We start from the raw sequence: 64,973 nt of genomic DNA on the forward strand, positions 1-64,973 counted from the left end.
GCTTGTTACTCATTTAGCATTTATTTATTTATCATAACTTTTTGAGACTTTGTTTTCCTGCTTTGTTTTTGTATATTGACTCCATGCGAGCAGCATGTTTAGTGTGATATTGTAAGTGATTGCTTTCTTAGTGTTCAAGTCAAGTCCAATTAAATTTGAATTTGCCTGCTCATAATAGACGGTGTTGACTGTGCGGATGGCAAGAATTATGAGGAGGATGTGTTGAAAAGAATTGGAATATGCAGGCGCTTGTGGGTTATATTAGAAACCTATTTGCTGTCAAGTTGTGGCTCTCTTTTTTTCCTCATCCTGTCACTTTTTGTCATTCTCCATCTGTTTATCTCCCTGAACAATCGGCCACGCTGACTACATCTATCGGATTGCTGGGAAAACAGGAGCTGTATGACCGCAGACTGTTATGTCGTAATTGGATCGCTTTTGCACATTTGAATTAAAGATTTTTACCCGTTGACATGTTAAATCGCCTTGGAGTTTGTGTTTGTTTGCCGGTGTGTGGTTATCTACCTCTCTTTAGATCGTACAGAACACCCCTGCAGTGTACATTCGCCCACATACAAACCTAGGTACAGGCCAATGCAAATCAAGAGTCGGGGACCTCCCAGCATTCACACAAAGAGTAAACAAAGCCTGCCAGTGTGACACCTCCACCAACCTTCACAGTAAGGACGGTGATTCTCAGCAGCATCTGCTGCCAACAGATCCAGCATTTTAAATGTCTCTCTGCTTCTCCTGATACTTTACAGCAGCCACATCCCAAGTCTGAAAACCAGTCTCCCACCGTGAGAATTAATTAGGATGGTCCTTTTGAACGTGCACTAGCAGACGGAGAATTGCTCCGAGAGATGCGGAAGTATGTCAGTATTTATAGAACATCATGAAAACTGTGAGCAATATGGATGGAGAAACAAACAACCATATTTCTGACTCATCAGCAGATGATGAACACCCAGCACACAGTGTCAGGCGACATGGTTAAAATGTCTGTCTTAGGATAGCTTTTTCCTTTTTTCTTTATCTCCTTTGTTTCTATGACTATACTCATGGTAGGGAAGATTCCTCCAAGCTGAACACACTCAGATGTTATAGTGAAGAATATACCCTCATTTTTATCTTGAATTTCAACATTTGGCATCTGCAGGCGCAATCTTCATTCTTATTAGTGTCAAAGGGTTCCAAAGCTGCCCTGAAAGGTGAACACCGGCCAACTGGAGGTTACTGAAGAGGACATCAAACTGCCAACTCTGGGATCATTGGAAGAATCGTATCACCTGACTCACAGCCAACAATCTTTAAGGTTGAAGGACACAGGGTCAATTCCAGCTGACTGTAGGTGAAGGCAGGGTACATCATGTGCGGGACAAAGACGAAAGGGACAATCACACAAGTTCACATGTATGGTCATTTAGTCACCAAATGACCTCAAATGAATGTTTTGGACTCTGGGAGACTAAGACTAACATGTGTTTGACAATTCGGGGCATTTGTAATGTAGTGCTTTATTTGTTACCACTCGAGAAAAGAATTTGAGTTCTTCTGCAACTGTTGGACACAATGTTGATCGCGGGGATTTGTGAAGAGAGACGCCGACCACTTGGATCAGGATCCAAAGAAGTACTCTGTCATCACACAGTTTCCTTGTAGCCGGATTCACAAGATTTGCTCCCCTAACGAAACAAGTTTACACAACAAGAGAGCGAAAAGACTTGCAGCTGTGAGAGGATAAGCAGTGTGACATAATGAGCTTGCGGAAATTGCCTGGAAACAGACTGAGGCACACACAAACACACACACACAAACACACACATTAGATTGTGTAAAAAGGTCACACCTCATCTCTTGATGGATAATGCAACTCTGGCTTTGATCGTGCCCTGTTACTCAATCCAAATGTCATCCGTAACCATGCAGTTTACTGTACAATCCAGCCTCAGATATTCCCAGGAACAACACAGAGAATAAGTGAAACCTGGATACAGTAACACCTCCACCTACAGAGGTTAAGAAAAGTCAAACAAATCATACCAAGAATAAAAAAAAAAAAAGCATCCCCTCCAGAGGTTGACATATTTCCGACACCTCAGTGCACAAGAAGTTTCTCTAATACTGGCATTTTCACACCCAAATGAACTCTCCTTTACTGAAAGGACATTGTGCAACGTGCCGGCAGGATGCAAGGGGGAATGGGCACATGTGCAATAGGCCCATTTATAAACACAAAGACCAAACTCGACAATGAGCCCATTGAAAGACAAAACAGGAGTCAGTCAACGTCTGAAATGTCCTCACATGTGGCCATGGGTAACTGGAAAGATTTAATTAGATTTCATTCTTCTTTCTAGAATTATTAACCCTTCATAGAACAAATGGCCAACACGTGGCCATATGTTGTCACCTTGGCATTGGTTCTAATTGCCATTTTAATAAAATTCAGGATTAAATACAAAAATGTGCTCCGTTGCTTTGACTAAGTAGCCCTATAAACGACCATACCTTATGTTAAAAAAAAACGGCTGAAAACCGAATCTCACTTTTCTCTGTTATAAGCTTCCAAAAACCAGCAGTCTGCCATTCCGTATTGATTCGCACTCTATCATCAATCTATTTCTCACTAACCTATTAGGTGCACCCGGCGCCCTCGTAAATACCAAGGCACCGTGTCACATAAAAAAAAAAAGCTCAGAAATGCAGCTCTTCCCTTCAGCTAAGATGTACTAGTTGTTCACCTCAGCCTGTCATGAGAGAGACAGATGTTCCTGCGAGGAGTCCCAGAGGTCAGGCACTCGTGTTCCACCGCCACAGCTCAGCCTTGGCAGAAACATTAGTAAATTTAATCCACCTCTGCCCTGCTGTGTGTGCGTGTGTGTGTGTAGCGCAGCGACCAGTAAAAGCCATGATTCCTCCAGCTGTATCTCACACGTGTCTGAGTCAGACAGAGATGGACATGGGCGAGGAAAGAGAGAGCAGAAATTCATTTAGTTTGACACGTATAAAGTATGAGTTCACGTCCCTGAAGGGAAGGTTTATGACATGGAGTTTGGTCGTGATTGTATCTCAAAGTTGCAGCTTTGAAGACAGGCTTGATCTTGTATGAGTTGCGTGTGAAAAAAAAATAATGGAATTGACGCTTTTGGCTGTTTTTGTGGACTATTTAAGCAAAACTGAATCTATCTTGTGTACACACTCAACTTAGGGGTGCACACACACACACACACAACTTTGAATAACTTACACACAAAGACTCCTAACAACCCCAAATATCCAGAATAGAACCGGGGTCTTCTCACTGTGATACAGAAGGGCTAGCCACTACTCCACCGTGGGATACTCAACAGCTCACACTTCCTTGCAACTCATAAATTAACACGATAAGGAATGAAGGAGTGGCGAGTTCGGAGGGCAAACAGTTGAGGTGGAGGTTACAATTCAGAGCAACACCCACGATGAGAAAGAAATTCTGAAAAAAAGGGTGGGAGTCGCAGGCAATCAGCGCGAGAGACTTCTTCAGGCCATAAGTTGACAGACACTGGAAACATGTCACAACACGAATCTTTCTGCAGGAAAGAAGAAGCATAAGCATTCATTATGACCTACTTTGCGGTTGTTTCCATAACTATGTGAGCCATGGTAACAATCGCGATGGGGCAAATGTTTATGCGAGTAGTAATTTACTACTGTGCAGTGAATTATATCCACTGTTTTCAAAAGAAAAGGGAAAAGAAAAAAAAAAAAAAAAAAAGCTGGTGGCATAGCAACGCCTATGGAAGTCCTTCACCGCCGAGTTGGACGTGATGCAAATAACAACTCAAACACACCTTTGTGTGACGTGCCTTCATTTTGTGCTTGCAGTCTATTTTGATGACAGTGTGCAGGAAGCTTTATGCATCCACGTTTCCTCCCATGGTAAAACACCTATTTTCCCCTCTCGGGATGTCAAGAAAGATGAGTAAGAAACATCCATGAGCGGAGTAGGTGATGCACACGTCGACATGCGTGTGACTGTGATCATACATGACTGGAGACGCTGCGGAGTCTGCCGCTCCGCCTGTGCTCGCAGACACTTTGCTCGGTATTTATATCCAACCTTTTCCTATGCTTCCCTTTGAATTGCTTCCACCCACATCATGTGTCTATTTGTTTCTCCTTGTTTCTCACGGGTTTGGATTTTCCCTGACACTTCAAGTTACTAATGCTGGATGCAGGTTGTCATGGCAATACATCTTTGACAGACTCCTCACTCGCCGCGAAGACACAGGAACTCTCTCAGGAGGTGAGGATGTGGAGGCATTACAATGGAAGAAACAGTGGTTGGAGTCACTTTATCAAATAATTCCAGGGACTGAAAATTGGAAAAAGCATATTTGTCCAAGTTGTCATTACATATTAGACTTTTGTCAAAAACACTGCATAATGAGTTATTTTCACAACCAGGCTTCAAAACGTCCAGACACATGTGTCTCCAAGTCACCTTGCCCCCAGAGTAGCAACTAACCGCAACGTCAGCCTTCCAATGTGCTTTTATCTCGACAGTCTGTCAGCGACGTGGACGCACTCCTTTCACCCGTTTGCACACAAATAAACTGCCCGTTCTTTTCTAAAAAAATTCATGCATGGACAAGCTGTGTTGGAACAAACAGATTTAGGGGTGGAGAAAAGCTGAGGACAGAGACAGTAACCAGTCAGGATAGACCCCTGCACCCACAAGCCAACTCACACTACTTTAGCCAACAGAGGGGCAATTTAGAGAGAGAAGTCAGTCACAAATGCATGTTTTTATGTGTGGGAGGAAACGGCACTACTCTCATATATTGACACACCGCTGTTTTTGTTCAGGTATCAAAATAGTTTAAGGATGCCCTTTTGGCTTGAACTATTCTAATGAATCGTGTTGCACTGCAAGATTTGTGTACATTAACATCTCAAATTCACATTCACCGCAGTTCTCCAAATTATAGATCGCTTCCTACATCCAAATATTTCTGAATTAAAGATTCCACATGATACAGTTTTTCAACGATTTCACATATTTGTCAGAGGACCAACAACGTTGTATTCAAAGTGTATTTTCCCAAATCAAGTCTAAAAGTCCCTCTAGTGAGCTCTACCGAGAACAGGTTTTTTTCTGTATCCGCCCACTTGTAATGTTAGAGGGCAGTGCTCATCTGCCTATTCAAGGTTCAAAGTGAGTATCCACCACAAAGGGAGCTGTTATTCCCCCGCATGATGTCCATCAAGTGAAAATCTATGAATCGTCTATATGAGCACACGTTCAGTGAAAGAGGGAGCAAGTAAGACAGGCTTTCTTCACTTCTGGGTCCTCACACAAAGGCTTTGAAGACATTTATTACCGTTTGAAAACATTCTAAAGTGAATTTTACACAATATGGGACCTTTAAGTATCACTGTGACCACTGCAAATCTGATCTTCATGCTTTCGTCGGTGCAGTTTAGCTGTCCTGTCTCATATCTATGATGAGCCGCTAAAAACTCAGTGAGTCGGTCCAACACTGCTCAGATTTGCTGAAATGGTGTTGTAGTCAGAAGGCGGTTAACCTAACTTTGCACTTCCTCTGTAGCTGATCTCTTTTACTCTCCTGCGAATATACAGCCACACTGACTTGTCTCGCTAAGTGAAAATGACAAATCATCCCACCACCAAAGACATGTGGTGCTCTTACAGTAAATGAATTGCAGACTCAGTCTCTCTGCTCCCATCTGTCTGCTTGTCTCTGTCTCCCCGTCAGAGATTTATGGCTCCGTCTCACCACCGGCCCGCCACTGCACCCAGAGATGCTCAGTAATCATATCATGCCACGCCACAACAAAGCATTTGCTCGTGTGGGAGCAGTTTTTCATTCGTTCGCATGCATACGTACGCGCGTTCTAATATGCGTTTCATCAGCTGAGGTAGATGTCAAACCCGGCGACTGAGCCCATCGCACATAATCGGCATTATTACGTGTTTGAATATGTTTTGTGTGTGTAGCACTGAAGTAAATTCAGTAGATATAAAAGTTATTTCATAAAGTTTCTTCTCTTCTTTTTTTTTGAACATTTATTCACAAGCTACCACACGAGGCACAGTCGACTATAGAGTGAATACAGAGTTCATGCTGAGTAGCAGATGTTGCTGCAGGGCTTTGTCTGCCAATAGCTTTTACTTAAAAATAAACCATAATGTAAAGTGCAGAGACTGTCAGAGAGACAAGGTTTCTGCTACTCACTTCTGCATGAAGTGAAGACCGGAGACATGTGGCTGCATATTCTGATTTAATTCCAACTAAACCACCAGTAAATCATATTTGATGCACAGAGTTTGATATCGGAGAACGTTCGTTGTGGCGTTGCCGCTCTTAAACCCACACAGATAATGAATGATATTCCTCGACAATAACCGCCATGGCTCCACCATATTGCTGTTACGCTAAACCAGTTACCAGGCAACCAGCAGAGATTACGGCAAGTTAATAACTGGGAGGTGGGACCTTTCCAGCATCCTATTGGGGAAAGAAATAGATCAGAAAATTCTCCCAGGGTGAGTTCTGGAGAGCTACATGAAGCTAATGGGATGTCTATTAATGATATTCCTTTACAAGAATTGGTAGTTTTGTTGCCCCAGGCTCGTGAGCTTTATTTTAACATTTATTTTATTCATTAGCATAACGACAGCAAAACAAATCCCATTAAAATAAACCATGTTGTGCATCTTGTCTTAACAAACTCACCTAAAACATGCTTTTTGAGGCTTCACACAAACTTCAGTATCGATGTACGGCCACAACGGAACAAACTTGATGGCAAAAGGACGAGAAGACCAAGTAAAACCTGAATCAATGTGTTATCCTGTTCACTTGTAACATTTGCTGGTTAAATGTAACTCAGAGGTTGCAGACATATTTGTGTTTCAGTGAGACATTTCGTAAATCAGGACTGTGTAACATCGATTTGAAATAACTCGGGTTGCATTTAATTTCTCATGAACCCAGTTGAAACTTCATACGCTTTTAAGTGTGAGTTTGTGGAAAAAAAAACAACAACATTGAACTGCATCTTTTTTTTTTTTTCTTAAATTTTCATACTGACCAATACATTTCCTGTCTTGGTGAATCACCAAATTAGAACATTGCATGACCCTGTAGGTTGTAGGAGCTTTTTGCCAGCATCAAGCAATGTGATGCCCACATGATGAAGAAAAACGAGTCATGATATTAGTGAAATCAGTCATTCTGTCCTCTCATGGCCCCGCCGCAGATGAATCCTCTCAAGTTGAGAAGTGTAAGTCCCAGGATGATCACACCTCACTCAGATCTAGACGAATCAGAATTAGTCAGCTGTGCATGAATTAAAATGAATGGGCTCCTCTGATTGTGAATTATGCAACACACTTGAAATGACTTCTGGTAGATGATAATTGGGAATTGAGATTGCTCCAATAAAGGAGAAAATTATTGAATTAAGATGTTTCCACATTAGTAAGACAGACAGACAGACAGACAGACAGACAGACAGACACACAGAGACACACACACACACACACACACACACACACACACACACACACACACAGAAATATGTCCGCTTGTTGTTGCTTCTGATGAGAGGAGGTATCAATAGTCCCACTGGTCACGTCCCCGGGGGTCCTCAGATGAACGTGACTCAGGAGCACCGCTGGAAAAGGTCGACACGGGAGTGGGATCAAAAGACTGGTGATAGTTCACCAGAGAGACCTTATAGAGGGATATGAAGGGGTTACTCCCCCCCCCCGGAGAGGCGGAGTGTGAGGAAAAACAATCAGACGATGTGATGGAGGGAGGGGTAAAAGAGAGCGGACTGGGAGAATAGTGGAAAGTAGATGTGCAGGGAATATGATTGACATGGTGAGTGACCAGGTCACTCCTTGACATTTCTAGTCTGCAAGCTGCTTCAAAGGTTATTTGAGCTGAGAAAAAAAAAAAAATATATATATATATATATATATATATATATAAACAAAAAACAAAACAAGCGGAACCAGAGGGTCATCAGCATAATGCATGGTGGTTATACCAGCACATGCTGTGTTTTGGTACTGGTATGTTAGAGCTGACGAGTATTGGGAACATGCTGGTGGACCAGCTTCATTAGCTGGACATCATCGGAAGATAAGTTCAGGCTCTCACGTTACACGCCTTTCCTCGAAGGAAGCGTCGCTTTTTAACTCTATGTGGAACTTTCGGCTCTACAATAAAAAAATGGTTTGATCAACTGGAAATCCCAAAGCAAAAAATGGTGACCCACTGCGCACAATATTTGGTGAATAGTCAGCCAGTCTAAAATTTTTATTGACTATAACTGTCATTCTCATCACAGTCATATTAAACAACATAACTTTAAAGCTTTTAAGTAGTTGTTGCCTTTATTGAGTAACTATTGACGTGTTTTCACATAATACCTCTTTAACATTTGACAGCAGTGAGCGGGTTCCTTCGAAGTACACGCAAGAGTTTATATTTCAAGAAAATTTTTTGGGGGGGGGGAGCATAGGAATTGTGAAATCTATCATCCAGTCCATGTTTATTTGCTCGTTTTAATTTGTGGCAATTAGCAATGTGCTTTTAAAGCCCTTCAGACTGTGTGCCACACAAAGCGTCACCTGACAGGATTTTAATTCTCACCGGTGAGATTTGTTGATGTTTACATGTGTGCATGATTACAGGCGATATAAGACAGAATCCCAGAAGATGATTCACTTGTCAGAAGGAGTACAGATTGCCTTCAAGCCAAAAGTCTCCCTCTCTAGAGTTGGAAAAAAAAGAAGAAAAAAAACCACACAAAAAATACTGCCAGCCCCATGAATCATGCAATTCAAAAGTAAAAAAAAAAAGAAAAAAAGACAGTGACTCATAAGACTAAAATTCAGTTGCTGCCTGCATGCAGTGGCACAATGGTGCAAATAATAAAGAAAAAGGAAAGTGCAGGAGGAGGGCTGGCGAGTGATAACAGCAGTACATCTACGTCACTGATGAAAGAGTAACCAGACCCTTGGGGTGGAGGGATAAATAAAGGAGCGAGGAGGGAGGATAATATTATCCACATATCCCTGCTGCTTGTGGCTTCGCCGCCTGTCATGCTCTGCCGGGCAGTGATGTCACTCAGACTACAGAGACCGTTTGCTGGCCCTGCTCCTCACCGACATCCACCGACAGCCCAAAGGGGACGTAAAGCGCTGCGCGCACACACACTCAAACACACACACACACACACACACACACACTCATAGACACACACACACACACTGCACTGCAGATGCTGAATAATTAAACATGCAGCTCTGTGCACACAAACACAAACGCACATGATTCCTCTGTGACGTCAATAATTCAGAGTTACACTGTCAATGCAACAACCACCTTATAACTTCTTATATCAATTATTTACTTTTTTTTATATTTGTGTTGTGCCTACATCGTTGTCCACCGAGCTGAACATACCAAAACATTGAAAACTGCTGAGAAGGTGGATTGATACTGAGTCCGACTGAGTTAAACTCATGTACTTGTGTTCTCGTCCCCCGAAAATAGGGAGGAGGAAAGCAAGAAAGGAGAACAAGCAGCCAACTGGTTTGCATCCATATATAACCTCTGCCTCACTGTTGGTGTCACACTAAACTGTGTCCCCACTTTCAACCCCACTTCAGTCCCTCTCAGCATTTTAATAATGTGCTATTATTAGGCACACACACGCACACACAGTGACACGTATGTCCAGCCACCAGCACACACTGTCCGTCTTCTTTTATGTTTTAACATCACCTGCAGACGTGTTCCTGGATTTGCACGGTGAGCTTTAACAATGCTGTGAGGCTCAGATCAGAAAAATGCTTAACCCAGCCTATCAACAAGAAAAATACTGCACACTTCCACAGGAGGCCAAGGGCGCCCCTGCTCCTGGGGAGGCTTTTAACCGCCCCCCCCCCCCCCTGCTGGTGCAAACACACCTGTCCATACACACTAGTCAGATGAGGACAAAGAATAGATCATACCGAGTTCCTCTTGTGAGAAATATTGTCACAGTAATGCAAATTTCACCTTCGGTCTGGGTCATTTATTTTAATATTCTACTGCCTGAGCTATTAATATGGGCTTCTACTAAAGGAGAGGAATTGTGGTCAGTATGTTTGGGATCAGAAGCACAGCAGCATGGTGGACAGATTGCATGTTCTTCCAGTGCGTACATGTTTTTTTTTCCTCCTGGTATTCCAGTTTACCCCCACAGTCCTAAAGCATGTATTAGAAGATGACTGGTGACTTCATCCCTTATGGATGAATGTGAGAGGTTGGATGACAGACGGACGAATGGACGTCAACTAACAAAATATTACAGTTAATACTACTTAAAAGAAGTTGATTTGGACCTGAGCCACGCTGAAGCGCCGTGTTTGTACTGTTAACTAGTTTATCAGGTCAGTTTTCTTTGGCAAACTACAAAAGGAGTTATTTGATATTTCTCGCAGGGCTTAGAAGAAGCAGATGATCTTGTCCCTAAAAGTCCAACATCAACAAATATTTAAGTAGGACAGAAAAGAAAAGGATCCAATAACGTGAATACTTTGAACAACCCTATGTAATACGTCCATGCCATCTGTTGAGTTCCTAACCAGCACAGTGGGGAGCACTCTGCTTAGGTGGTCTTGACTACAAGACTAAAATATGACAAATATTTCCATATGGCGGATAAACTTATCGGTTTATTCTTCATTTTCCTCCACCGTCACATTTCTTTCACCCCGATCTCACACCAGCAGTGGCTCCTCTTTTCTCTCTCTGTTGACATTCTCCCCATGCAGCCTGCACACTCCTCTGTTTTTATAGACATCCCGAATATCTCGCTTTCTTTACTTTGCTTTCATTCCGAGCTTCCGTTCGGTGCGAGCGTCTCTAATTTTGAACCGTCGGATGAATAAATGAACAGAGCGCTCCGCCGTCATGTTGACGTAGCACAGCCATCCTTGACAGTGTCGCAACAATCCGTGTAAATGCGCCTCTTCCCACCTGCACTCAGAGTTCAGCATGATATCAATCTGTCCCGCTGAAAAGGAGACGCGTTACCAAGCAGGTGACGTTTGTAAAAGAGAGGAGAAAGATATTATTTTCTCTTGTTTTGCACTGGAAGGATTTGGTCTCTGGACTTAATCTCACCGCATGATCCCACTATTGATTCGTGTTGTGTACGAGGTGTGGACTCGTACGTCACACCGCACAAGAAAACAAGCATCAAACGGAGGAAGGGGGACACACACACACACACACACACAAAAAGGACCTTCTGGTTTATAATGAAGAATGGATTTGCTGATAACTAACCGAGCACAAAGGAAGGCATCAGGATTCGACCTTGACTTTCATGAGACGCAGAAAAAACAGTGGGCCCCTGTCTTTTTCATACAAGAGCACTCTAAGTGTATTTAACTCCGATCAGCATGTGCCAATTGAGCAGCATAATGAACAATGAGCCCAGTGAGCACAACTAAATGCTCCTCTGTCTGATTCCTTCCCGTCTGTTCCTGTAAAAAGGTAAATCACAGAGCAGAGCTGAAATTCGGCCTCAGATTTGTGGCACTGCTTATACGCTCTGGCTGGTATTATCACCCCGCCGGTCAGTCTCAGAGGATTACAGTTCATGTGAGCTGAATTTCCTGTTGGTATCATGAGTGTCACGACTCCAATATGTACGCTAAGCCACAGGCCATTACTCAACATATACATTCTATCTGTATTCATCCAGTACAGAATAGGGTTGTTTTTTTTTTCCTCCCACGAAGTCGAGATTATTGCATATCTCTCAGCGTCTCAGCTGTAATGCAGTCCAGCTCTGGCATGCCACAGTCCCAGAATCCCCCTGTCTGGGCTGCAACGCACGCTGTGACGTCAGAAGCCTCTTTGTATGTGTGTGCAGGCCTGCTGTCAGCCCCCGCATGGCTCAGGCGGAGGAGGGGGTCGATGAGGTGGGATGGAGAGACAGAGAGACCGAGGTGGGAGGTGGGCTTTACTCTGTGATGTAATTTCATGGAAGTTGTTATGTGTGGTGATGCTGCATCTCAAAACGGGCCGCGAGCAGCGTCGCCTTCTACTGGCTGAGGAGAAACATACCAGGCTGACGTCTCAACATAATCAGGGTTTTTTTTTTTGCAAAAACTGGATTTGGATTCAAAGTAAATCGTGTCCTGGCTTTAACTATACCGGTTTGTTAATGATGGGATGGATGATCCATAGGTCTTAAAGGGAAAAGCAAACATTCATCAGCTGGTTAACCAGTATGTGTACACACACACACACACACACACACACACACACACACACACACACACACACACACACACACACACACACACACACACACACACACACACACACACACACACACACACACACACACACACACACACACACACACACACACACACACACACACACACACACACACACACACACACCAAAACCTGAAAATCCTGAATATTGTTTGGGTCAGTAAATTCTTTTTGAGTATGGGCATGGTGAAGCTGAAAACACTCCAGTGTGTTTAAAAGTTAACATAGAGCGCCATCTGGTGGTAAAAGGAGTTTGATCTTTTGGAGAGACTGCAGCTGTTGAGCTTAGGTGATTTAGCTGCGAGGTGAATTTTAGTCATTGAGCATGGACATATTCTGCAGATGTGGAGTCTGTCTACAGAAGAGAGTGGCAAATCATGAATTAAATGATAATTAGTGCAATTGATGCAGGATGTTTTGTTTTTTCATGACGTACTTAGTTCATGCTTGCAAATACAATTTGAATCATCATCAGACGAAACAAACAAGCAAAGAAATACAATAGCGGCTGATGCAAGGCGAGAAAACTTGGCTAAAATCATGCACCATACTGATTTTTAATTAAAAATACACGACTCACCAAAAGTTGGGGATATTCTGTCTTTCAGGTGAAATTCCAACACGAACCTGAGATACACTCTAAATACATCTATAAGTGATCTTGGCGTGGCCTTCTCTAAACTTTTGAACGCACACGTCCAACTGTTCAACGTCTCAGTACTTTTTGTACAACTTCCTGTTCTCTAATAAGAAGCTTAATGACAAACCTCACAGCAGGTGTTTGATCCATGAATCAACCAATCAAAATCTTGGTCCAATTGTCACCATGATTTTCACACCGTGAGGCCAAGACAACATCAAATAACTGATCAACAGAACCTCGACATTGGAGGCTTCAAACAGCATGTTCACAAATGGAAATATCTATTGAGCTTAAAGGACAAATACCTTTATATGAGTATTAATGTGGAGGATATTGGGAAAAATGTGTCGTCCATTCCAGATCTAGGCTTCCAAGTTATTAGGAAGAAAAAAAAAAAAAGCACTTAAAACAGCAAATTTAGAAATATAAACCACCTGTTCCAAACTTGAAGAAAGAGAACCCGATACTTCAAAGTACCAAAATAGTTTCAACGCTGGTTGAAAGGCCGATGAACTGAAGCGAGAAAGAAACACAAAAGCGCAGACTTCTCCATGAAACTGAGTTTAATAGATTGTTAAAAATAAGGCTATGACACTGTTTTAGCAAACATTGACCAGGAGGGACCACCGTCGCGGCGTCCAGAGAAGGCCGGTGCAGATATCTGAGCACGGTCTCTGGGGTTTGTTACAGATGACATACAGTAAACAGACTCGTGGTGCGCTCATGCACGCCTGGGAAGTGGGAACGTTCCGATTCAGGAGTGGCTGCTTGTTTCCTGTCACTTTGTCTCCTACATGGGAAATCACTTCTTTTTTTAACTTAGCTTAGGATAGTTTTATATGAAAATAGTCAGTCCTAATTAGCCTCGTGTCATAGTCGGGAACAAATATCATCACAATTTCAAAATGTGGCGAACAGGGATGTTAAAACTTGCAGCCTGCCGGCTGAAATAAGCCCACAAGAGGGTTTAATTTGACAAACTTGCACTTAAATAAGTGCAGGAATTACATTTACAATACGAGCATATTTTCATTTATGTTTTGGCTTTAATAGTTGATGACAACTTTGTCGTTATTAAACAGATTTCTTAATGAGGGGATTTGTTCGGCTCGCTCATGCTTGTTATCACCTCTCTGACCTCGGAAGTGAAACCATTGCCCAAGCTGCATGAACGCACCAGTACACCACACACTGGGAAGGGGGGGGGGGGATCAAACACACGCTGGCGAGTGAGTCCAAACTCCTACACGTACACACAGACAAGCACACGCACGTCGACATCCACCCCACCCAAAACGGTGGCAATAAACCGAGACTGAGCTGACAACGTAGCGGTGTTCTCTTTAAAAAAAACATGCATAGCTTAGTACATGAACGTGTTTTCTTTTATTTTCCATTTTATTTTGAAAACCACCAAGTTTATGTTTGCACTCTTTGATCATATGGTGTGTCAAAAAAAATGTCCCAACGTGATTACAGTGATTTATGTGTATTTGACCATTATTAACAATCATGTAAACTCATAGGACTATTTTGTTCACAATAGCCTCCTATGATATTTTGATCATGTAAAAAGTTACATTCTGAACCAGGATCGGCTCCATAACAAGGGAAATAAATACTGGAATGGCAAAAGAAAAAAAAAACAACAATATAAAGTTACTGTTTTTGAAATGGAATGGAGACCGATCTTGGCCCAACGTTTTAGATATAAAAAAAAAAAAAAAAAAAAAAAAAAAATTAAAACATCTGTTTAACATCGGCATCCCGCGATGAAGTTATAGTCAATCATCAAAATACTTATCGAAAGTGACTTGCAAATGAATAGAAAACACACACGACGCCCAAAAATAACGACAAACAATTACAACAGTGGCCTTCCAGAACTTCTAATGAGACAGCAAAACAAGGAATGATGAAGCAAATCCGGAGAGGCTCTTTTTAGTGCCACGTGCACTTCTGTCACACAAAAACCGTTATTGTCAGTTAATTTCCCGTATTCAAGCACAGTTTCCCCGATGGCATCCTTAAAAAATATATACACATACACCCTCCAATTATTCATCTCGCTAGTAAAATAGTAGGATGATGCTTCTTTTTTCATCCTTTGGTTACTGGGACCATCTCAACTTTACTTTTTTTCTTTCCTTCAGTGTGCACAGTCGTCGTTTCCACACATTTTGTGTGTGCATCTTGTCCTAAACCTTCATAATCTACCCTTCTTTTTTTTTTTTTTAAATAAAGTGCCGATAAGCTGAAGCAAACAGGAAGCACTGAGCTGGTGGAGCAAGAGGATTTTCGTCACGCGAGGAACGACGGCTGTGAGCAGCCGCACACACACACACACACACACACACACACACACACACACACACACACACACACACACACACACACACACACACACACACACACACACACACACACACACACACACACACACACACACACACACACACACACACTCAAACACTCAAACACACACACACACGAATGAGGATACAATGATATTCTAACTTAGAGCTGGTTCTATTCACAGGTACCCACAGTGCTGAGATTAATCTGAATGAACACAAAGGAAAGCCTATGGTCAACCAGGGTGCGATTCAAACTGTGTGTGTGTATGTGTGTGTGTGTGTGTGTGTGTGTGTGTGTGTGTGTGTGTGTGTGTGTGTGTGTGTGTGTGTGTGTGTGTGTGTGTGTGTGGCGTTTTGACACTTTACTGATGATGAGCCCTCAGTGACGGTTCCCAAACTTAATCCTCGATATCTAAAAGTCAACTCAAAATGGCCTGCTTCATTGTAATGACTGCGAAAAAAAAAAATTATGTAATAAAAATCTAACCAAAAAAATTCCCTTCTTTTGTTTCTAAAACTAAACCCATGGCAGCATGTGGGACGAAATTTACCCGCTCAGACTTTGCATACCTAACAATGTGCTAGCGCGGCCGTTTTCCCCGTGTGCAGCAGCAGCCGTACGGACACGCGGCCCAGCAGAGGGGGAAACGCCTGGACGATTTCTCAAACATAAACTTCATCGTATCTATTTCAGTTTCATCGAGAATAAAACGTAGAAAACACTGACTAAAAATAATGACTTTTTTTTTTTTTTTTTTTCTTCCTGTGTTTGTTTTTCTTTTTTCTTATAAAGTAGTCAGCTACTCAGGCATTAAGAACAATCAGTAATATGAAATTAAAAACTAGAAGGAAGGGCATGCGGAGGGCGTGGGTTGGTGGACGGCGCCGGCGTCGACGCGGCGGCCCGCGGCGGGTTCCTTCACTCGTGAGACGCCGTGACCTGCCACACGATGAGGTGGCTCCGCTCGGCCTTGGCGGGCGTCGACTGCTGGTTGGCCGCCGGCTCGGATAACTCGTCCAGGTCGCCGCCTTCATCACCTGCGGAGGAGGAAGACGAGACGAGCTGACAGGTGCGTCTACACCTCGACGAAGCTCTGACCTTCTTACGTCGCTGCAGAAAAAGCTTTTGAACGGAGGCCGAGAGTGACGAGCCCAGAACTCCGATCCGTTCCTTTTAATATACGAATGTGTCATCGATCCATCAACTATCACCTTCGCCGCTCCGAGTTTTGTATGTGCAATGTGGCGGGCGTACGCACCGATTCTGAAGTCGATGTAGCCCTCCCCTCCGCTCATCACCAGGTGCGTTTTCGGCTCGGACGCTGCGGTGTCGGAGGACTCAGACGGCGGGTCGTCAGAGCCGGAATCGGCGGTACCCGGGGGCGGCATCGCCTGACCTGCGTCAAGAAATCACATGATTCAAAATCAAGTTCCTAATGAAGAGTCAGAACAGACAAAAGAAAATAGATGCTCGGTCACAAACCAGAAGAGAGATTTCAGTGGTAAAGCTTTGAGTAAGTCGCAGCCTCCGACTGGAAAAAGTCCCGACTTGACTAAGACGTTAACGTCAGCAGAAGCCGATCGTCATAGATTAGTTTTTCATAAGTGGTGAAACAATGAAGGTATTCTTACAATGATACTGAGAAAAGAAATGCTTGAAGGTCCAGTGACTTTTTCGGAATGTTGACAGTAACAATAATGATCACTCGATATAAATGGTATTTTCTTTAATATAACTTTATGATTACGTGAAAAAATGTTTTGATCTAAAAGTACACAAACATGATGAGACAATAGTTGTCTGTGGTTCATTCCCACCAATTATGAACTAGATTAATCATTACAGCAGTAGAATTAAAAAAAAAAAGAAAAAAAAAAAAGGGATATTTCAGAAAACCATCAATCAAAGCCAATCGTGTCATTTGAGCTCAGAACTAAAACAAGGTTTATAGATATATACTAACGTTTGGCACACGCTTGTCTCCTACCTGGCACGGTCACGAAAAACTTGACAGCGTCTCGATGTCCATGGAAGCACAGCTGGGCGTGAGCCATGGAGCAGAATGGCACGAAGCTGCCGGTGACGGCGCCGTCTGAAGCCTCGTCCCCGTAGACCCGCACCGCACTGCCGGGCCGGTTTGGCACTACTCCTGTTGACTTGTTAGCTGAAGAGCACGGGACAAAAACAAACAAACACGATTACATTAAATAACTCAAACATTATTGGAAGTCATCACAGACTATCTTTCTTCAAACTCTATAGGTTCGTTTTGATAAACAATACTGTTAAAATGGTGATGGTGATCTGAACACCGACCTTTTGCTTGCCGCTTAAACCTCTAATACTAGTTTTCAATGAAATACATTATCTAAAATCCATACTATGTAATTGTATTGCTTGTAAAAGGACGGCTAGTCCGAGATCTTCGCCCACAGAAACACTTGAAAAAAGGGGTCATGGAGATGGAAACAACCGTCTCTGACGTTTTTTGTAGTTATGTTCCACTTCCAGTGCAAGCGCCTTCTGGGATTATCAGCCAATAGAAGAAAACAGGAACGATTGCAGTGAGCACATGGAGAAGGAAAGAAAATGTTTCAATATTTAACAACAGCTGCTCTCTGAGTCTGTCAAACAGCGTCTTGCGAAACAAGGCTGTGACTGAGGATCCTGTAACCATGGCAACTCGACCATCTTTTACCCGGCAAAGCATCGTCTGACACACGACACCAGCTGCTCTCGCTGGCCAGGTTTTAGGGGGCGAAACAACACACCGAGTGAGAAGAGGCAGGGGTGAACGACTGACGTATAAAAAAAAAGGGAAACTTGTGTCGTGTGATGTTCCCTCAAGCGGCTCCAAATATGAAAAGATAAACAGGAGTGGGTGAAGACTGCAGCGGGGAACATGAGATTAACAATCACGCTGTGTATTTTCACCCCGACGACGAGAACGCTTCGGTGTGTGTATGATGGGAGTAACGGGAGTAAAAGATGTGGTTGGTTTCACATCCCAGCCAGAGGGTACGTAATACCTTCAGACAGTGGGATGGAGATGATGACACCATTTCCTGTTCCCACCCAGAGTCGGTTGCAAGACACCACCAGAGCTGTGATTCTCACAAACGAGAAACCCAGTTTACCCGTACCTGAAAGACACACACACACACACCCACACACACACACACACAGGATTAAATCTGCACTTTTAGGGAATACTTATTTGAATAACAGAAAACTTGATGGAAGTGGCAGGCTGGTCAGTACGAATACCCAGCATCTTGCTGACGTAGGGCTCGATGTCCACGTCCTGGAGGTGCTGGTAGGTGTGTGCGTGAAACAAGCGTAAAGTCGAATCCAGTCGAATGGACACCCAGATGCCGTCTCCCACCCAGGCCAGCTGCCGGACCTGACTCTCCTTACGGGGATGAGCGTCAAATGACTTCTGCTCGGCAGCGACACGATGGAAGGAGGACAAAATTACACTCTGTGCCTTAATCAAGAATACAGATTGTATTGGGCGCTTGGCAGCTGTACCTCTATCCTCATGGCCTTGGGCTGGATGACATAGATCTTGTTCCTGTAGCCGCACCACACCTTGTCATGAACCACCGTCATACAGCGGATCGAGTGGTGCGGCCGGCCCAGATCCAACAGGTGGTAGTTGGTTAGATCCCACTGACCGTCTGAATGGAGGAAAACAAGAGCGTGTTTGAGGAAACAGCTCCGACAAAGTGAAACCATAAAGTAACTCAAACCCTTAACAATGTGTGACATTTTTTTTGTACCGAGGTAAAAACTTACCGATGCCTCTGTGGAAAATTGCTAACGTCCCGTCAGCCAAAGCCACTAAGACTCTCCCTTTAACATGCCTGAAACAAGCAGCGAGACGCCTTTTACTACACCTTTAAAACACACTTTCAGAGGCTTGTCGCGTTTGAGTGAGTTATTTATCAAATGCAGTGCCGACGTTGTACTCACACTATGCCGAGGATGGATTCTTTCAACTTGATGGCATGAAGACACTTCCTCCACCGCGCCACAGAGGAGTGGACGTACAAACTTCAAAGTGAAGGAAGAGAGAAAAAAGCGAGACTGCTTACTATACAGGATTTTCAAATTTGAGTCAATATTTTTGAACTGAAACATGAAATAATATGACACATGGAAAATTACTTGATTTCAGGGATTTTGTCAGACGCATTCAAAAGTAATTCTTAAAAAGGGTATCAATAAATTCAAACTAAATAGAACTTTTTTTGCTATAAAAGTGCCATTCATCATGTTCGCTACGGTAGAAGCGCCCTCTATTGGCTGCTGTGTAACACACCATCCGTTCTGAGCTCCCAGCCACATGGTGGGGAGAGCGCTGCTCATCCGCAGGGCTTCACCTTCTGACGGGTCGGAGCTTTCTGGCAGAGAGGTGGCACAATCCTGCCCGGAGACTCTGAGGGCAGAAAAGTGATCAGTCTTTCAAATGCACCCTTAATAAAACGCTGGTAACAACTGAAAATGTTTTTATAGAAAATGTCAGGTTGCTCCTGTCATGCATTCTGGAGAACAAACTCATCTCATCTACTAAAACGAGTGACTGAGAAGTGTGTGCGCTCACCCCTGAGTCTCGGCAGGAGAGGAGTCGGTGGGTTCCACACCCAGCGGGTCGGTGAAAACATGCTCCGTGTAGATGCCCGGTTGGTTCTGGTCCGCGCCCTGGTCCTCCATTCCTTCCTCGCCAACGCCAGCGTTCGCCTCGGTGGCTTCCGTTGCCTCTTCCGCTGTAGGAACCCCGTCTTCTGTTGGACTGGTCTCTCTGGACAGCTCCACTGCAGAAATGATGGATCACAGAGTTAATGGGCTTCCAGTGGAAGTGGCCGTCTCGGACGCTTGAGCTGACGTGAGGTTAAGAGCAGATTTCCACGGCAGCTAAGATGTGACAGTTTAATAAAGACGATGTGTCAGTGTGGCTGTTGGGACTTTGATGAGATGAGTTAATAATGAGTTCTTTTCTAATTAGATGAGCTCAAGGTTAAAACGGGGAACTGAGCTCCAGATACTAGTTCAAGAACAGAAATGAAATTCTCATCCGGCTTGAACAAAATGACAATTTGACTTTTGTGAATTTTATTGTTTCATGTCCTTTCTATTTACAAACAAATATCATGTAAATAAAGAAATGAAGCCAGAGGTACAGGATGCTCCCATTTAGCTCATGTTTTCTCAATCATTGGGAAGCATTTTCAGCGACATCTTATTTTCTGAAAGGTGAAATAAACCATCTTTTATATTTGTCTTTTATGGCTTAAGGAAAAAACAAAGGAAACAATTTTCTGTTGTCTCAATACATACAGTATTTAGAGCAAACATTCATAAGACACGCGCCGCAAATAATACAGCAAAAATACTGCATGACCATAAAAATATTTATTTGTTTATTTAAATGCGATTCATAAGCAAGTCCATTTTACTGAGATCCTCCTGTTTGGTTACTCTTTCTTCACGTAGTGACTCACCTGACCCCGAGACGGCGCTGTACTCAGCCGGCTGGTCACCGACACAGGTGTTGGCGGTTTGCGGGATGGCCGTGGTGCCCTCTGCCGCCGTGACACCATCGCTGCCCGTTGAGCCCACGCTGGCAACACTTCCTGCCAGCGACACGCCATCACCTTGGCTGGATTCTGGGTCTGGGGGAACCTCTTCACCCGCTAGAAAATCAGAATCACACACCCCTGAAAACAACAACACAAATTGAGTGCAAGGTTAAATCACCCGATGACGAAGAGGAGAAGAAAACCTTTGCCGTATTAACCGAGGTAACGGAACCTACCGGGCACACTGGCAATGCACACAACATGCGTGTTGCAGGCATAGAAGCTGTCGAGCATGTCGGAGGGCTGACTGGCATCCAATATCGTAACCTTGGTGGAGGAGTGAGTGCTCGTGCACACCCACACCCTACTGGACATCTCATCCTGGATAATCAGCTCCTTCTCCACTCTCTCCTGATCCTTAAAACAACAACAAGCAGTCAGCCAATAATTTAAAATTAGATTTCATACAAACAGCCTGAACCCATGAATGCATTATTTTATTTCCAGGCTTTCTTTTGATCTCTTACCTTACTGTCCTGCTCCAGCTGATCCAGACTACTCTGAGAGCCCTTCGTCTGCTTGTTGAGCTCTGATGAGAGAAACGTCCTCCCACCAGACAGGTTGACTCCTGCAGCGCACCACAGCTGGAAAAACCGAGACACGGTGAGGTCATACATATTTATCTGTTTTCCAAAAGTAAAAAAAATTAAAAAACACATGTCATGATGGTAATATTCAAATGCTATCAAGCTTTTCTTTAATTCACCTTCATAGAAGCGTCTTTCTGTTCAAGAGGTCTTAAGTAAACTGGTACAGGCAGGTTCATTTTGTTTTCCACCTGTCCATTTGACACCTGTGGAGGAAAAAGTAGCTCACTGTGAATCAAAAAGAAGAAACACACTGCACATAAAGTCTACTCACCATGTTTGTCAGTATATATCACGGAAACTGTTTCCACTGCCTGTTTTAATCATTTTATACAAACCTGAGGAAGACTGGATTCATAGAACTGGGTCCATCATAACTAAATAAAATAATTTCATCGGTGTGAACATGTTTGGTCTCTATCTTGTAGACATTTACCCTGAATGATTCCATCAAATAATTCACTGGATAAAATTAAAGATAATAAATATTATCATAGTGTTATTTATCATAAATTCAATTCAATTCAACTTTATTTATATAGCACCAAATACAACACAGTCATTTCTAGGTGCTTTTAACAGAGAAAAGAGGGAAAACCCAACGAATCCAAATTTAAAAAAGGAATACTTTCATTTGAATTATTCATAATCAAAGGTCTTTTCTACCTTGGATCTGCTGGGCAGGCTCCAGCCATGTGACGTGACTCGTCCGTCGTCCTTCAGCATGTGGGCCTTGACCTGTCGGTACTGCGCTCTCTTCTGCTCTTTACGGGAGGGTGAACTGCACTGCTCTTTACTGCGTCGCACGCAGAAAGAGTTAGGTTTTTTTTTTTTCGGTACGCGTCTACTCGGATGAATTAAAACCAGCCGCTCGGCATCATTACTCACTCTTCAATCAGGAAGTCGAAGGTTTTCGACTTCTCTGTGGGGAACTGGGAGAAGGTGCTGCTCCTCTTCACCAGGCTGCCTGGGGAGTTGTACTTCACGTTGGACTGGGAGTCCACCTTCTTGATCGGAGGGGAACTGGAGGAGGAGCTAAACAGTCTGCTGAAGCTGCAGGTGCCCACGTTACAGAGAGCCAAGAAGGGAAACGGAGCCCACAGGAGTGCAGGGAAAAAGCAAGGAGGGGGGGAGTCACCAACCAACCAACCAACAAGACATTCGAGGACTAACACCCAACATTTACTGTACAGTGTCAAAGCATGCTGGGAGTTTCAGCAGAGTCCCCTATCACATCATGCTACTGAATAGTGAACGATTGTTGATAGTTTTGTTGCAAAAACTAAGTGTGAAATACATTTTAATGAACAGCACCACAGTCGGTCATATCTAAATAGTTATTATTTCTTTTCCCCATACAAGACAGAAGTGGAGGAAAAATGCTAGATCATTTTTAAGAGTATGCTTATAATAAAAGAAAACCTTGATTTGCAGCTAGAGCTTGCATTAGAGAGACACCGTGTGCATGTTGTTGTACATGTGGTCTCCCTTCATCCCTCTATGAGCAGACAGAGGAGGAAAACGTCACAAAAGGCACACAGCAGGCAGGAGACAGGAAAGCCCGGGGGCACAGGGAGAGTTACGTCTGAGCAGTTTGTGATGATAACAACAACCGGTGCACCGCACAGAGAGCAAAGACGGATATTATGGATAAAGGCACATCAAAGTCGGATACTTTTTTTTGGGGAGGGTTGGTAGGAGCATTTCTACGTCAGTGAAGGACAAGAGAAAGGTTTGGTGGGAGGAAGGTCTAACAAATCATCTTTACCTAATGCTGCCAATTCAACAGCACATCCCGGAAAAGATAAGAAGAAGAATGTATTTGAATGTTTGAAAGTAAACGTCAGGAGTCGGAAAAGAAAAACAACGTTGAGGCCTCGTCAAAGCCCTGACAAAAAAAAAAGTGCACGATCTGATAAACTTGAGAGGACTCACAACTGCCAGATGCTTGATTTCTTTTTCTCTGTGAGAGCTGGATTTTCCCTGGAGGCCCTAAAAAAAAAGACACGATTATGTTATGTTAAGTGTAGTTTACAAATCCACAAGTACAGACTTATACGATGAAGAAAAGTCACAGCTATTTCTTTAATGTGTCCTTTTATTTTGTACCCAGTCAAGCCCGAGGAAATAAATTGTGACTGTTGGGCTTTATTGAAGAATGCATTCACTTTTTTTACTTAAATTATTTGAAGTTCCCAAAAGTATTATTATTATTTTCCATTAAGAAAAGTATAAAACTGCAGTCCTGCTGCGCGCGTCTTCACCTGATCATCTCGGTCCACCGCACAGCCTCCTGCAGCTCCATCAGCCGCTCTTTGTACTGGTTCCTCTCCATCAGCACTCGGGCCATCTCCACCCGGGTGAAGCGTTTCCTCTGAGCGGTGGGAACGTCACTCTGCGGCAGCACACGATTGAACACAAACACATGACCTCGTGGAAACGCATTCGGCCGTGCGAAAAGGGGAAGAATCGGGAGGAAAGCTGTCGTGCGAGTGCTGAAAACTCACATCTTCCTCATCTTTAGTTTTCTGTTTCACCTCCTCCACCTCCAGTCGCACTCTGGAAGAAAGCAAAAATAATTACTTTTATCATCCACTATAATCATAGTTATCTACTTAATAATTAATCCGTCTTGATATTCTTTTATTGGGTAAAACAAGATGTAAAAGTATTATTTGGTTTCCAGTATTCCGACAGTAGAAAGAAGAAGCTTCACTTATTTCTATTCATTTTTACAAAACAAAAATAACAACAGACCTGCAGGCTAGTATTTTGAAGACGTGTAATAACGGCACAATCACGTAAATAAGCATTAGTTTACCTTTCCTATTTTCACTTCTAACAAATAATTAGGAGAATCGAAGAAAAGAAAGCACATGATGTTGCTTTTATTCTAGTGTTAAATCAGAATGAAATTGCCCTCTGTGGTAAACACACTTTTTGAGCTCCTCCTCCAGGTCTTTGTTCTTTTCTTCCAGCTTGGTTTTGGCCTGCAGCACAGCGTCCAGCTCGCCCTGCAGCATCTCCTTCTCACAGGTCAACTCATCCACATTCAATATCAAGTCCTTATTCACCACGTTCAAGGCGTTCCTGGAATGGCAGGCCACAGGAACATTCAAGTATACCGGCGTGGTTGTCAAGCTTAAGAAGCGAAATATGGGAAAAGTGAAAGCCCGAGTGTCGCAGCCGAGAAAGATAAAAGTCTAAGTTATGTTCTCACTTTGTCTCAAGCAGCTGCGAATTCTCCTGAATTAGATTTTCAACCTCCCGACCCATACCTGAGGAGAATTAAAGACACAGTCAGAGCTTCAATCCTTAAAAGAAAGATCTGTAAAAACGAACAAAAGCAGTGACTACTTTACCGCTACACATGAAGACATCAATTATTCACACGAGAATCATTCCAAGATTAAGTCTAACAAGGCACTACATAAACACGTTGATTATCCTCTAAAGACACATTCACTACTGTATTTTTAATGACAATATGAGGATCTACCACGACACACAAACTCACAGCACACGTCACATGACTGACAGGAAAAGAATGGATTGAGAGGGTGAGGTCTTACCAATCAAACTAAGGTCTGAGAAAACCATGCAATCCAAGTCAGGCAGAAAGAGTAAGGAAAAGAGAGAGAGAGAGATGCGGATATAGTTTCAGACAGTGAAATGAACAATATGATGAAGGAGCCACCGCTAAACGTGTAGCTGGTGGCTCCACGAGCAAAACGGAAGAGGAGCTGCCAAATCTCTAAAGCTTATTACGTTTGACAACTGCAGGGAAGGAACGGTACGGGGACAAAACAATACTGAAGCTGTAAAAAGAATAATTAGGCCAACAAAAGGAAGCACTGGACTCCATCATTCATGCACCAAATCTAGTCTTAACAGCTGAGAAGCACTGCTGAACCTACTGTATACAGAAAACATAATGAAGAAGCTGTGTGCGGTAACAGTGATGGATATGGCAGAAGGTGACTTATGAGGTCAAGGGGACACGACAGAGAAAAGGTTTAGCTAAGGAAAGGTTTGAGGTCATACACACCAGAGTACTCCACTGGAAATATGGATAAAAGCCAGAGAATGAGACACGGGAGAGAGAGAGGTGATGTTAACATGGGTCGATGGCTAACACTGCGTGTAACAGCTGGACCAAAGCAAGCGGTGTACCATCGGAGCAAAAGAAATTAAATAAATAAATAAAAAAGCAGAAACGGTTTCTAAACTAGGATTAACAGCGAGAGTGCAGTTGTCCAAAAAGACCAGAGGAGCTTTAGAGAGCAGCTTTGCAGTTTGTTTGGTTTTTTTTAAGTAAAAGCAGTAAACAGTGATAGTAGTTTATCAAATGGGACAGCATGTCATCTTAACACAAATTTGGGGATATTTTCACTTTGCTTGAAGACATAACTAGCTTTGTATTTAGTTTTACTACCATAGACGATCACATGTAACAATGAGTTAAAAGTTGTTTGAAATAATAATAATTCATAAAATTCAGAATATTTTAAGCAACTAATTTGTTTGAAGTAAACCAAAGCCTTTTGAACTGAAAGGTTAAACAATTAAACAGCGTCAGACTCTATTTTTTATATTTATAATATAACCACACAATATTCAGTATTCTTAACGTTACAAAACACAGAAAAATTAGCCTTCGGTGTAAAGTTTTCTATTGTAAAGTTTTAAATCAGTCAGTAAAAATGTAAAAACTTTTACAATATCAGACATGACAGACGCTGCATCTTTTTCAATCGGCTGTTTCGCTCACCCAGTAAATCTGCCCCTTCGTCGACGTCTCCAATGATCCCGGTGCCCGCAGACGACAGCTCCTCAAACAGAGAGTCGGTATTGCGGTCAAAAGCCATGTTCTCAATGCCTTTGGTAGGAGTACTGAAATGATAACAACAACAGGAAGTCATGTTTGGGCTGTTCATTACAATGGGGAATAAAAACTACAGCATCCAACAGGTTGTGGCTGTAGGACCTGCAGGCTTTGAATCCGATGACATCCATATCCAGCTCAGGGGTGGATTCAATAATGTCCTGCACATCTGAGCTGTCCTCCTTCTCAGGCAACCCTGCATGGGAGAACGCCGATTTACTCAGAAAAGGTGCAAGTTAAAATCTGTGAAAGCTGTTATTGTGTCTACTATTTTCAGAGTGAAGCAAACAACAAAAAAATGTATCTGGCAAGAACTGTGTGTATTCGACCCTGGGGTCCAGACTCCATGACTCGAGATCAGGGGTGTCAAACACTTCAGGCGCCACTTAACAGCCCAATTTCATCTTGAATGGGCCAGACCAGTAAAATAGTGCCATAATAACCTTAAAATTAAAATTTTTCTTTAGCCACAAAACAATTTCTACAAAACAAGACAACAATCTCAACATGAAGCCAATTGTAATGAAACCTTCTGGTGCTACTTCTGTTGCATCACGCATGTTTTTACAGACTCACCCTAACAGCACAGCTTTGAGGCTAGTTTGACAGCAGTGATACGCAAAACAAAGCAATATCTTAGTATACAAAAATCTCTTGTTTTCTTGGTGGTTTAACTAGATTAGAGCCTCTTGCAGGTCGAAAAATTTGGAATCTTTACTTTTAAGATCATGCTAAAAAGTTTCCCAGTTAAGACTAACTCATTTTAATGTAAAGTGCCATTGGTATCTGTACAGCTGACCCTACCTACTGATACAGATCTGGTCCCAGGTGCTGCCTGCACTTCGGTACTCTTACTGTTTCCATCTCCCTTCTCCCTATCCGAGGCCGTGGTGGACTTCGGCGTGGGCGATTTGGAGCCGTTGAAATCCGACAGCTCGTCCTGTTATAACAGCCAAAACTTTCGTTTAGAAACAGAGAATCAGAGAGAGAAAGTCCAGGGCCGAAATGAAAAAAAAAAAAAAGGACAATAATATATCAAACCACAAAAACACATTCAAGACGCCAGATTTAAAAGGAAACGGCAGCAAGACGACGGTTTCTGATCCAACAGGGGAATGAGAGGGACAGACAAAATATTTATAAACATAAACAGAACAAAGATGATTATAATTTCTAAATACTAAAGTTAGAATTCTAATTAATATTTGTGAACAGAAAAAAAAAAAAACGTGAAACAAATATTTTGTGGAATGGAGGTGTAAAAAGCGTACATTTAAATGAAGTCCTCTAAAAACACACAGCGTTTTGGGGGGAAGCCACCACACAAACACACAGTGAACACAGCACGGGTCGTCAGACGCCTCACACAACATCAACTGAACAGAAACATTCACAGTTGCGGGATTGGTCTTTCTTCCAATACTTGACGACACAAATCCACAGAAGACCCCCCAAAAAAAACTACTGACAACTACTGCAAATGAGGTCCAGTGAAAACACGACGACAACTGAAATGGAGCGATGAATGCTTGGCTATAGGGCAAAAGGTCCAGAGGTCCAAATGAATGAAGCTGAAATGCAGAGCCGAGTCAAGTGTGTAAGTCATGCATTTCAACTGAAATGACAAAACAAGTTAGAGGCCAGATGCAACCAAGCCGTTGGTAAGTTTTGACACGTCAATAATTCATTGAGATCCATAAGTGATTTGATTTAAATCATCCCAATGCGGGCCATGGTTGCATGTGGCACCGAGTGGCACAGGTGGTCTGTGAAGTGAGGGCCGCAAATGCACGAGGTGAGAGGCCATGTCTTTTTGAAAAGATGAAACAGCGTAGTGGCGGGAAACTACTGAAGCCTACACACACACACACACACACACACACGCACACACACACACACACACACACACACAAACAGACTGTGCTGTCCACAGTCATTGTGCAGGAGTGCCGCTGCCAGCAGGTCCACCAGCAGACACTCATCCAACTACCTTGCAGTCGTCTGCCAGTGAATTCCCCCAAGTAGAGTCCTGCGCGCTTTTACCCTCCCTGTCCTTAGGGGGGTCGACAAAGTCCAACTGCTTTGGGGAGGGGGGGGGGGGGGGGGGGGGGGTTGAGGGGGAGAGTAAGAATGAAGCTCACATGTGCTGAAGCAGTTCAACAGAGATGCAAACACCTTCAAGTGTGCATGTCTGTGACGTGAATGAAAAGCAAATAGAAAACATGGGAGCTTGTGTGGAGTGCCTGCAGTCTGGATCGCGCGATATTTTTCATGGTATTGCAGCCAAATACCCCCTGATTAAATCAGATTCATAGGAAAATAAGCGCCTATGAACCTATGTTTTATTCAAGGTTTCATTCAGTATTTGTTCTGATGTGCAAAATTATATAAAGTGTTGTTCAATAATCTGATGTTTACAGTTTTATTTGATGTTTTACAGTATAATTCATACATATTTCTGACTTAATTTGTTTTTTTAAATACAATGATAAATTGTAGTGAATTGCTCAAAAGACCTTCCAAACACTGAAACTGATCTTTGGAAAAGAAAACGTTCAACCCAAGGCCATTCATTAATTTTTGTACATAATATTAAATTTATGGATTTTTTTCTCCTAAATTTTATATGCCAGGTCTAAAATAATACACGAGCTGTGTTAAACAGACCATAAGCGATTCAATTAAATATGGATCGTATTAAAGTTGCGTTATGTGAGGCGATCTCATAGGAGGAAATCTCAGTCCATTTATGATCCGAGCAGAGTTTGTGTAAACAACACACCGGATCGCTGTTCGGTAACATCACGACATGACTCTGCTTTACTTTGGAAAAAAATTGCATGTAATGTCATGTGTGCCTGTCAGAAAAGCTGCAAAGCATTATGGGATTTATCCACTCAATGAATGTCATGATATTCTGAATGCGTATAAAATATCTCGGGCCGATCGGATCGTTTCATTCAGTGCCGTCTGATCTCTCAATAAGAGAGATTTGTTTTTAATTTTTTTATCTTTTCTTGTTTAAACAGAGACAGATTGTCGAGATTAAATATTTTGTGAGTTAATAGACCGGCCAATTTAAATGACCAAAGTCAAGAAATCTATTATAATATGCACTTTAGTAAAAGTATGAGAAGATTTTGAATTTTCTATGTGATAGGAAACTGAATATTTTCTGGTTTAAAATTCGTCACCAGGCCAAATAAGACACGATGCTATCATTTTTGGCTCTAATCGATTGTGCTTGTTTGGTTTTGAGCTTGGATTAATTTTTTTTGTGGTATCTTCAACTGATACAAAATGATTTATAAGACATAACTGAGCAAGTTTTAGAGGCGATGGAATGACTTTGCTTGTATGACTATTTGTGGATGGGTCATGGTTGGCTGGACACACGCACACTGTAACCTGTCGGAGCTTTTCACTCACTTAAAGCCTCCCGCCTCCCACAAATAAATATGACGCGTCCATTTAACTCTGTCTGCGTATCGAAGCCACCCGTGTTGAAAAAGGCCGCGGCTCAACAATAACCATCCTGTAGCTGTGATTACATAAGATTCAATCACATTCCAGCTCGCTTTTATTTCTCCCTCAGTGACTGGCTGCGAGCCATACAGCAGCATCACTCCCATCATGCACTGCGCTGCGGAGCTGATGTCCCAGTTTTAACAGAAACGCAACACTGTCACCCTCCAGGTCCTGACGGCCACTGATGCAACCAACCCCGCATACCAGAGAAATACCAATTAGGGTTTTGCATAATGAGAGAACGAAAACTGAAGGATCTGAATCATGATATATTTTTCTATGAGAAGACAGATTGAATTTGAAGCTTGTCAACATGAAGCACAGAAATGAATCACAAACTGACACAATGTGAACCTGCAACCCAAAGAAAACTGTTGCCTTTGTAGATATTCATGATGCACTTCATGATCTCCTTCGGATGCTGCACCAGAGGACGTTTGCATATTCATTAACGGCTAAAGAAGAGCCTGAAAACAGAGGTGTCCTTGTCAGACGCCTGCTAAAATACGCATGAACACATCTCAGCCTAATCAAAGGCTCTCTATTTTTAAATGCATCTGAAGCCAAAACTCTGTCTGTCTTCTAGTTCGGGCAGAACAGCTGGAAAAGGGGAATCAAGTCATCTTTATTTGTCTATAATGTATTTTGTACTCATACTTGCAACACAGCTAAAACAGTTTGAAACGTGTATTTCTTACTTTATTTAATGTTGACAAGGTTAAAACATTATTATAAATTATTTTAATTATTTAAGATCTTTTGACAGACGGCCAGATATGGACCTGGATGAAGAGAATCCAGAAGATTTAAAGGCCAAATATTTGAATCCGTCATTTTTGTTACCATTGAAACGTCATTAACGAGGTATTATTTGTATTTTTCTGTGCTGTGCTCCAAGTCCAGTGGTCATTAACAGGTCGCCAATGATAATCACACAAAAGTGACACACACACACCCACACACACACACACCTTGAGACTAGTGTTGGATCGTTGCTGTGACGAGTCATTGAACCTCCAGCCTTCTGTGCCCGGGGTCTCTGCCCGGGTCTGAGGATCTGGGATGAGCAGAGACGCCCCCCCTGATGACGGGAAAATCCCTAAAGAAAGAGGCCGCTCTCTCCTTGAGGAATCAGAAAAGAGCTTGTTAATCAGTGTTGTAAGATCATAAACAACTCAGAACTTTCACAGAGAGAAAAGTTTCTAATTAAGACTCGTCAATGTGTTTAAAGGATGAAAATACTCTGAATCAAAAGCCGTCTTACCTGACCCGGCCAACCGCGCTCGACTCTGAAGCCTCACTAATCTGCTGCAGTTTGATCCGCTCCACATGCTCCATGTAATTATGGATCATCTGTGTAAAAAAAAAAAAAAAAAAAAAAAAAAAAAGGCAGAGTCAAGCAACCTGAAGAAACTTGTTGCAAAACGTCAAATAAATAACGGCTGCAAGTGAAGAGCATTTTCTTCCTTTCCCTCTATGTTACCTCTGTGTGTCGCTGATGGAGGGAGTTGTATTCCTTCTTGAGCTCCAGCTCACGTTCTTCTAACCTGGCGACTAAAACAGACAACAATACTGTAAAAAACGGCACTGTAAATATAAGAAATAAGAACTCGGGGATGAAAATCAAGCCGGGACAACAAGACTGAATCATAGTGCAGTTAATTAAGAATGAATCGCTTAACTGGGACGTCTCACTGCACCTGAACATACCGTATATAAACTGCAGCAGTAATTCAGACATTAAGTGTGTACCTGTTTTCTTTCTCCACCAAACAGTTGACAGAGGGGGTAATCTCACTCAAATAGGTCTGGGCGTCGGGACGACTTACAAAGTGATAAAAACACCTAAACCCCCATTAGCCTATCAGGTTTAGCGTAAGCCACACACAGTGGGCTGCTGCGACAGGCGGACACACAAAGCCCGCATACTATCAATTTACAGCAGCTAAAGCTTCTGCATGTTGTGTGCTGATCTCCTCCCTATGTGAGGACTGCGACGCTGCCAGGGGATTTGAATCACCGATTTCTGGAAACACCTAAATCACCGCAGGCAGCTGAAGTCTGAAGTATTCCTTTTGTGTGAGTTTGGGATTAAAATGTCGTATTAGCAACTTTCAGATTTCGCCGTGTCGGGACTCTTAATGTGAGGCTAAACATTGTAGACTGATTGAATGCAGAATTATTGGACCATTTTAAATCCTGTAACAACCAACCAGTCTGTTCTACAACAAACAACATCTGAGAAAAGCAAAGGAAAGCAGTGTGATATCCTTGAAGAGTGTGGGAGCTGTGAGACAGCTCATTAAGGTCTATCCATCATGCCGTCATAAATCTGTTGGGATGCTTCATGTGTGTCTGTAAATAAATCTTCATCCTCAAGAGAGCTGACACGCAGGGAACTTTAAACAACACAATAAACAAATGGCAGCATGTCTGCAAATCGAACTTAAAAACCAGCCCCGTCAAAACTGCTACAAATACATGATAGTAACAAATATTATAAAATAGAGGTTGAAATCCTTTGAGAGGAATAGAAATAAAGCACAAAATGAATTTCCGCTATGCTGTTTCTGATCTCTGACCAAGCTGTGCTCTCATTACAGTGTCGGTGGTCTATGCCTCTAGACGTAATGAACGAATGATTTACTATTCGCGTGGTGGATTTTGCTGACGAGCCTCGCACAGTGTGACTTCCATGGTGCCCGACAATGAAACAAGCTGTTAATAAATGGGCACATAATCTCTGGAATTAATAAAAGACTGAGCTACTTGGTTCACTTGTTAGTGCAATTAAAAAAGGAAAAACGGTTTCCTCCCTCTCCTTATGTCGTGTGAATGAATGATTTATTTTAAATACGGGGCCAGTTACAGTGTGATACTACTCTTTTTCCCCACAGTGAAATAGTATGTTTGAGTCCGTCGCACTGCCTCCATTGCTTAATCCACCAATAAGATGGGCGGTAAAGCACTGCCGCATTAAGGGGATGGGAATAACATAAATCCTATAATCCCATTACTGTTAGTCCCACGGAGAAGGAGAAGGAGGGTGAAGATTGCGTATAGTTGTGTTTTTAAAGAGTCAAGACGGAGACATCAAAGTCACGAGAGATAAAATATGAAGAAAATAAAGAAAAAGAGGGAAACGAAAAGAAAAATTTAATAAATGTGAAGTAACTGGACGACGTTTACCGGTGACTGTATGTGCAACTTTCTACTCACTCTGGTCAGCGTAGTTCTTGATTTTGAGCTCCAGCTGCCGAGAATGTGACTCCTTCCTGTCCACATGGTTCTGCAGGTCCTTCTTCTCCTGTTCATGCGTGTCTTCAAACTCAATGAATTTCTGTACGAACACACAGAGGAAGACAAGAGCGGTAGGTCACACTCGCTGGATCATTTGCAGTTTGATGATGTTCGAAGTGCTGATTCAAAGACTTTGTATAACCAGGAAAAATAGGATCATTCCTCCAAGGGTGTGTTACTGTTCACACGAGCATGTTTTAAGTACCAACGCAATTACTTTCTAACCTGCTTCCCTCTTTGCAGTAACCCCGAACAGTCTCTCGGCCTCGATTTCTGACTTTGTCAATTAGAGGTAATCGTATTTATTATCAGTTGGATGCGTTTAAAATCTTCAGATATAAAAGGGGTGCTATACAAACAAAACTGGACTGAAAAACCTTCAGATCCTACTGCAATGAACTGTTTAAATGTTTAAAAGCACCGACGTGTCCTACAGTCAGAGCGCAACGTTCTACAACATGATGACAGATTTTCAAGGGTCTGAATCAGGATTGGACATTCCGGTTCCACCCATTCTTCTAGTCGCCCCGTTTCCTTATAGGCGGACCTTTGTGTGTGTGTGTGTGTGTGTGTGTGTGTGTGTGTGTGTGTGTGTGTGTGTGTGTGTGTGTGTGTGTGTGTGTGTGTGTGTGTGTGTGTGTGTGTGTGTGTCTCAACGTCCACATCCTGTCGAGATGAGTAAGCCAAGGCCTTAATGTGACTCCCCTCCTTCCTGTGGGTATACAACTCTTTACTCTATTAGTGTAAAGAGGACGTGTGGAACAACGTTGTGCTTTTGATTAGAATAAATAATGTTAAAACTCAACAATAGCAACACATTATCTGAAATACTCACAATCATTTTCCACATTATGTTTTAAGAGTTTACTATAGATGTATAGATGTCTTCTTTGTTTTTGGCGCTGCTGCCTTTAAATGTGGACACACCTTCTCCATGTCCTACGTCCTCTACATTCATAGATCTTCACCGAGGTCTTCCTCTTCTCTCCGCCTGCCCTTTTTTTTATTCTTTCTCGCTCCTCAGTGCATTTGGCTTCACCAAAGCCATTGGAAATAGAGAAAAGGTGTGTTGAACCAATTAAAATCTAGACCTTGATTAGGCATTGATGGCAACTGACAAAATCTTAGCATATTTTATAAAACAAAACTAAATGTTTGAATTTGGCAATACCGTTATAACAAGGTGGCATTTTCCATTGTCTGCTGGGACTGACTGGCGCACCATGTAACTCTAATCTAAGGTGTATAAAGCCATAAAGAAGATGAATGGTTGGATAATTAGAACTAATATTCTTATCATGAGTTGGAGACTTCGATTGCGTCAGATATGCCACGGTGGGCATTCGTTTGTAGAGAGCTACAATCATTTGTTATAAAGAGCTGCCAATTCACTGTATGTGTATTTAAAAAAACAAACAAACACGCTTATCACATTGTTGGCATCAAAACCAATGAGAATCCAAAGCTGCAAATTAGTTTTAATGATCACACAGTTGGCGGGATGCCAAACATTTGATGAAAATTAATGATTTCCACATCGGGATCAATGTTATTTGTAATTAGACCTTTTTTTTTTTATTGTATGTCTGTTTTCAAATTACATAGGTCCAGGGTTCAATGAGACTGCAATGACTTCGATAGCAATGTGATGATGCAGTTGGGTTTATTTCCATCGATGAGGGTGACATGCTGTAAACTCTAGAAGTGAATCACCAAAAACTGTGGAAAGTTTTATGTCAGCAGGAAGCATAAATGTGGCACTTCAGTAAAGAGGAAGAACCAGTTTGTTGACACTTAAAACCAAGGAAAATTTAGATAAACAAAAGCATAGCCACACTCAGTCCACCTCAGACCTGGAGCTTTTCCACTGACAATCCTAATTTGTGTGTCCGACTCTACTTGAAATACGGTTGGTATACATCAATAAAGGCTATAGAAGCAACGTCACTGTGCATGAATATGAGCAGTTGTGTATGCCGTCACCCTGCTTCAGCATCATGAAGTGTCCGTCTTCCAATGTCCCTGCTGCGTCTGCTGTGCCCTGAGCCAGAGCAGCGAGCTGGTACAGACGGTCCGAGTCACATCAGTCCTTCATCCACACAATAAGCTCAGGGAACAATCGCCACATGTCTCTGGACTTATTCCAGCCAAGATATAGAAGCCATGTTTAACTACACATAGATGAGACATAGAGGATAAGTCAGATTGAGTTAATAAAATATTTAAAAAAAAATAAATATATATATATATATATATATATATATATATATATATAACTTATGTGCTATAATCGACTGGGGTAATTGGTTTGGTTAAGATGAGGGCAAACATGACTTTGACAAATTATAAGTACAAATTGCTTTGGAACTTTGCTGATCTCCCCAAACTCTCAAAGTACACCTATAAAGCAAGAGGGAAACTTTAGATGAGTGTTTTGCTTGAAACACCTCAGTTCAGGGCGATCAGCTAAATGAAAATGTGAATATGTGTGTGTGACTGTCTCTCTGTGTGTTTGCCTTGTGATGGACCGGTGACCTGTCCATGTCTTTCAGCTATTACTTCACATAGAAGCTATAGAAGACGTATGGATGGTTCTCAGTGTATTATTTTGCTAATGATTGATGCAAAAAAAAAAGGATTTTGGTTTGTAGAAGTTGGATAACATTCTGCAGGTCATGAAGAAGACAACCCCTTGATATGTGCTTTCCCTTTAATATCACAGCCTTGATTACAGGGCTGAATGGGAGAGATTACCTCCCATTGAAAGTGCACCTCACCTACTGGGTAAGTAAGGTTAGTTCGCAACAAGCTGCGATGGGATGTTTCAGTGTTTGTTTTTTCATATTTAATCCACACTAAAGTCCAAAAACGCTGAGTCACTTCACCTGCTGTTTATCCAGACGTGTTCTCACGGGGCTCAGGCTTCACTCTGTGATGCAACACACTATCAAAACGGGTGTGTTTATTACATAGTTACTGAGGTGTTGCTTTTCCTTTTGCTTTTCTGGTTTGTGTTGCGAGTGAGCTCATATTTTTTGAGGCCATGCTCAGCCATGACACTGCCTTGTTTACATCCTCGATCATGACCAGGCCACGTGTGTTGGGTTAATTCTGGGACGCTGCTGGGAGCAAGAAAAAGCGCCTGGATGCTGAGGACGCTGGTCGTCTCTCGCCGTGTCTTTTATCCGTCAAACCCACCTCCTCCGCGTGCTTCCTCAGCGCCTTCTCGCGCTCGTACTGGGTGATGAGCTGCTCGTTGTCCTCCTTCAGCAGCTCCAGCTCCACCTCGTGCTCCTGGTTCTCCGCGAACACCGAGTCCAGGTTCTCCAGCACGGCCACGACCAGCGGCATCAGCTCCTTCACCACGTCCTCGTCGTACTTCCCGATGAGCCGCTCGAACTCGCGGTAGATGGAGCTGGCCAGGCCCGACACCCGCTCCGACATCATCGCTGATGTCCCCGGGTCGTCCTGGTACACAACTCCGTCTTCCAGCTCCATTTTTTTTTTTAACTCCTCTCCCTTTCAGCAAACAAGGGTCGGGTGTGGGTCTGTCCGCGTTACCCCGCCACTATGGACGCCGTTTATCTGTTATTTGGTAGCTCGTCTTTAAACAAACGGACACATTGAGGACAGCGCGATGCGAGACGGGCGACGTGGATCTCTTCCTATTTTTCCCCTCACTTGTCCCATGGTGCGTTCAAATGCTCCCCCAGAGCTCGTCCTGACTACCGCCAGCCCCACACTGCAAACAATGAATCCAGAAACACAGTCTAAGCAAGAATTTTAACCCTCCAAGAAGAATATTTAATTTTTTTATTACCTTTTCACCATATTAAACGGAAATACGTAAGCTGAAAACACAAAACAGTTAAAACATTATAAAAAAGCGAATTTCACAATTTTATTTTTTTAATTTCAGTCCGTATCAGCATGTATACACTAAAAGATAATGATGTACAGACGATGAAAATATCAATAAAGAGAAGTATTACATTAACTTAAATTGGGCGTTTTTCACGTTTCTCGAATACTTGCTGTAATATGCGAAATTTCCGAGGATCAGTGAAGCCACCATCCAACAGCTGAGTTGTTGTCCAGATCACGTGATGACGTCACATCATGCTACTCACGTCACATTGTCTGTGTTGCGCTTCTTTTCCAGCTCAATGAAATAGAATAATGAATCAATTAATCCATAGATAATCAAAATGTTCACCCTCAACTCTCACTTTAGTTTCAATTTCAATTTCATTCCAAAGGCACTTTATTATTGGAAACATAAAATTGCTGAAAACAGTATCACCAAAAAAATAAATTACAAAAATATAAATCCAAAGGCACATTTATAAAAGAAAAACTCAGATATTATGTCAGATTATGAGGCAAAAACATAGTTTTTGCTACAATTCTCCAACCTCAAACAATAACAAAACGGGTAACAATTAAGAGATATTTACTCCTAATATGTGGATTGTTTGCTGACATGTTTGTCAGCTACAGCCACACACAGCAGCAACATGAGAACAGGCAAATACGTTTAAAGTATGAAAGAAAAATAACCATAATAATCCTTCTACATCAACCTCATCATTCAGGAAAAAAATACACATTTTCATTTATGTATTTTTTTTTCCAAATACAATGGCCCATCCAAATGCATATTAAGAATTATTTACATAAAATACATGAAATGAAAAGAACATTGAAAATTTCTATTCGAGTCAGCCATCTGTCATTCAGACATTACTAGTGCTCTGCCTCAGTGTCTCAATCCGTTTGGCTGTTCAGGTAGTCTTCTCCCAAATTAATCATCTGCTTCAGTGCAAATAGTATTAGAGCATTCATGCTCTCGTTTGGGGCCATTTGTGTATGATAGTTTTGCACGACAAAGATGCAGTTTGGTGAAATGCCGAGGAGTTCACTGGCTTTGGTGACCTGTGTTCAAACATCATCAATATTATTGCTCAAATTAAATGTGCTGTGGTCACCAAGAGAAGAGAAGAGATAAAAAAAAACACACACAGATAAACTGACCTGCTCCTTCAGGTATCGGCTCTGATGGGCATGGTTTATATTCTTTTCCACCTTAGGACAGCATTCATCGATTTTGGTGAGAATAATCAATTGGGGAATTCCTGTTAAAAGAGAATAATCAGCTTTATGTTTGACTGTTTGTTACTGTGGTCATATCGCTGAATGAAACTCTGGAATTTACACTCTCACCGTCCTCACTCGCTGCTTGTCTGATGTTCCTCATCATACTTTGCATTGTTGCAGATATAAGAGATATTTTATCGGCGGGAATGACAAACGCCAGAACATGAACCTTGTCACTCAAAGTGGGCTCCGCATTGTAGAAATCATCGTCCTCTGAAATTTGATTTTCAGAATCGAACTGGAAAGAACTTTGAAATGTTAACCAACCGCAGACAACTTGATAGAACATTTAAACAAGATCATTAATATCAGATTAATGCGTTAGCTTTAGGATACATGAAAATTAAAGTGACAAAGGATGAAATACTAACTAGGTTCAGAGTGTGTACCTTGTAACCGCTACGCACATGTCCCTTCAGGACACATTTGATGTCCTCCATGACACTTTCAGCGTTGGTTAGTTCTTCCAGGCCTTTGATGTCATTGAAAACGAAGTTATATGAATCTTTATTGCTTTTCCGGATTTTGTAAGTTGTGTACTTTGAAGCAGAAAGTGAAGTCATTGTTATGATCATGAATCAGAATTCAAAATGTTTGAAATGTGATCAATTATGACGACATTCACCAGGACCGGAGTTCAGTCTGAGCCAATAATAACATCGACTGATGAAATACTGCACCTTCTCCATTTGTTGGAAGTTTCTGAACTTGACGAATTTTTATTTCCAGTACTTACCTACCTAATAAGAATCCAAACTCAAGATGAGTTTCAAACTACTCATGGATAAACATGGACTTGTACATGTCTTCAGTTGAAATCATCAATTGAAATAATTTACTTTTTGGGTGAAGCTGTTCCAGTCTGCTCCGTCTGTTGAAGCTCGGCTCGTGATCCTGCCTTGAAAAAGACTGTCGACCGAGTTGATGAAACTCGATTTCCCAGCACCAATTTGTCCATGAAGCAGAATTCGGAGATGTTTAACACTTCTGGAATGAGGTTTGTAAGACTTAACAGAATTAAGATTTAATTGGTAGTCCCTGTCAATCAAACAAAAAGAAGCTGTTAGTGCGACAAAAAAAACAACTTTCAGTGTCGGTAACACAAGAATAAAACTGTTACACACAGATACGATTCAACTTAACAAAAAGTCAAAACAAGAGCGTGGACACAATGGCATGGTACGAATTTAATGTTTACACATACTCACTCTGGCAACGTCCTCCACGGCTTACTGAACCATGCTAAAGGGAGAATCGTAAAGAGAGACAGGTTAAAATCATTACTTTGACAATTTAATTCTTCATTCATTCTGCTTAGAAAATATATTGACATTAAGGGAAAGTGAACCGGCCACACTTTTGTGATGCCATTCGGAAAAAAGTCACCTAAAAATTGCTGATTCAGCAAGACTGTGTCAGCTATAATGCAATCATGAAGATGAACCAGTGGAATTTGGGAATCTCTGGGTTAACTGGATGGGTTAACTGCAGAGGAAAAAAAAAACTTCCACAGGAGGATAAATAAAGTATCTTAAAGTAAAAGACTTGAAGTTAAACGTACGATCCTATTTTGGAGATCCTGTGTGTGGTCTCATTAGTCAAGGTTATACTTTATATTAAGTGTGCCGCTTTAAGAAGCTTTGTGTACATTAGTACTGTGGGTGTATTCGAGACCCAGTCCGTGTCTGGTTTAAGAAAGGATGTTAAAGGATTGAGTGTTAGAACTTGCCTCCACCCATAACTGGAACTTAAGACAATCTGGGGAGAAAGAATGTAGTCATTTTTCATTTTTGATTTCATTTCAGACATGCTCAAAATCAGTATCAGTCCAGAGTGCGCGCCAGATAAACAAAGATATTTCATCACACAAACAGTGAATAATTACAGCAGAACAATATAAACAGATGGCATATTTAAAAAGGAGCAGGAAGAAGTATAGCTTAAAGAATCCCACCCATTCACCATAAATAATACAGAATTTTCTTTATCTTCCACTTATTTAATATTCAATTCATATAAACATGTTCAAACTATTATATTAAGACACATTATGTTATTGTCCAAAAACAAATGTCAGTTAAACTCAAGGGCTACATCATGTTTGTACATGATTTGACTGGGTGTGTTTTCTTTTCTAGGAAGAGACATCAAAAGAAGTGAGCAAGACGTGAGTAGCGCAAGAAAACAGGAAGAGTACAACAGAGAGTTTAAATAAAGCCATTGGAAGTATACTCAAAATAGTTTCAGGTTCTGTTAAAAGCTCGGTTAAAGATAAAGAATCAAACAGGTTTTGATTTTCAAGCTTTGTACAGATTCTTTTAGAATCAATGAAGTTCTTCATGAAAAAAAAGGCTATAATGACTTAAAATTAAAGAATCAAATCAGTATTATAACAAAACATAAACTCAATTCAAAACGGTTTACACAAATATGACAGATAATTCCCAAATTGTCTTTTTTTCTCAAAAAAAAAAAAAGAAGAATTCAGTGTGTTAAATGCATTAAACACACACGTTGTTCTCTGTGGACTTTCTAAATGATTGGACAATATTCCAGTTCCAGAATTATTTCTGACCAGATTAAAGCAAATCAAACTATAATATAAACATGAAAATATAAAGAAAAGGCTAACCTTGAGAGTTTTTTTACTCCAGGATGTTCAAATGTCGACTCCACGACTTACATGCCAGTTGCTTTCACTTTCGTCTTTGAAGATCTTTGATGCCAATCATGGTGGCGTCAGAGAACTCTAACCAAAAGTAAAAGTGAAGAGTGGCACAACATGAAGGTGGAAAGTCCCGCTGAAAAAACCTGTTTATTTCATTATTTACTTTTCATAGTATGTCTTTATATTAACCATTCCATACTGCAATTAATAGTGCATTCATCTGTGCTTTACGCCAAAATGATCAACCACTCAGGAAACGTCAAAGGTCAGCATTTCCCAGCATGCTCCAGTTCTTGCAATTTAGAAAGACATATGGTAAACAGGTGAGAAGTGGAGGGTAGAAACAGAGTTTGGTACAAGCTTTTCACTTTGGTAGAAGTGCGGGTATGTAAAAGTGAAAAATGGAAGAAAGTAAAGGTTCTAAAAAGTACAAACAAAAAATGTTGAAAATAAATTTGAAGACACACCTGGGGAGGACAAGGGAAATTACAAATCAGCATTCCGATTTGGCATGCATGCACATACAGCCACTCCAAGAAACTTTGGGGTTCAGCGTCTCGCTCAAGAACACTTGGACCTGCCTGCCGACATGCCGAAGTGTCCCTGGGCAAGACGCTGAACCCCAAACTGCCTGGGTGACTGCAGTGTGAAAGTGGTGTTGGTCGGAGGGGCCGATGGAGCAGTTTGGCAGCCTCGCTTCCGTCAGTCTGCCCCAGGGCAGCTGTGGCTACATACGCACCTCACCACCATCGAGTATGGAGTGAATGAATAACGCAATGTAAAGCGTCTCAGTCTCCGGAAAAGCACGATATAAAACCTATACTTTATTATTCTTTAACATGTGGACAGGGTGAGCAGGGGGAACTGAACCTGCAACCATCCATTTGGGAAACAAGCACTCTACCAACCAAGCCACAATGATGGAAACTAATTTACATCATAACATGCTATTTGTGAGACTGAATGTCTGAAGCGAATGTAATAAAACAAATTTAACAAGGAAAAAAATAAAAAGTTAAAAAGACACTAATATTTAAGACCGTTGTGACCAATTATGAGCTTTATTTTCAGAGTGAAACCTTCCCACCGGTCACCTTAACATTCATAATATATGAAGCTAAATACATTCAACATTCAGCGAATAACTGCAGCACATGAGTTTACAGTCATATGTCCACCATTTTGCAACTGCTGTAGACAAGAGCAGAGAACAGCCGCTTAAAAGCTCTAAATATCTTTATGGAACTGACATAATTCAGCAACAAAATTCAGACAAATAATTTCTTACACATCCTTGCCATATCCAGAATGGCTTCAGTTTCCTGTGCTTAATGCATTGGTTTATTCCAGGAGGGGCTGTTTATCACGATACAGGTTAGAAACGATGCAGATTACTTATCAACATTTCATGGCCATTACATTCAGCTACATGAGTACATTTCATTATGAGACAGAGGATCGGAGCGACACTCAACCACAGCTCTTTTAGGTATATGAAGAGACAAAACTAGTGATATTAGACACGTCGGTGTGAAGGCTGTGCAGGTTTTCAGATGTAGAGAAAGCCTACTTTGTCATCTCTGATTTTAGAGTAAACAGGTGTATTTGGAAATGCTTAGATATTGTGTGTCGTCCTCTTTTGCCATAGATCATGAGATGAGATGAGACACTCAATGACAGCAGGACGAGGAATCTTAAAAACAAAAACAACGAGCGCTTGAGTCTCTCTTTGGTATCACAATAATGTTGTAGTGCTTTTAAGGCTGTTGGGAGGTTATATACACCCCCGAGTCAAAAGGCCATTTGCCTTACGTAAACACCGTTTATTTGTCGACGGTATGTGCAGATAACTTTGTTGCAGGACGGACAATGATGCTCCACATCTTTACAGGTGTCAAAGAAGAACGGGAGGAAACAGCAGAGGAAACACCTGTAAGAGTAAACCAGGGGGGATTAGGACCTTACAGGAGTAGACCTCTTACAAAAATCAATTTCAAAACTGCTATTGGAAAATAAGTTTGGTTTTTACCCGAAGATAACGAGGACAGCACAGACGGTCCAGGTGAGGACGCCGGACAAGTGCTTTGTTTGTGGTTCGACTGTCTGATGGCAGTGTTGGCACACAATTGGTCCCTGCATCTCCTGTAGTGTACGTGCTGTAACCACTTGAGTCACTGAGGATGGGAAATGCACAAGAAGTAGAATTAGATCATTTATTTCCAAACTTTCTTTCTCCTAACTTCGCTCCCGACTCACTTGAAACCAGTGAAATGTTACGTATTTACTGAACGTACAAGTGCTCAAACTTGCGTCTCAATTAACTAAAATATCGTTGAAAAGTGAGTTTAATCTCGAGGATTATCCAGTATCTCAGAATTCTGTAATTCTGTAAAAAGTGAAATGTTGTAGACTTATGGCGTCACGCTATAATCAGCTGAATCACTCAAAACATTCGCAGAGCTGCAGTGGCGGATCGTCCGGAGATTCCAGTCTTTCAATGGCTTCACTTAAGTTTCCACAGTCAGTGAGGGTTTGGGGAGCCGCGCCATTTGCTACCAGGACATTTTAGAGCACTTCGTGTTTCCCTCTACTGATGACTTTCATAGAGCTACTGATTTCATGAAGATGCCAGAGACCAGACCCAATAATACCAAAACAGCCTGGGCTTCAACCATGGGCTCCAAGAAATACCACACTGATTAATATGGAGTATTCCATAAAACTGGATGGATATGGACATACTTTTTTTTATCAGTGTAATTAATGTATATTTCATTTTCTGAGATACTGGATTTGGGGATTTTCAGTTGCTGTAATCAATAATCTTTTAAGATTTTAAGAAGAATAGATAGATAGATAGATAGATAGATAGATAGATAGATAGATAGATAGATAGATAGATAGATAGATAGATAGATAGATAGATAGATAAATGTAATAAATACATCACCTTGTGTGGAATGAGACTATATTATATATCTTTTTTTCCTATTTGAATTGAATCACTGAAAGAAGGGAACATTTCAATGATTGTTTAGTTCATTGAGACGTGCCTGGACACTCTGGTATTGGTAAAAGAGTAAACACTGACCTCTGGTGGATGGATGCAGACATGATCAGGCAGTGTTCTCATGCAGGATTACTGTATGATGAGGTTTCACATTATGTGAAAAACAGAACATAAAATACTTGTTTTCTGTTATTTTTTACAATTGAATCTAAAAGAGATTAAACAACCTGCTAAGGCTTTTTAAACAGACAAATCTCTCAATGCGGATTTTATTAGAGACACTTGGTTTGGTGAGTAAACGTACAAATAGTCGAGGAATGGGCGTAAAATCTCCTGCAAGCTCGCAATGAAAAGAGCCCCGGTAGAAGTTATGAGTGCAGTGAATACAATCTGACGAGCCATGTGAGTCATGTGTTTTGTGACACTGATAAAGTTAAATAAATTAAACAACTGAGTCCTAGATGACAGTCATTCTGGTAAAGTAGTACTACTTGGAGGAATGAAAGCCTCACTATGTGATGGAAATCACTGACAGACACTAAGTTAATACAAATAAAACTCTATTCAGTGGAAATCAGAGCACGTGTGACTGTACAAACAAGAAATACTGAATAAAAGGTGTTTGTTGAAGGTGTTGCCGTCAGCAATAGTTTGCTGGGATCGGCACCAGCGACCAGCGACCCTGCACAAGATGAAGTGGTATTGAAGATAGATGGAGGTGTTTGTTAGCACTGGGCCTACCAGAGAGCCTATTTGTCATTTGTAGGACATTATCAATGAGTTCCCCCCATTGTAGAGGCCGTTTTTTTGTTTTACACAGATCAAACTGGAACTGAAGAATATTTGCCTTCACAGATGTGTGCACTTTGCTTTCAGGGTGTAAAGCTTAACACACGCATTAGTGCTTTTCCTACATTATGTCATATTTGATCATTACCTATATGTTCTTGGAGGAGTCGAACTCACCTATTGTGACCGGTCCAGCGTGTCCAGGAGCATCTAGCAGAGGATTAAAATATACAACTAAAGTAATCATGAATGGATCAGAATGAATATAGAACCCAAAAATAAAAATAGAACACAAACCTGCCCTGTATGCAGCATAAGGAGTGGGAGCAGTGAAGACGTTTGGCTGAACATAGACTGCCGGAGGAGGCCCTGCAATGCCAGATGAAACAATATATTGTAAGAGTATTTCAGTGCCTCTGTTGTACAACTTTCTCCCTGGTATATTTGATCAGGGACGCACTATTCTGAGTCAAGACAATAGTAACAGTCTAAACTTTGAAGTGACGTTGCAATTGTGTTTGTACAAGTCATTCATTGAAATACGTGGAAGTTATATATATATATATATATATATATATATATACACATCAATTAAAAATTAAGCAGTTATTAAAGGGTGTGTAAAAAATCTGTTTATTTTCAAGGAAGTCTAACGAAAAGCAATCAAATGTCATTAACATAAAAATGCAAGTGTTAAAGGGACCAAAGTAAGACATGACACAATTTATACCATTTGGAAAAGATTCTAATCTATATAGTTGTCCCTGAATGTCTCGGTATGCCCCCATCCCCATAAAGTATGTATGATAGAGAAAAAAAAGAAAAACCTTCTCAGGAGGTAGTGGACACATTGTGCTTGAAAACAGACTTCAAATGTGACAAATAAAACCTTTTTATTAAATTTTGTTTTTAACTTGAATAGTCAAGAGGCAACCAATTTGAGTTTTTACTGCCTTTGCATCAAACATCTGATCAAACATTACAGTATATATTTCCTCTGCTTTGGGTGGACTTTGTAAAATCATGGTCTGTGTTGTGAAGGGAAAATTACAAAATACTAGAAAAAGACGCCCAGAGGTCAGACACACACCTCCGTGGTACCCAGCAGGAGGGGGCGGTCCAGGAGAGTAGCCGGCCTGTGGGCAAAACCCGGCAGGAAGCAAAACATCTCTACCAGTCATGGGCGTAGCAGGGTAGGGTGGAGCCGATTCATGCTGTGGTTGTCCTTTCTCCATCCTCAGGCTTCCCCTCGGAATATGATAAATCGATATTTGTCTATAAAGACATTTGTAGTACAAACTAAACAGTACAAAATATGAATGTTGTTGTATAAGTAAATGTTTTAGGAGAGTCAGCAGTAATAGCCCCAAAATATATAAGATAACAGAGTGGTAGCAGCATGACACATCTGCAACATTAACAGAATTCTTAGGGGTGTAGTTAGTAGAAGCTTTAAGGAGCTGATATGTGGCAATGTTTTTGTCCTTTAATTGTTTGGCACTAATCAGCAAAAATAAAGACAATTGGCAAAAGCTGAAATCCATCGTAACCTTAATATAAGTAAATTACTTATATGTTTAGCCTGTTTTAACTCGATATAAAAATAAATTCGCTCTTAACTCAAGCGCCATGACGCAGCAGCAATAACGCGGCGGTTTACGCACACGGAGGCGCTCTACAGCTAAAAATCTCCCGGGAAAAACACAATCAACTGTACAATTAGACTGGAAAAACAGCAAAAAACTTACCCGTGAGTTTAATTGATGGAGACGGTGTTTGAGTAGAGAGAAATGAGAAGCGCGCGACGGGAAACGACCAAACGGAATGAAACATCTGCTGCCTCCCGCCTCTACATCCCATCATCATCCCACATGACCGAGGACAATTTTTTTTTTTTTTTTATTGTACTAGGAATTCAATTTGAGTGCAGTGAGTGGAGAAAGTGTGACCGAGTTTCAGTCAAGGCAAAATCAAGGGATCATTTCTGTGCCATCATAGCACGGATCACCAGTTTAAATCACTTGGATTTACTTTCCTCACTATTTCGACTTGCAACCAACTTGTTTAAGATCCCTTAATCGCAGTCTGAACGTGTGATGCGTTTTCCATCTTCTATGCTGCTTCATCCAGCTTTAGGGTCACGAGTGGAGCTGATCTCCATAGAGCACTCTCACGAGGACAATCTATAAGATTCCAATTCATCCTAGTACCTGGAGGAATCCTATGCAATTGTGAATCTCCACACTGAAATCCTATGCAAGTTGTTTTCACCAGGTTTCCTCCACAGCTAACCAGCTGCTGTGCAAAATGCATTCACGGATATTTAAAGTAGTACAAAAAAATTAAAAATGTACATTTCTCCAATCTTTATTTAGACAAAGAAAACACAACAAACCGAAAGACAAACTGTATGCGTGTCACTTTTGTGCAACTAGCAACGCAATTAAAGTCACATTGGAATAAGGTCAGGAAGAAAAAAATTATAGAAAAAGTGAAACTGAATCTGAACTTGTTCATTGAACAACAGAAGGTAGAAAAAAGTGAACCCTTAAGTACACATGGGACAGAGTCTATATAGAACACTGCGTATGCAATAAGAACCACTCAAGTAAAAAAAATATTTGAGAACTTTCAGAGAACCTTCACGTTTTACTATCACAGCATGAATGACAGACTCAAACTTTCTCAAGATCTCTGCAAAGAGTTCCTGCGCAACATGATGAAAGCCGAGATGAAAAATACAGCAGGACTGATGCTGTAGCAAAGTACAATAGAAAAATAGGCGAACAGTGAAAAACTCCATTTTAAGTTTCAAAAAAGGCGGAAACTGCAGGGAGTGGGTGATTCTAGTGAAGCACTCAAGATATCAAATATAAATGTGCAAACAGTGATGGCGATCCATTACTACTGGATGATAATTGTCCATTAATCACGTGAACGGCTCATTTGGTAATATTCCCATATACATAAGACTCACTCTGCCACCAGGGGTCTCTCTCCCTCTTTTCTTTTCTTGGACACCAGGAGTCTAACCAAACAACATATTGATCACAACAATAACAAGCAGCCAGCTGGATTTATGTTACTGACGTGACTTGGAACATATCTCTTGAACAAATAACAAAGGTTTGCCAATTGGTAAACACACGACAGGAATTAACACACATCTTTTCCCTCCTCCACATAGTTGTACATAAGTAAAGTTATTAGTGAGTTACAGACGACTTCTAGTGCTTCCAGCATTGGGCTTCACATCCTTTTGTACGTGTAGACGACCTGCTTGCAGAGAGGACAGCGATGCCTCACGTCCTTGCAGGCTTTAATACAAAACGGAAAGAAGCAAGAGCAACAAGTGTAAATCCTGTGGGAGGGACACACACACACACACACATACACACACACACAAAGAGATTATGGATTTTACTTTAAACTCAACTCCTTCGGCCAACCGTTACAGATTTACAGCCTGATCTAAGCACGTGAGGATTTCAAATGAGGAGCTTGTTCATACCCAATAAGAGAGAGGCTACAGCACATGAGCCAGCTCATCAGGCCAGGCTTGTACTCCGTGAACGTGATCACAGTCTTCTGGCAATACGGACATTCAGTTTGCCCCGGCAGCTCCCCGAGAGCCGTTGACACCACCACCTGCGTCACTGAGGATGAGAAAGGTACAACACACCGATACCCCACTCACATATTAGACTGAAGATGTACGTCGAAGCTTTACTGGTGGTCAAGTCCACGATTCACTTTCCCATACAGCACATTTCAATAAACTGCAAGTAGTATTTAATTAAATTTTTTTTAATTTAAAAACCTAAATAAGTGATGAATAATGGGCTCTCGTGGAGCAATATTATAAAGTCAATTTTTCAAGACACATACATATTCAATCCAATATAAAACAATATATTCTTGGATGAGAAGCACTCTCCTATTGTGACGGGTGTGACACCAAGGTGAACAGGACTATTGGGAACACCTGAAAGATGAAACGGTTGACAAAAATCTATTTAAATATTTCCAGATAACTTGAAATGTGAACGGAGAATACACACCTCCTGGGTCTGGGACAGTAAGGGGCGCTTCAGGGGAGGACTCTGGATTTGGGTACATCTCAGGATGAGGTCCTGCAAGAAGACATGAAATAAAGAACTTCCCCCCTCTGTCTGTCTGGTTGTGCGCCTGCGTGTGTCACAATTAAAACAAAAGCACGATTGCAGGCCGTGACCTCTGTGGAACCCAGGGCGAGGTGGAGCATCGGGGTGGAGGCCAGGGTGGGAGTTTTTTCCTGGTTGAGACGCAGCGTCCCCAGGGGGACCAGAGTATGGTGGCAGAGGGAACTCTTTATCCATCTTCAAACCTGCATTTGGGGAGAAACGAAAAAAGTAAAATAGGACTATTTCAAACTAATTATCCGAATGCAAACTCCTCCCGCAGTTCATTAACAAGTGAAGATGGAAAGGAAATGAACCAAAAGAGGAATGCATATAAGTAAGAAAAGTAAGATATACCGTGCAGAAGTTGCAGTGCAGGAACACGAGGCACTTCAACCTGGTGGGTCAGAGGGAGAGCAGGGGGAGTGAGGAAGTTCTCACATACACTTTCACTGTCTCAAAATAATAATAAAAAAAAAAACAGCACCCAGAGTTGCATGTACTAATTTAAACAAGCTATACTTCCATGTGACTAAACACTGTTGGTTGTTATGCAAATACATTGAGAATAATATTTTTCATGAGATTACAGACGCCCCTATGTTGGACCATACCATTTGTGTTGATTGATTCGATAAGTTTCACTTGCTTCCTGTATCCACCATATGATGTTGAGAGCATTTCCTGTTGATAGAGTTATTTCAGTTGTTGATTTCTGGCTTTGGTCTTGACATAAAGTCATACTGTGGAATCGGGTTGAATTTTTATTGATCCATTTGTAGTCAGAAAACACAACAAATGAACCTCACATGCAGGGTTTTGGACTGAGGCTGTGTCCTGAAGTCACCCGGAGCGCTTTTTCCTGCATCTGCTTTCTGGAAGCTGCCATCTGAAAAGGCACCAATTCTCTATATGTCTTTGCTTTTCTTCCGACACCCCTGAGTGGGGGTCGTCTCCTGTTGCAGTTTTTACTATTTTACTGACTTTGGAATTGGAGTTGTGAGGCTGTGGTGAACAAAAGTCACTGCAACCTGCAACAAGAAGTACTGGAACATGTGACACTTCTCTTAGAAAAGATGAAGGATCCCCTTACGGCGCCTTGTTGGGGGGGGGTGTGGCTCCCCGGGTCCTAGGCCGGCTGCTCGGGGGTGGGGTGGGGCAGCGCGGGGGGTCCAGCTGGGCCAAGGTCCTAGCGACGGGGGGACCCCCTCCCTCAGAACCCTCCCTGCCTTACCTCACCTTATATTACTCCACAATAGGGAACAGTGGGGCGGTGCCTAGGTGGGGGGTCCAGGCTACTTAACTGCCGGCTGGGTCCTCCCCCAACTTTGCACCACCCACAATTTTAACCACACTTAGTCACGCAGGGTCTTGAGGGGGTAAGCCGCTTTCGGGGTTCTGCCGCTTGTCAGCGGTAGAACGCCCGGGCCCCGCTACCCCCCAATTTTAAACCGCACCATAGACACACACATTGCATCCACCTCTTCAAAACACAAAGACACACCCTTACATACATCCAACACACATATAGGGCAGGGGAAGGGCGGGAGACGTGGCTCCCCCCAGCACCTCCCGCTGGGGTCCCGCCCCGGCCCGGGGTGAGTGCGGCTGGGATGCGGGGGGCGCGCTCCCTCGGGCATGGCGCTCGTGGGGGGGCTGGGGCGCGGTGCTCCTTCTCCATTTGCTGTTGGATTAGTGGAGGTTGGGACACCGCGGTGGCCGGGTGGGGGCCCGGCCGGTGGCCTGGGGGGGCGAGAGTCATCACTCCCCCACCGTCCCGAGTGTGTGTGTGTGTGTGTGTGTGTGTGTGTGTGTGTGTGTGTGTGTGTGTGTGTGCCCGTCTGCGTCTGCGTCTGCGTCAGGGGTGGGTGTCTGTGGGGGGTGGGTCAGGGGTTGGGTATTTCAATTAAAACCGGGGGGGAGGATCATGGGGCGGGTGGGATATGAGGCTCCTGGGGGTGTAGAGTTGACTGTCCTCCGACCGGGGCCTGCGCCGGCCTTCGCTTTCCTGGGTCTGGGGGCGGGGCTGGTCCGGGGCGCGGCGGCTGGGGCCGTCTCTGCCTTGCCGGGTGGGTGGGCCTGTTCCCGGGGGTGCGGCGGGACTCGCCGCCGGGATTGGGGGGACTCTCGACCCACTCGGCCCGGGGGTCCTGCTCCGGCCTTTTCTCAGCTTGGCGGCTTGGGTCGGGGCCTGGGGCCCTGTGCCCTTTATCCTTCTCTTGTGGGCCCCTCTTGCCTGGGGGGGATTCCTCTCTGCATTCTCCGTCGGGTGCTTTTTGGGCGGGGACGTGGCTCTCTGGGGTGGTTCGCTGGGGTCTCCCCGGGCCTGGGGGGCTTCCGTCTGCCGGGGTGGCGGTGTCCGGGCCCGATGGCCTCGGACCCCGGGGTCTCGCCACGGGTCCCCCCACAGCAGTTCCGGTCCCACCCAGTGGACAAACCACACACACACACACACACACACACACACACACACACACACACACACACACACACACTTCCACTCCTCACGAAAGGTGCTTCTGAAGTTGCTTGTTCTCTATCATCATTTGCTCAAACTTTAAAAATCATGTTCCTCTTTTGTTGTCACCTCTTTGTTAATTCATGTTCCTGCTTCACGTTACTGTCTAGATAGAGCTGCTCAGGCTGGTTAATCTAAGAAATCATTTTACTGTCTAGATAGAGCAGCTCAGGCTGGTTTAGTCCAAAAACAGTTGGAAAATATTTGGATCAGTGTGATAACTGCAAATAATATATGTAGCACAACAAGGATATTGTATGTTATCCCCCTCCCCCCTCCTCCCTCCTCCCTCAACCTTTTTCTCTCTTTTCTCTTCTCTCTCTCTTTGAGCGTTCCCCCCCGGTCGTGTACGGCAGCCATGCCATCTTCTGACGGAAAGAAAAAGAAAAAAAAAGAAAAAAAAAAGAAAAAGAAAAGAAAAGATGAAGGAAGATGCTTCTTGTTCCCACCTCTGAAAGAATCCAAAACACACAATGAAGTGGAGTGTATATCAATTAATCAATCAACTTTATTTGTATAGCACTTTTTTATACACTTAACGTAAAACAAAGTGCTTAACATGATTTAAAAATAGTGCAAAAATACAATAGATAAAATGAACATGCACGCACGCACGCACGCACGCACACACGCACACACACACACACACACACACACACAGACATCCCTAGTGGTATGGAGACATGGCAGGGCACTGAGGACTTAAGGTGAGGAAAGGCCACATTTGGGGGCCGTCCACACTGGGAGTGGCACAGCTTCTAACCACTGCCCCACAGATCCCCCCAGCCCGGGCAGACCTGCGAGTCCCACAACATACGAGGGGGACCAACCAGGTGCCCGGGACGGGGGAACCCACGGCACCGCCCCACCAGTGGGGAACCCGGCCACCACCAGTGTCGCGACCCCTGAGAGGAATCACTGGAGATAATACTTGGTATTGAATCTGCATTTGGGAGAAGATTCATGGATTCATGGATTGTCCTTCCATGTCACACCCCTAGATATTGACCCACCACAGCTGAACATGTCCACATTCACGTAAATCCAGCAGATGGTCGACATAGGCCGTTTGTCTGTGTTCCCGACTCCTGAGCACAGAAGATGTTGTCAGGCAGTCTGTCACTTATTGCAGTCTGTCACTTATTAGTTGCTGTAATCTATTTGATTCAGTCATCAGAGCCTAAAGTAAAATATAGTCAGGGCAACCAAATCCTTCAGTTCATGTTTGCATATTCCTTTACCTTTCAATGATATAAAAAAAAAAAAAAGTACTGCACCCCCACCCTCAGTCATGATACAGTATAACTCACATTCTGCTAAACTAAAATGCCTTTCACAAAATTGTGAAACTGTTTGTTTTTTTTCACATAGGAAGTGAACAGTAAGGTTTTAGCATAGTAATCCTTGATTTGGGAGTTTCCAGCAACAAAATTACAAAAGGTTGGGCTGCTGTCTTCCTGGATCTCATTACTCCCGAAAGCTTTTTAAAGCACGGCTCTTACAAAGGTTTGTAACCTGAAACCATGTTTGCCTGATTACGATGTAATTTACTGGAAATGAGTCTTTGAGTACCCCCCACCCCTCCCCGACCAGTCATCTTGCGTGAGAGGAATGCAGAAGTGAAAAAAAGATCACCATTAGGCTGTTCAAGTCTTGTAAAAGCAACGTCATGAGTGGAGGGAGATGAACTTGATGGAAAAAAATAGGGAGAGCATGCGTCTCCCAAAGAATAATTTGCCCTTCGTGCAGGCATGCTTCTCAACATGTCGATATTCCTACCCCCTTCCCGAACCAGGGTCTGAATTCCTCCCAACAAAATTACTCTGTCTGCCTTATCTCTCCTTTTCTCTCCTTTATCCCCTCACCCCAACCGGAAAAGCAGAAAGCCGACCACCTCCTAGCCTGGGTCTGCAAATGTTTTCCTCTCCGCCGTCGCTTATGCTTGCTCGTGTGCGTTTGTTGGGTTTCTCTCTGTAACGAGCAACTAAATCACTGTGTTGCATTTGGTGCTACGTGAATAAAGTGGAACTGTATTTGAATCGATAATGAAAGCATGTCCAGTTGCAAAGGCGTTCCGTAAAGTCCTGCAAATTTTTCCACAGACTGTTGAGTTTAACAGTTTTCAGTCAAGAACTGGGGAAGTGTGTGTGGTGTGAGTCACTGTGTCTGTCGGGCCAATCAAAACATGAATGAATGATCAGTTAGTCCTTTGGTTTTGAGCAGATCAATGTTGTCCGATTTCTATCGGAGAGAATGAAGGCACACAGACATCTTCAGAGATATATCAAATATATTGTGGGATTTGTGTATAAATGAATAACTTCGCAATCTCATTCTTCACATATCTTACAAATAAATGCAAAATAAATGTTTAGATGCTTTTTTTTTCTCTCCATCTTTAGGCAATAACATATTAACCTGATGAGTTGAATTGGATCCATCACGGTGCAAATACTGTGGCGGCTGTATCCACATAACCTTTCAGAATAAACAACTTTCAACTCCACTTTATCTTGATGAAGTTTTGTTTACACATTAGTACTAATGATGAGAATCTGGCTGATAGTTTGCATTCTCAGCACAGCTGTGCAAATAAGTTCCACTAAACCAGTGATGCTGGTGGGGCCTGTTCTGAGTGGGTCACGAAACAGCTCGTCAAAAATATATATACATACATATACTGTATTTAATATGCGTTGTGTTGGACCTGCGTACCCTGCAGTTATCATGGTCCTCCTTAGTTTCTTATTCATTTGCTCAGAATACAGTGAATACAGTATATCTGGGGATTTTTTTAGCCCTATTTTGTGCCCTTTAATATTTATTTCACTTATGTTCATGCAATTGTCATCGTCCTCGTCAGTTTCTTATCAATTTACTCCGACAGGCATGTTGCACAGAAACATACGCAAAAGATGATGTGTGTTTTCAACATACAATTTTGAAGAATATATTTTCTTTGTTGAATTACGAAAAAGTGGGTCGTGACCCAATGACCATGGGAAAATGTGGGTCCCGGGGTGAGACCAGTTGAGAACCCCTGGCCCTAAACAGCATTATCTATTGAATTATTGAGGAAAGTGATTTATTTTCACCATCACTTGACTGTGATCAAAAGATAACTGAACAAAAGACCCTCGGGACAAGTGATTTTACGATTCGGAGTGGTTCACATTCTCTTGTGCACAGAGATCAGTCGGTGGCAGGAGGGACAGCGATGCTCCACGTCTTTACAGGAATCGACACAGAACGGGATAAAACAGCAAATAAAGCACCTGTAGGGAAAAACAAGACACGTTGTAAACATTTAAGTATCCTCCTCTCTTACAAAAAAGTCCTCGTGATGATTTTGACGTGGAGTTCTACACAGAAGTTATTGTTTTCTTTACCCAAACAAAGCAAGGCCAGCACAAATAGCCCAGGCCATGAGGCCGGAGGTGTGCACCATGTTGGTGATCACGGTCTGCTGGCAGTGTGGACACACAACCTGTCCTGGGGTGTCCCCCAGGGTTGGTGCAGCCATCACATGAGTCACTAAGGATGAGAAAATGTGCAATGTTACGGGGGTGAGACCAGTTGTGGTACGACGGACTGTTGCAAGGAGGGAGGCTACAGGACACAGAGGACAGCCGCTGACAGCGATGTTTCTCTGGGATGTATTCGATTATTGATGGCTTCATGGAATTCAACAGCCTTACCAGTGGTTTTTGCCGGGTGCATATAGAATATCTGCCTGATGTCGATGTGACAGAGCCGACAGATTTCCATGGAAAATAATGTCCTCAGTGTCAATTATTGTTCATTGTTCTGTTAAAAACTGTGTTATAATCTTTATTCTTACTGTTTATGTTGTTGCGGTTGTTATGGTGATTGGATGAGCAGGCACCTGGGAGGAGGGGCAAGGATCAGGGAATGCCGGGAAGGCTGAGATACCGGGGCGAATTAATGAACGGATGTTTTTGGGGTTGTTCTGTGTTTTTGTTGGCGTAGTCACAGCTGACAGCGGCTATTTCTATTCGAAATAAAGGGCGAATTGACTGCCAATGGATGAGTGATCCTTAGGACTACGAGAAGACATTACAGTATTAACACTGGCATTCAGTGGATAAATCAAGAGTATTGAGATACTCCCTGACTGTGTATCTTCAAGGAAAATGCTAGATGTTGTGACCTGTAGTGCCACATTTCCATTACTCTGGACTTTCTTCTTGCGATTTAACTTTAAAATGTTTCCAGTAGAAGCTGCCATTTGTACAACAAACTTCGGAAATATTAGGCCATTTTAAAGAAACAAAAATGTACCAGACGAATTCTCATGAATGTATTTAAAATCCCCAAACAATAAAAAACGGGCAAAATGTGACCGTTCTCAGACGAACCATTGAACAAAAGCTTTTTGTGCGGCAGAGAGGCTACAGATGAGGCGATTGTTCACACGGACTGGGTGGGAGAACAGAACAGAGTTCTATTCTGGTAACTGGCAGAGGGTTTTCTTCTCTCTTGACAAACTGGAGAGGAAACAGTCTGTTTTTGCGGTTGCTGCTAGTGCATCCTCTCAGATATATGCATCACGCAAAGCAACCTGGACCACAGGGCCTGCGTTTGCAGCTTTTGCTCTTGGTGGGTTTGACTCACCCGTTGTGATGTGTTGTGGCACCGGAGCGGGACCATAAGACACTAATGAAGGATGAAACAAACACACACAGATCAAAAACGCAAGAAAGAAAGAAAATTGCGAGTGTTTCTTCATTTTCAGACACAAACTAGGGCAGTGGGTACGAACACAGACCTCCCGGGTATCCCGGAGGAGCAGGTGCACTAGGGCCCATGCCTTGCTGAGTGTACATTCCGGGGTGAGGCATTGGAGGTCCATAGTTCATTGGCTGTTCGGAGTAAGGTGGTGCACATTCTTGTGGTGGATATCCTTTGTCCATCTTCAGTGATCCTTGCTGAATGGGAGAATAATTTTTCTTTTTTTTAACCCGTTGATCAGCTGACACGTTCGTTGACTCATACAGGTGAATAACACAGTTATGCGTTTCAGGGTTTCAATCCAAAACATCCACTATACATAGAGGCCTGTTTATTCTTCACTTTGTTGAGGTTTGAAGATAAAACATTCCGGGTTTCGTTTCAGAAAAGATCAATTTGTTGAAAATGAAAATCAAGTCAATGAAAGAAACACGATGTCTCATTTTGACACAGGGAAACAGAGAAAAAGACATTTGCAAATAATTTTTGCTCCCATGACAAATACAAAATGGGGAAGTGAAATGAATGAATCAAACCAATTCCTCTTTTTTGTCTCTACGTTGATGCATAATGACATAAACTAATCGAATAAAAGATCAGACAAAAGTGGTTTTCTGAGCACCCAATACCTCATACCCATTTTTGATATTATTATTTGATATCATTAACATCTATAAAAAAAAAAGAAAAAAAAAAGAAAGCCACTTTCCCAAATCTCTTATACGGCAAATGCAGAATTACTTGAAAAAAGAAAGTTACCACCATAAGAAGAAGTTTGGGTGTAGTTTAAGTTCTGAAATTGCATTTTTAACTTCTGCAAACAGCAAAACTTTCTTACTGTATTATTATAAAAGGTAATGCATTCATGGTAGATCCTACATATGACTGAGTACTACTGTCCTATTATTTCACGAGTTCTTTCTAAAGAGTTCATCATAGTTATGGCATCCAAGATGCAGTAGGTGTCTGTTGGAAAAGGCATATAGTGTCTTTTCCTTTGTAAATGTATCGTTTCAGCTGAACGTAAGGAACACTTGTCCAAAGCAAAGGGTCAAAAACGTTTTTGTTGTATGTTCTCTGACTGTAATGAACTAAGTAAATAAATGCAGGCGCTCAGTGGCTGCTGGCTCGAAAAAGGGTCAACAGCTTGACATTGTGGTTTAAGGTTTGACCAAATTCCTGTTGAACATAAATGTCTTTTTATCTATTTTTATTTAAAAAAAAATGTTGTGCTGCTAAATGCTCCATTAGGTCGATTCATATTAGTTTGTTCAAAGTCAAGTAGGTTATTGGCCTTAAATGTAAAAAAAATAATGCAAGTGATGAACATACATACATGAACATGAAAGTTATCAAATCAATCACCCTGCAAGCAAACCAGTGAAAAAATAAATAAATAAAAAAGGGTATGTCCTGGAAGTGTTGGTCTATATCAACATCCTGCAGTCTGGTTGAGTTTACAGGAGAAGACAGATGGTTTATATCCACACAAGTCATGTGGTGTTTTTTGCAAGATTTAACAACCTCTCTCTTTCTCTCTCTCTCTCTCTCTCTCTCTCTCTCTCTCTCTCTCTCTCTCTCTCTCTCTCTCTCTCTCTCTCTCTCTCTCTCTCTCTCTCTCTCTCTCTCTCTCTCTCTCTCTCTTTCCCCCTCTCTCTCTCTCTCTCTCTCTGTGCACACCATACATACATTTGGAAGGCAAATAGTCACTAAATATTGATTTGCTTTTCTGATCATTCCTCGGTGTGTGTTTGCTTGCAGCATTTATTTCATAATAACCATTATGAAGAACTCTCAAGTACCGCGGTTAACCTAGGTGGAAAATAATGGAAATCTACTGGAAACAATTAACCAGACTTGCTGTGGGGAGTGGCTTCCTGCATCTGTCATTCCTTGAGCAATAGAATTCCTGTTTGAAAAAGAAATGTTACGAGGAGCACTAAATCAGAACGTCACTCTCGTGCTTGAATGTAAAGTTGATAACAGGCCCAGTTAGTTCTGGTTTGTCCGAGTGAACAAGAGGCAAAAGCAGTTTGCTATTTGTTTGAAAAAATGTTGTTTGAATCAACTAAAGCACATTTAACGACATGTTCTGTCGTGCTATTATGTTACAGCAACAAAAAGTGCAGCAAGATAAATGATAAACAAGATTGGCTTACCTGTGAGTTTCTCTCGACAGAAACAGAGATGAGAAGTCTTTCTCTCGGAGGTCTCTGGTAAACAGTGGAAATATCAGAGTACTTTTTTCGACAGTGAAACTACCAAGATAGTAACTGTGCTCCCTGCAGTGCCTCCACTCAGTCTGACTGAAAGCGTTCAACTCAGCGATATCCCCCTCCCACCAAGCTCTCATTACACTCCCATTATAAACATCTGACTGGGCATAAGTCAGGAGAAAAGAAGAGCTGCGTTACAATGTTTGCTCAATGTTGCCTAAACAATAACCAGTAGAGCAAAGAATAAGATGAGACATTAAAAGGAAAACACAGTTATGGGGGCCCTTCTTTCGGTCTACAACCCTGCTAATGCATCGTTGCGTTGGTTTCCACCTGGCCCTGTGGTTTTACTGTGGCTTCAGCTTTGTTCCTCATATGTCTACCATGTGGGACCTCAAAAAAGAAAAAAAAGAAAAAAAACAACTCCCACCCACAATCAGAGCCATACCCCAAACCTTGTTTTCCACTGATGGTTTGAAACATGTAAACCCTTTTCAAGGCAGTTGTCACCTCTTTTCTGATGTATTATTACTTGAACAAATACATATTTACATAGTCAGCCTGTCAAGTCAAGTCAGCTTTATTTATCCAGCACTTTAAAACAGTTGTGGCTGAGGCCAAAGTGCTTTCCAATAAAAGAGTAAAATAAAAAAGTACAGTAAAGAGTAAAGAGTAAAAACAGTGAAATACAATAAACAAACAATAGATTGGCAACAATAAAACCAGGGACAGAGTCTCAAACATGGTTAAAAGCCAAGGAATAAAAGTGGGTTTTAAGATTAGTTTTAAAAGTGGACAGTGAGGAGGATTGTCTGACGGGCAGTGGTAGCTCATTCCACAACAGAGGGGCCGCAACAGAAAAGGCCCTGTCCCCTCTGAGCTTTCGTTTGGACCTCGGCACCTCCAGAAGAAGCTGATCAGCTGACCGGGGGCACCGAGAAGGGGTGTAGGGGTGGAGCAGCTCAGAGAGGTAGGGCGGGGCAAGACCATTCAGAGATTTAAAAACAAATAAAAGAATCTCAAAACGAATTCTAAAATGCACAGGCAGCCAGTGGAGAGACGCCAGAACGGGTGTTATGTGCTCCCTCTTACGTGCTCCAGTTAGAAGGCGGGCTGCAGCGTTCTGAACTAACTGGAGACGAGCGAGGGAGGACTGGCTGACTCCAACATAAAGTGCGTTACAGTAATCCAGCCGGGATGTAATAAAAGCATGGATTACTGTTTCAAAGTGCTGCTGTGCCAGAATGGTCTTTACCTTTGCAAGCCTTCTGAGGTGGAAGAAGCTGGACTTTACCACTGCCCTAATCTGAGAGTCAAATTTAAAATCACTGTCCATTCTAAAACCTAGGTTCAAAACCACTGGCTTCACATGTGGAGCCAGGGGACCCAGGTCAAAAAGAGGGGGTTTACAGGAGCCACTGGGCCCGAACACCATCACCTCAGTTTTGTTTTCATTAAAGGAGACATATCATGCTTTTAAATCCTTCCTTTTTACATATAAATCATACAGTTGTGGTCTATACAACGCGAAACTGCAATGCTTGGGTCTGAATTCCTCATTATTAGAGCTCCACAGGCCCCTTTTCAACCCCTTTTCTGATGCGCTTCTGAGAGCAACTCGTTTTGGGGCGGTCTCTTCAAATGCAAATGACACACTTCATACCCCGCCTCCTCTCCAGGTTGCAGAGGTCACACTCGGTTCAACGTCACCCTGTTCGGCCATCTTTGTAGTTTGATAGAACAGATACAATTATCTAGCGGCGCAGAAACTTTATATTCACACATTATTTACAAAATGTCAACAACGGAAGATTTGTCCATCCAGCCATACATGTTGGAGCCAGAGTCGGACCCGGCGGAGCGAGATGAAAATGACGATGATGCACCTACAGAACAACGTCTTCATATGGATGTAACGCAATAGTGTGTTACTATATTTACACTAACTTCTCCATCCATGCCCACTACTACAATACTGCCTGTATTACAACGACTATTTAACACAGAAGTTACATTATAATCTAAAACGAGCACACAGCGCTAACATATGAAGACGGTGCAACTGCTAATGCTAACAAAACAATGACAGGGACGTCTTATCATCACACTTTTTAGCGTTATATACAGCTTACCGAAGTGCTCTGTTCGTCGTCTCCATAGATAGAAGGAACTGACCGCTCAATCAGACGAAGTCTTTCGGCAAATCCTTCTTTATACTGGCGGAGGTTGCTGAAGCAGTCGTCCTTAAAGTGATTCGCGCACACAAAACTTCGAAAAGGTTCTGATGCTGGGAGACGGTGTAACGAAGCTTGTGGGTTACTACATCCAACAACCGAACATTTCGACTTATCCTCTCGTAACTTCGGTTGGACTACAAAATCGCAGCGAGAAACAAAAATGGCGGATTGCTCGAAACGTCGATGTCCTAATTTGGCAGTTCCGCTGAGAATACTGTGACGTCATTGTTCAAAAAACGTAATAGAGAATAGAAAAATCGAAACCGATCGCAAAATATGACCAAAACAGAATATAAAGATATCAACGGAGCACCTGAAGAGACTACTTTGAACTTTTCTGTACTTCTAAACACTCTAAATATACACCAAAATGCATTTAAGGGCTAAAAAAGTGGATTTAGCATGATATGTCCCCTTTAAAACTTAAAAAGTTAAAAGCCATCCAGGTTTTAATGTCCTCAAGGCATGACAGGAGAGGAGACAGTGAGGGGGCATCTTTCTTATTAAGTGGGACATAAATCTGGCTGTCGTCCGCATAACAGTGAAAAGAGATGCCGTGTCTCCTGAGCACAGAGCCCAGTGGGAGAAGGTACAGGGAAAAAAGCAGGGGCCCTAGAATTGAGCCTTGTGGAACCCCATATGTGAGAGGAGCAGAGGAGGATTCAGAGCCAGCAAGGCTAACACACATGGTTCTGTCTGCCAGATAGGATTTAAACCAGGCCAGAGCAGTACCACGGATGCCCACCAGGTGCTGCAGCCGGGACACCAAGATGCTGTGGTCCACGGTGTCGAATGCAGCAGTCAGGTCTAGAAGAACCAGAACCATATGATCACCCCGATCATTTGCCTGGAGGATGTCATTAAAAACCCTGAGCAATGCTGACTCTGTGCTGTGAAGGGGTTTAAAACCAGACTGAAAAACTTCTAAAATGTTGTGCTCCTCTAAGTAGTCCTTGAGCTGTGCGTGGACAACCTTCTCTAAAATCTTTGATATAAAAGGCAGCTTGGAGATGGGCCTAAAATTAGCCAAGACAGCCTGGTCAAGGCCTGGTTTTTTAAGAAGGGGCTGCACCACTGCATGTTTAAAAAGCACAGGAACAACACCAGATGAAAGGCTGCAGTTAATAAAAGTGAGGATGTGCTGTGGAAGGTTTCTTTAAAAAGATGAGGAGGGATAGCATCCCGGGGGGAACCTGAGGGCTTCAAATGTGCAACCACATCCGCTAAAAGTTGCAAAGTCACTGGCTCAAAATTGTCAAGTGTAACCGGACAAGGAGCAGAGTTAGAGGGATCAGAGCCAGGAGCTGGAATCAGGGCCCTGGTGACAAGAACCTTGTCAATGAAGAAATGCAGGAAGTTTTCACACATTTCAGGGGAGGATTTTGGGAACACAGTGTTGGGGTTTATGATTGGTTATTAGCATATAATTACTGTAATAGATTACTAAAAGTAATAAATCACTGGAAGTAATTTATGAAAAATTTAAATTATTAATGGAAATAAATGGTCATTTACTCATTAACAACTCCTAAAGTAATTGAATAATTACTTTAAAAAAATGAAAAATTATGAAAAATAATTTTTAAGAATTTTTTTTTTAATTTGCGTAAATTTCTTATTTATGTATTAATAATAAATCGGGGCACCACCAGATAAACTGGAAATAGCTAATACCAAAATATCAGTCTCGTTTGTAAAAAGTTTATTTAAGTTAGTTAATATTTCTGCATAAAATATAACAATCTTAAATAGAATGGAAGGTGTGAGATTCGAGCACAGACTGTTACAAACCAGTGAATTGTCAACAATAAATACACAATAAACACCAAGAAGTGTACAATTCAGCTAACAGGCGTTTATTAAAAAAAAGGAATGTATTAATTCATAAATAATTCGGAAATCATCTCATAAATCAACACATTCAAATAGCAAACGACATCTAACACGGAGATCTAATCTATTAAACAGCAAACACTATGTACAAAGAGTGTGTGTGTGTGTGTGTGTGTGTGTGTGTGTGTGTGTGTGTGTGTGTGTGTGTGTGTGTGTGTGTGTGTGTGTGTGTGTGTGTGTGTGCGTGTGGTCTGGAGCGAGTGGGTGTAATGACCTCGAACGTCCACCAGGTGGAGGTAGACGTCCTCAGGTCAATGTGAGGGGGTGTAATGACCTCGAACGTCCACCAGGTGGAGGCAGACGTCGGCGGGTCAATGCGGTGACTGTGACGACCACTAGGGGCGTGCGGCGGCGCGCAGAGGGAGAGCACAATAACCTAAGGTGTCCACCCGGTGTATGTCAAGAGGGATTGCGATGACCCACGCGACCACTAGGGGCGTTTGACTCGCTCTTTCTGGGGACGCGGCGGGTGCTTAGCGGCCAGATAAACAAGACGTCCGTCGAGCGCGCGTGCGCGAGGGCGGTCTCGGAGCGAGTTAGTCTACCGAGGGCATAACGAACGGGCGGTTCCGTTGGCCCGGTTCTGAGCACCTAAGTGGAGGTCGGGACCGGCAGTCAGGGCTCTTGTGATCACGGCAGATCTGCTCTTGCAGCAGCTAACAGATAGGTGTTACATGCAGCAGTGTGAGAGCTTATGTTGATCAGATAAGGGGGGAGCAGGGCTGCGAGGAGATCCGGGTTAGTGGAGAGGGAGAGGATGAAGACAAGAGAAAGACAGAGAATTCTGCGCGGCTCGGTTCTGAACCCTGGTTCCTCCACACAGAGTTCCCAGTGGGCCTGGAGCTCACTCGGACCTCTGGTTCTGAGGTGGAAAACCAGAGTTCTGGACGTAGTGCGCGTGAATGCGCATACACAAACAACATGAGATGCTGCTGCCTTCTGAGCGGCACCTGGAAACACATTGCATTTTCAACAGAACATCATTCTAACTATTCTCTGCCCAGACAAAAGCTCTCACCCTCCTTGGTTCTGGACAGCACCGTCCGTGGTGCTGTTGGTTCTGGGAGGCGGTGGTAACTGGTTGTTACCGGGTCTTAATTTCAGCGTCCTGAAATTCAGAGGCCTGGCTCCAGCTGCAGGAGTGCAACTGAGAGGATGATCTTGGGAGGAGACGACACTGGCTCTGGTCTCCAGAATCTCCCAAAAACAGGAAAAATAGAGGAAAACAGAAGATGTAGTCCAAACTGGGTTCTGCTCGTCCAGCTGGCTGGCGTTGGTGCTTCTTCTGTTCTTTTGCTCTCTTTACCATCCTGAGGCAAGCAGAGACATGTGTCTCTGCCGATGGTCAGTTGAGATGCCGAGAGATTTGATGGAACGTGAGTCTCACCAACTTGGGTTTGGACCCCTGTGGTGTGTTCGGGTCGGATTCAAGCATCGTCATTGGCCACTTCCGGGGTCTGGCTCGCTCCCCTGCTGTTTTATGGCCTCTCCATTGTCGCTGGTGTTTTCCTTTCGGGGGAAAAACCTCTGGAGGAGTTCATGGAGCTCTGGCCCCAGCAACAGAATGTGGGGCATCTAAAACAGAATCAATGGTTCTAAAAAGCAGGCGTGAGTCGAGGCAGTTTTCCAGGATTAGTTTTGACAAGTGCTCCCTTTTAGCCTCTTTTACAGTGTTCTGATATTTGTGCCAGCTCTCCTTTAAGATTTGCAGGGAAACATGCAGTTTGTCCTTCTTCCACCTGCGCTCAGCTCTGCGACACTCCTGTCTGACTGCCCGGGTTCTTTCATTGAACCAAGGCTCAGGTTTTGCTTTAGGCTGCCTAGTTTTTAATGGAGCCACAGAGTGCAGAATAGATGTGCAGGAGGAGTGAAGCCAAGAACTGAGCTCCTCTGCATCAGTAAACTCAGGGGGGACACAGAGCTGGTTGAACGCAGCTCAGAAGAGCCCAGCAGTGGAGGAGTTAAAGGTACGACAGAGTCGAGCAGGAGCACGGTTTTTAACTGCAGCGCGGGGAAAAGCTAATATCAAATAAGACAGGCAGATGATCAGAAAGCACATTGTCACATATCACCAGGTCACTCACAGACAGACCATGACAAAGTACCAGATCTAAAGTATGCCCACGTTCGTGTGTGGAGCCAGACACACACTGAACAAGGTTAAAAGTGAGCCGAAGAGAGGGGGGGCGGCGGGGCGGGAGTCCGTCATCCAGGCAGGCCACAGGTACCAGCGATGTGCCGATGGGTTCCAGGAAACGCCGGGGCA

At 42.6% G+C, this 64,973-nt stretch overlaps 4 protein-coding genes and 1 long non-coding RNA gene across 13 annotated transcripts; all 5 read right to left on the reverse strand.

The window, feature by feature from the left end:
* Nucleotides 1–16,128: 16,128 nt before the first annotated feature.
* On the reverse strand, nucleotides 16,129–37,040 carry spag9a (sperm associated antigen 9a). 8 transcript variants are annotated; one of them, XM_080487928.1, is made up of 31 exons: nucleotides 36,506–37,040; nucleotides 33,227–33,347; nucleotides 31,491–31,561; nucleotides 31,272–31,360; nucleotides 30,979–31,129; nucleotides 28,470–28,556; nucleotides 27,284–27,419; nucleotides 26,582–26,675; nucleotides 26,366–26,487; nucleotides 25,167–25,181; nucleotides 24,815–24,872; nucleotides 24,532–24,684; nucleotides 24,102–24,153; nucleotides 23,859–23,989; nucleotides 23,530–23,586; nucleotides 22,483–22,647; nucleotides 22,261–22,390; nucleotides 21,714–21,800; nucleotides 21,475–21,591; nucleotides 21,184–21,364; nucleotides 20,870–21,085; nucleotides 19,972–20,182; nucleotides 19,690–19,806; nucleotides 19,341–19,421; nucleotides 19,164–19,231; nucleotides 18,897–19,045; nucleotides 18,633–18,804; nucleotides 18,395–18,508; nucleotides 17,353–17,529; nucleotides 16,624–16,761; nucleotides 16,129–16,402 (listed from the first exon to the last, which is right to left on the reverse strand). In XM_080487928.1, exons 1-31 carry the CDS (start codon nucleotides 36,803–36,805, stop codon nucleotides 16,284–16,286), a joined length of 3,879 nt encoding a protein of 1,292 aa, XP_080344054.1. In that variant the 5' UTR covers nucleotides 36,806–37,040; the 3' UTR covers nucleotides 16,129–16,283. The 8 variants fall into 8 exon arrangements, with proteins under 8 accessions (XP_080344054.1, XP_080344057.1, XP_080344053.1 ...); XM_080487931.1 differs by having other exon boundaries at nucleotides 27,335–27,419; nucleotides 28,470–28,559; nucleotides 36,506–36,997; XM_080487927.1 differs by having other exon boundaries at nucleotides 28,470–28,559; nucleotides 36,506–36,997.
* A 53-nt stretch (nucleotides 37,041–37,093) lies between these two features.
* Nucleotides 37,094–41,174, reverse strand: LOC308125261 (interferon-induced protein 44-like). Its single transcript, XM_080488888.1, has 8 exons — nucleotides 41,097–41,174; nucleotides 40,194–40,222; nucleotides 39,673–39,706; nucleotides 39,304–39,502; nucleotides 38,854–39,003; nucleotides 38,531–38,702; nucleotides 38,342–38,442; nucleotides 37,094–38,242 (listed from the first exon to the last, which is right to left on the reverse strand). Exons 2-8 carry the CDS (start codon nucleotides 40,201–40,203, stop codon nucleotides 38,075–38,077), a joined length of 834 nt encoding a protein of 277 aa, XP_080345014.1. The 5' UTR covers nucleotides 40,204–40,222; nucleotides 41,097–41,174; the 3' UTR covers nucleotides 37,094–38,074.
* Nucleotides 41,175–42,167: 993 nt separating this feature from the next.
* LOC308125148 (lipopolysaccharide-induced tumor necrosis factor-alpha factor-like) lies at nucleotides 42,168–46,814 on the reverse strand. Of its 2 annotated transcripts, none has more exons than XM_080488674.1 (6): nucleotides 46,680–46,814; nucleotides 46,022–46,179; nucleotides 45,229–45,300; nucleotides 45,109–45,141; nucleotides 43,162–43,306; nucleotides 42,168–43,062 (listed from the first exon to the last, which is right to left on the reverse strand). In XM_080488674.1, exons 2-6 carry the CDS (start codon nucleotides 46,164–46,166, stop codon nucleotides 42,924–42,926), a joined length of 534 nt encoding a protein of 177 aa, XP_080344800.1. In that variant the 5' UTR covers nucleotides 46,167–46,179; nucleotides 46,680–46,814; the 3' UTR covers nucleotides 42,168–42,923. The 2 variants fall into 2 exon arrangements, with proteins under 2 accessions (XP_080344800.1, XP_080344801.1); XM_080488675.1 differs by having other exon boundaries at nucleotides 42,170–43,062; nucleotides 46,022–46,173; nucleotides 46,680–46,789.
* A 461-nt stretch (nucleotides 46,815–47,275) lies between these two features.
* Nucleotides 47,276–49,661, reverse strand: LOC308124697. The gene is made up of 5 exons (XR_013936316.1): nucleotides 49,449–49,661; nucleotides 49,166–49,297; nucleotides 48,993–49,064; nucleotides 48,443–48,587; nucleotides 47,276–48,292 (listed from the first exon to the last, which is right to left on the reverse strand). It is a non-coding gene; the product is annotated as an uncharacterized lncRNA (long non-coding RNA).
* A 2,428-nt stretch (nucleotides 49,662–52,089) lies between these two features.
* On the reverse strand, nucleotides 52,090–58,958 carry LOC308124698 (lipopolysaccharide-induced tumor necrosis factor-alpha factor-like). Its single transcript, XM_080487893.1, has 5 exons — nucleotides 58,521–58,958; nucleotides 56,399–56,558; nucleotides 56,245–56,286; nucleotides 54,999–55,143; nucleotides 52,090–54,884 (listed from the first exon to the last, which is right to left on the reverse strand). The coding sequence occupies exons 2-5, from the start codon at nucleotides 56,541–56,543 to the stop codon at nucleotides 54,779–54,781; spliced, it is 438 nt and encodes a 145-aa protein (XP_080344019.1). The 5' UTR covers nucleotides 56,544–56,558; nucleotides 58,521–58,958; the 3' UTR covers nucleotides 52,090–54,778.
* Nucleotides 58,959–64,973: the final 6,015 nt, after the last annotated feature.

This window comes from Lipophrys pholis (assembly GCF_963383615.2).
Source record: "Lipophrys pholis genome assembly, chromosome: 19".
NCBI classification, from domain to species: domain Eukaryota; kingdom Metazoa; phylum Chordata; class Actinopteri; order Blenniiformes; family Blenniidae; genus Lipophrys; species Lipophrys pholis.

Coding starts and splice junctions, on each gene's coding strand:
- spag9a (XM_080487927.1), bottom strand. CDS start 36,805: ATGGAGCTGGAAGACGGAGTTGTGTACCAGGACGACCCGGGGACATCA. Junction 28,560..30,978: donor GATCCAACACTAGTCTCAAG/GTGTGTGTGTGT, acceptor CCCTCCCCAAAG/CAGTTGGACTTTGTCGACCC. Junction 20,183..20,869: donor CAGCGCCGTCTCGGGGTCAG/GTGAGTCACTAC, acceptor TCATTTCTGCAG/TGGAGCTGTCCAGAGAGACC.
- LOC308125261 (XM_080488888.1), bottom strand. Junction 39,004..39,303: donor GGAACAGCTTCACCCAAAAA/GTAAATTATTTC, acceptor TCTGCTTCAAAG/TACACAACTTACAAAATCCG. Junction 38,243..38,341: donor GCCGATACCTGAAGGAGCAG/GTCAGTTTATCT, acceptor GTTTGAACACAG/GTCACCAAAGCCAGTGAACT.
- LOC308125148 (XM_080488674.1), bottom strand. CDS start 46,166: ATGGAGAAAGGACAACCACAGCATGAATCGGCTCCACCCTACCCTGCT. Junction 43,307..45,108: donor CGCTGGACCGGTCACAATAG/GTGAGTTCGACT, acceptor TCCCATCCTCAG/TGACTCAAGTGGTTACAGCA. Junction 43,063..43,161: donor GCTGTCCTCGTTATCTTCGG/GTAAAAACCAAA, acceptor TTACTCTTACAG/GTGTTTCCTCTGCTGTTTCC.
- LOC308124698 (XM_080487893.1), bottom strand. CDS start 56,543: ATGGACAAAGGATATCCACCACAAGAATGTGCACCACCTTACTCCGAA. Junction 55,144..56,244: donor GCCACAACACATCACAACGG/GTGAGTCAAACC, acceptor TCTCATCCTTAG/TGACTCATGTGATGGCTGCA. Junction 54,885..54,998: donor GCTGGCCTTGCTTTGTTTGG/GTAAAGAAAACA, acceptor TTTTCCCTACAG/GTGCTTTATTTGCTGTTTTA.